At 41.0% G+C, this 61,143-nt stretch overlaps 2 protein-coding genes across 6 annotated transcripts; both read right to left on the reverse strand.

Moving 5' to 3' along the window:
* Positions 1-8,542: 8,542 nt before the first annotated feature.
* Positions 8,543-20,749, reverse strand: OTULIN (OTU deubiquitinase with linear linkage specificity). 2 transcript variants are annotated; one of them, XM_039714794.1, is made up of 8 exons: positions 20,627-20,742; positions 19,053-19,382; positions 15,907-15,980; positions 14,990-15,084; positions 13,627-13,770; positions 12,654-12,779; positions 11,374-11,643; positions 8,543-10,107 (listed from the first exon to the last, which is right to left on the reverse strand). In XM_039714794.1, the coding sequence occupies exons 1-8, from the start codon at positions 20,710-20,712 to the stop codon at positions 9,913-9,915; spliced, it is 1,320 nt and encodes a 439-aa protein (XP_039570728.1). In that variant the 5' UTR covers positions 20,713-20,742; the 3' UTR covers positions 8,543-9,912. The 2 variants fall into 2 exon arrangements, with proteins under 2 accessions (XP_039570728.1, XP_039570730.1); XM_039714796.1 differs by having other exon boundaries at positions 9,895-10,107; positions 11,364-11,643; positions 20,627-20,749.
* Positions 20,750-32,801: 12,052 nt separating this feature from the next.
* OTULINL (OTU deubiquitinase with linear linkage specificity like) lies at positions 32,802-59,861 on the reverse strand. Of its 4 annotated transcripts, none has more exons than XM_039714837.1 (8): positions 58,427-59,861; positions 41,872-42,031; positions 41,734-41,765; positions 41,538-41,629; positions 39,252-39,401; positions 38,256-38,384; positions 36,067-36,339; positions 32,802-34,968 (listed from the first exon to the last, which is right to left on the reverse strand). In XM_039714837.1, the coding sequence occupies exons 1-8, from the start codon at positions 58,518-58,520 to the stop codon at positions 34,789-34,791; spliced, it is 1,110 nt and encodes a 369-aa protein (XP_039570771.1). In that variant the 5' UTR covers positions 58,521-59,861; the 3' UTR covers positions 32,802-34,788. The 4 variants fall into 4 exon arrangements, with proteins under 4 accessions (XP_039570771.1, XP_039570772.1, XP_039570775.1 ...); XM_039714838.1 differs by lacking the exon at positions 58,427-59,861 and adding an exon at positions 54,232-54,321; XM_039714841.1 differs by lacking the exon at positions 58,427-59,861 and adding an exon at positions 53,822-53,981.
* Between the last annotated feature and the right edge of the window lie 1,282 nt (positions 59,862-61,143).

The following is a 61,143-nucleotide window of genomic DNA, read 5'->3' on the forward strand; positions in this document are numbered from 1 at the left end:
GTGAGTGTACAGGACTGAATGTGTACACGTGGACAGAAAGGGACAAGTGGCTGCAAATGAATGAGCTGAAGTGTCTTTTGCAAGCACCCTGCACTGTGTTACCCTGCCAGGACCATACTGGAGGGCAAAGAGAGCAAGAAGCCCTTCTTTTATCATCTTTAGTGAAAGCTTCTCTGTCATTTAAAGGTTACTGGCATCTTAGTAGATCCTAGTTACTAGAAAACACAGACTTTGTTGTGCTAGGAGCACAGCAGAGAGCAAACTCCACTGTGCCCTTTGCAGTGGAGAAGCCAGTGTCACACAGCCTGCCTGCTCTCTGCAGCTTGGCACACTTGAGCAGGGCCAGTCACAAGGTCAGTCTAGAAGGAAAGTACAAACCTTGAGCAAACCTAAAGTACAGAGCAGCAGCCAAGAACTATTCTGTCTTCACAGCAGGAAGTCATCATGGAGAGCCAAACCGTGTAGTGGTAACTCCCAGGAAGTCTCAGTTCTGATGCAGTTTCTGAACAAGGATAGCTTTGGCCATATCATGCAAGGTCAGACTGCACCATTTGTAAAATGATACTACAAGCACAGAGGGTTCTCCAATCTCAGAGGGGTGCTATAAGGATAACATTCACTAATGCTGGTGAAAGATGCTTGGATACTACAGGGAACAGTGTCACAGAAATGCCTAAAAATAATGAATTCATATTTGCATGTTCTAATTGTGCCTTTGGGTTCTCTAAAATTGACTTGTTTTTAGTTTTATAGAAATACTTTTAGAATTGAGAGTGAGAAGTAGTGTCTGGAAGCAGCATCCTAAAAAAAAAAGGCAACCTAAAATCTGAAGGGTCTTGCTCAGAAAAGAGGGGAAAGGAAGCTTGGGAGCCTCATCTCTTCCCAGCCTGGCCCTCTGACCATGGATTATTCTGCAGGACAATATCTTGTTTTGTTCTCAGCAGGCTAACAGTGCTGAAAGAGGGAAAAGCAATAGCTAGCCACACTTTCAAAGTTGCCCTAGGATTAAGGTCAATTCTTACTCAACACACTTCTCTAGGGAAAAGGCCCCATTTTTCAGTTTGTTCCTATAATTTGAAGGTAAATCTGAGAACTAGGCAAACACATATTTCACCTGAGAGGTATCAGTGGGTTTTCATTTCTTTCAGAATATCTTTCAGCATCAACATCAGATTCTTTCTTAGGATAAAGCTGTCTTTATGCAAAGCAGTGTGCCTAATAGCCATCCTCGACTACTTAAACAAGTCAATTTTGCAAGGACTGTAGCTGTCAAGCCAGAGCACTGTTTGGAACTACAGTACAGGGATCCTAGATTTTAAATGAAATGTTACCTCATGCATCATTTTCTATCATACTTGTGAAATTCCAGTTAGTTTATCTCAAAATAAATGTTGCTTTCTGTAATTTGTACACATGCTAAAGCTGCTGGTATGTTTTTTTAATAACTGTTCTGCTTTGCTTTAAACATGTGGGTTTTCTTTAAACAAAAATGAAGGTTAAAACTTTGTACATTTTTAAGATGATTGCTAAGGTCAGAAGTATAAAAGTATATGTTGCATTAAAATTGAGTGCTGTTTATGTATTTAACATAGATGTACGTTTTTGCATTGTTAAAAAGAACAATCCATGCTTTCTTTGAGGGGGATCTGTGCTCCAATATTGTCTGATAGCTTTCATATTCTAATTACTTTAATTAAAGTTCTAACAGTTTGCATATGATTCATGATTCTGATTTCTTCCATTTTATTAAATCTGATAATTTGACATGGTCTAAAATGCTCTTCTCATTTGGAACAAGCAAAATATACCTCCTGGTGAGAAATTAATCCAACACTCAAATTGTTTTTGAATTACGAGCATGATGCTGCCAACTGCAAGGTCTTAACTTGAAGTTCATGAAATCCAAAGGTAAAATGATGCAAGAAAAGCTCTTTATTTCTACAAAGCCTCCAAGTGTCGTTGATATGGAAATAACATAGTCAGAACACTTTTTCCATACCAAATCAAATACTTTTATCATTCCTATTAAACAGACACTTAGTATTTAAAGGGACAGCATTATTCTCATCAGGCTAAGGCAAACTCAATGGTCAGGAGAATATTCATCCACCTGGCTGGTCACCAAAGCTGTTCTTATGAAGCTGCAAAAGCATTTTTAATCAAAAATGGATTTTTATTTTGATCGCATTCCTTAAGTATTCCCAAATGACCAAATGTGAGCCACTCAGAGCCAGTGAGAAGACTGGCTTTTAGTGTTTTGACACTTGAGCAACCACTGGTTTTAAAATAGTCTTGGAGAGGTACCATGGTAAGACTCTGCTCATGACCCCTTGGGATCCTGGTGCCTCAGCTCTCCTTACACTGGCCCACAGCAGAGATCCAGCCTTAGGGTTTCCCGCACCTTGTCAGCCCTTCAGTTCCTGCCTGTTTCTTCTTGTCTCCTCCTTTTTGGGCTCCTTTTGGGCTCCATGACCACCCTTCCATCTGTGAAGGGCTGGGAACTACAGCTCTGTTTCTCCTGGACCTTGGTGAAAGACTATCCAGGGGACATTCAGAGAACCCTGAACTGGCTCTAGCCATGTCCCGCTCCCCCATCCCACTCTCCAGCCATGCCTGCAGAGAGGATTGGCTTATTCTTGAGACCATGAGGACTGTGCAGAGTCTGAGACCATGAGGCCTGAGCAGAGAAGAGAACACAATCAGGGTATCTACACCAGCAAATGATGTCTCTAACTGGCTGGGGCTTGCTGGCTGCTGGCACCTGCTGGCACGGCCGTCCCATGCACAGAGTGGTCCCTGATCTTCCCAAGCCCTCCCTGCCCAGAGCACTGCCCCTGCAGGAGGCCATGCTAAAGAAAAATAGGAAAAGAAAAGGGAGTTTGGATAGGGCTCAGAAAAATATACTGTCCTTGTTCCACTCATGAGGCCAGGCCAAGGGAGCAAACAGGCCAGAGCCTGTTTGGAAACAGGTTTGAGAATTGCTGCCACACTGCTTTGTTTTGAGCCAACTGAGCAAGGCCAAACAGCACGGTCACATGGTGGCCAGTTTGATATTTCTCAAATTAAGCTTTCTCTTTCAGGGATTTGTAGGCTTTATTTCACTCTTCCTAAGAAAGTAAGGGCCTGATCTAAAGTAGGGGAAAAAGTAAAGCATGAGGTCAAATAGCATTATTACTTCACCTTCTTAGCTTGTAGTCTTGAAAGTCTCCTCTCCCTCACACCCAGCAGCAGCCCCTCCTCTGACCTCCATCAGTAATGATGACAATTAGCTCTTCCGTTAATGATGTATATTGAAATATAATCCATTTTATTCCCCCAAAGGACATGCACAGACCTCAAATGAGAAAGTGCCCAACTCCAGACAGAAACCCTCCCACTTGTGGATGGTTCTGCACGTCATTAACTTCTGTGTCCAAAAATCAGTGACAAAGTGGCAGAATGCAGCTCTGCTGGAGGTCTACAGCATCTGAGCTGCTGGGGGAAGACCTACTCTGTGCCAAGGAAAAGGCTTCTTACCACAGACAGGTCAAAAAGTACCGACACTAACAGAGGCATGGCACTAAGGGAGCAGAAGCCTCGCCATTGCCTGTAAACGACACTACTGAATGAGGATGTGTTGGATGGCACAGCAAACACTCTCCCAGTCCCTGTGACATGCATGGAGACCCACGGGGAGGAAAACCAAAGCCTGAGTGTTGCTTGACAAGCCAGGAGAATCCAAGCAGCAGTTATCAACTCCACACTGGCTGTTCTGCAGCTGTGAAAAATGAGCCTCCATCCTCTAGGCAACATAAAAACTGTGTCTCATGAGTGGATATTTTCCTGGCAGCTGGAGCCAGTGCTCCCAAACTTACAGCCAGAATAGATTGCTCTGTGCTGAGCCCACCTGCCATACACAGGTGGTAAATTCCCACATCCTCCAGTGCAGCATTTCTTTAAAAAGCAGTGGTTTTGGTGGCAAGCCCCACCGATGACAACAGTCTCTACAGTGCAGTAGGATGCCTTCCCAACTGCAGATCTTACACCTTCTCTCCTAGCTCCTCAAAGGAAACTTCACGCCATTATTTCTTTTGAATTTTCCATGCTGTTGTTTTACATATTTCTGGGAAGGCAGACACACCAGAATGAGCATCCATGGGATGGGGTCTTGTGGGATTGTGTTAACACCCAGACCTTTCATACAAGGTCTTACAAATGAGGTGATTGTTGAAGCTATCACAGATTTGCTTTAACCATCCCTAAGCACTGCTCCAATTAATTTTTCCTTTTTCCTTATTTTTTTTAAATAATGTTTCCAGCTACCTGCTACCTTCTAGAAGGCACTATTTTGTGTAATTACAAGAGGTTTTACGTTTGCAACATATGTTTGATGAGACAAAATCCAGAACATCTGAGTGAAGGGAGCTCTGAAGAGGGCTCATCAGTAAATGAACACCGTGGAACCACTTGGCTCTCTAAAAGCAGTGTTAATATCAGATGCTAAAAGCCAGTGTGCAAGAGTCATGTGCCAGCCCCTGGGGTAATATCTGCAGGAGGTGCAGCAGGCCAGTGATGCTCTGGGTGAGGGTTTGCTGGGGAGAATCTTAGGGGCCCTGAATGGAAGATGAGAGTCTGAGGCTCACAGGGGACAGCTTGTTCTGCCACTGTGCAAAAGCTATTTAAAAAAGGGAAATAAACTATTAACTCAAAGATATTTGGTGGGTTTCTTGCTGGTTTAGTTGTAAACCATCCCTTTCCTCTATGTTTTCAACCCTATTAGCCAAGCAGCTTGACAATGACACTGAGAAGAAATTTTATTGGCTCTTCTGTCTCCTTTTTGAATATAAACTCAAAAGACATGCTCAGGTGAGAGAACAGAAACTACTCTAAACTGCTGCTTGCTGGCTTCCTGAAAGAAACACAATCCTCCAAAATGCAGGTGCACTCATGACGCAGTTCACTGGCACAGAAGCTGAAGTTTGCCAGCAAGAGATGAACCTGCCTAGGAGGGGCAAGAAGCAGGGTCTCACCCAGGCTCTTACTTTCAGCTCTGCAGAACCACTCCTTGAGCAAAACACCAGGTCTTCTGTATAAAACAAAGGCCAAAATGTTTTGCAATACTGAAAAAAATATTCAAAGTAGAGAGCCTGGAAAGAGTTTGAGTGACATGGACACATTTTGTAGGTTTATGCCCCATCCTGTACATTCTCCTCGCTCAATGTTATTTATTATTTCTCTTACCCTTTATACAAAAGCAAAAAAATTCTTATGATGCAAAAGACACTCAGAAACAGTGATGACAACAGTAATAGTTCAGTAAGTGGTCAATCTCTAAATATATAGCCTATTCACTTTTACACTGAGTATGTCTTTCACCTAGAAATATTTTTTATCATCTCATTAACAGCAGTACAGGCAATAATATTCTGTTTTTCAAAGTACTTTAAATCTTTGTAAGTATCTCAGCTACAACTGGTTTTCCCTTTTATAATAAGGACAGTAAAAATAAATTATGCTTTGTGCACTTTCAACTGCAGTTGGAAACTCTCAGGTTTCTACATCTTAAAAGTTATTTGATTTACTCTTGGAAAATGTGAGAATCCAATCTCACCATTTCTCACCATACATTATTTTTGACACTATGAAGCCTCATGTTTGTGAAGCAGGAATAGGTTATCCCAGAACTACTGCTCAGGATAGCTCAGAACCACTGCTCAGGATTTACTGTCACACAGTGATTCCGTCTGTGAAGACTCACATGCCTCAATACATTGCATGAAGGTTTGGATGAATATATAGACAAAACCTGATACTCAGCAGCCAAAGAGAGGGCTTGCTACAAATTCCAGCTACTAGCAGATTCTTATTCTAGGTGTAAAACAGATGAACTACTCAATATTCAAAAAGCTAAAAATGCAAAGGCATGAAAAATCTCAAGTTTCTTATCACTTCATTTCAGTATTCCACGTCTTCAAAATGTCTTTCACCTACCTATGCACTAAGAACTTCAATTAAGATATCCTGTCATGCGAGTCTTTATGGCTGATGCTGCTAAACCCTGGTTACTGAGACCACTGGATCACAAGGCAAAGATCAGTAGATCAGTAGGTCACAAGGCAAAGCGTTTTGGCCGCACCGTATTTCCTCAGCACGGTCGGTGTTTGTGCATCACCAGTGTGCTCTGCATTTGCGGGAGCAGCGCGGTGCAGCGACAAGCCAGCAGAAGCCCGGCTGTGCCTTGGCAAGGAAGGCAAGGAAGGGCTGCGGGTGCCACCAGCTGGGCGGTGTGGGAGCCTGGGCTGTCCCCTGGCCTGCAGGGACACCTGGTGACAGAGCGGGAGGGGAGGTTCGCCCTGCGCGGTGCGGGACCCGGTGCGGGCTCCTGGGCTCCCCTGCAAAGCCACTGCGAGCCGGGGACAGCTGCGGAGCAGAGGTGAGCATCTCCAGTGACAGGTCTGGGAAACGCCGTAAGCCTGTGTCAGAAGGAGTGTACTTGTTTCATAATTATCGTAGCTGGGTTTCTTCTTCTTCTTCTTTTTTTTTTTTTCCCCTAAATCTAAGATGTATGAGGCACAAGGGCACCATACATCTTAGATTACGTAACAAGGGCAATGTGTGAATTCTGTCCCATCCCAGCAAGCCACAAGCGGTTGCAGAAGTATCTGATTCTAAAAAGATAAGACAGATGGGGAGGGAGGAAAGTACCCACTGTGTTCAGCCTATATAAAACACAATTTCAATACAATGAAGGTTTTGGGGTTTTTCAATTAAAAAAAAAAAATTGTTTTTTTCGGACTGAAAGCCTGATACTGAAGAGCACATGCAGAGGCCACCTACTACAGCCCCTGCAGCACTGACTGCTGCAACATCCCAAAGGAAATGTATCCCGTCAAAGACCTTGTGGGCAGGTGTCTAAAAACACCACCCCAAACCCCACAATTCCAAAAAGAAGCAAATTGGGCAAACTGTCCCCTAGAGGAGAGAGCTGGTGATCACATTCAGTGTGCCCCTCCTTCCTCAGCATGCCAAAGTATCCTCCCAACAGCCTGATAAACCAATCTTCAGTCAGTACTGACCAGTTCTTCAATGGCCCAGTATGTTTCAGGGTAGTTTTTTTGCCATCCCAATGACTTACACTCTGTTGTGAACAGAAGTAAGAGAATTTCATCAGCATCCAGGCAGAAATGAGTGCTCTGGGGAAAGGGGACTAGAGAGATGCCTTCTTTGGGAGGCTTCTATCATGCTGAACTTCCTGCTTCACTTTCAGCTCTGTGGAATTAATAACATTTCTTTTCCATTTCTGAGAGCCTGAAGTTCTTCTCAAGAAATTCATAAATTGACATATTCTCTGAATGTGTCTGGCTTGAAGCACACTGGTCAATGTCATAGCACAAATATTCATTGCAGCCAGCTTGAGAACATGGCTCCTGTCATCTTCCAGCATTAAGCAAAAAGGAACACGAAGAAAGTTCATGAAGAACATCTGACCACCTTCAGACATTCTTGGTCCTGTCCTGCCAGCTAGCATAGTGGGAAAACAAATGGCAATTATGTCCAGAAGAAAACGAGATACAGGAGCCTGCACAATCAACTATTTATATACCAGGGACACAAGATGATAAGTTGAGCCCCACACTCCATACACAGTGCAAGAGCTCCCTCTCTCCACTTTCTTCAAAATCTACATGGTTCTCTGACCACATCCAGCATCCAGGTGAGACAGAAGTTCCCACACTGCTCTCCAGCCTCCTTCACTAGCTCTGGATGGCAGGGTTGTTGCTGTCACACTGAAATACACTTGGCCAAGAGGTGGCCAAGCTTCGACTCGGCTGTCTGAATAAAGGCACAGTCCTGAACCAGTTCACCAGGTCTTGGTGAGCTCCCACAGGACACCATCAGGCTTCTGCTCGGCTGTCTGAATAAAGGCACAGTACTGAACCAAGCACACCAGGTCTTGGTGAGCTCCCACAGGACACCATCAGGCTTCTCTGAGCCTCACCCAGCCTGAGCTTGGATAGACTGCCTGCCACAGCACCAGGCACACTTTATAACTTACTAGGAAACAAAATAAAAGCAAAATAAAAGCTTGGTGTAGACAGAAGCTTTCACAAAAAACACACGTGACTGAAGCACCTTGTGCCCAGTCCCACCCTTCCAATTCAAGATACAAGCCAATTATGTAAATTGTTTCCAGCCCTACTGGCTACAAACTCGGCCCCTAAAAAACCTCTGCTTTAGCGGTTTCTGTCATACATGCAGAACTACTGCTCTGCATGTGTGACAATATCTTTTCAAAGAGGTGTTAAGTCTCAAGAATGTATCACAATTCAGTAATTTCAGTTAATTTATTTCTCCTCCTCTTCAGCTTTTCTTGGATAACAGCAATTCAGGGAATTACGTGGTTTTGCTGCCTGTGTGCATGCAGCCAATAATTACTTCTTTTACATAGGTTACCATACTTCACAGCTTTCATGAACAAACTAACGTCAACGTGGATTATAAAAATTGAAACACTAAAAATATAAAGTATATGCCATAAAACAAGAAACAAAATGCTGCCAGATGAATTTAAGTTTTTTATTCCCTTGTAGCTCCCATAAATTTTCAGTAACAAACGAATTGATTTAGAAGGCAATGAAAACATGACAAATATAACAGAGTACATGACAGGCCTCATTAATGTGTTTGAACCACATTTTAGAACATAATGAATACACATTTTCATTGTGTATATTACCTTCCACAATAATAGTTAACAAAATAAATTCAACTAGAACAGAAGAATTTTGCATGCCACTTTCTCCAGAATATTCAAATGAAAAGTTTTTATAACCTTACCCCATTTACATATGAAGGCCTTCTAAGTGACCCATGTATGCCCAGCATTTGAGTTAAATCAGCTTTCACTCTCGTGTTCCAAAAGTCATCTGCAGGACATACTTCTACTTGAACCTAAAAGCTGAATGCTTCATTATTTAATTATTTTTAAAGATTTGCCAGCACTTCCAGCATCTGATATATTCAGTATTCTCTCAGTTTTAAAGCATAATGAATAACTAAGCAGAAACGGAACGTCTCGTCTCTCCATTCTTGAGAAGAGTAAGCTGCACGAAAAGTTTATTTCCATCTACTGCACTCCCTGGACAAATTAAAATCCTCATGTTCTCCAGAGCAGCTGCCAGAGAGGATTAACACTACAGGAGCAGTAACGTGAACAGACATGTGGCTACCTTCTATCAGCTGTCATAATTTAAGTGGGAATTCTGTGTAGCCTTTGACTTTGTGTCCAACTATCAAAAAGGTTTCAGACTCCCTTATCACATTTGCCTCTCCATGGGTTGAAAGGGGAAGAGCAGCTCATTTTCAGTGTAACAGATGACTGGCTTCTAAATAAGAGACACTTACGTAAGAAAAAACAACCCAAACCATGAGAAAACTTAAGTAACATCTCTGTTATAGCATAAACCATGGCAGGCATTAATTTCCAACTGCAAAAGAATTGTATTACTTCCTGAGACCCAATTTTGTATAAATGGCTTCTAAGCACTATTACAAAGATCTGCCAAGACACTGCCACCTTACTTTCCCAGAAACTTCAATTGTCATTATTTTGGGGAGCAAAAAGCTCATGTCTTACCACAGAGCCTCACTAAAAGAAATAAATCTATAGTCTTGGCAATTCTATTCAGAGTAAAGTCCTTCAAAAAAAGGACTGCAGAAGCTTCCTTTTTTTTAATGGAAAACAGAGCCATGCTTGCCAAACCTCTACTATTTAAGAAAGTACCTATTTGATACTTTATTTTAGATGTCAACTTCCAAAACACAGATTTCAAGCTGTTGATTTAATCACACGGATTTTGTCATTGTGCTGTTTCAAAACAGCATGGGAAACCTCCATAAGCAGCACAGGTTTGTCTGCCTAAAATCACTTGTTCATAGCATCGTCTCTTGGCACATTCTGACTGGAATATTGTAATGTCTGTCATCTTCAGTTATGAGAGTCACCACAGGCCAGTCCTCCTCCGGGTCATTGGGGTACAGCGTGATGAACTCATCAGTGCTGTACTTATAGAGCCGGTACACTTGGATGGTATACTGCAGAGCATATGCAAGAAGAAACATTTCCACCTACATTGGAAACAACAAATATTTGTGTAAAATTCAACATGTCTTCTACAAGATTTTTCTCATAAAAATATTAAACTAATATCTATCAGACGTAATTTTTCAAAGACAAAAATTGTGAAGTGAGAAGTCCTACGCATGAGCATCTCTCATTCAGTACCTGCATCCTACCCCTCTATGATACTATGCATTTAACAAGAAAGTCCTCAAATCCACAATGACATAGTAGTAAAACAACCCTAAAGAAAAAGTGCTTCACACAGAGTGTCCCATTGCTGCAAGCAGCTAGGAAAGACATTCACTTGCATCAGTGTTCATCCTGTTAAGTCACTTAAAACCAGACAAGAGCAGGTTTCAGACAATGATCCTTTCGCTCTTATAGAGTGCTTTGAACTTTTCAGCCAAATAAAAAGTAAATGGAAAGCCCTTACAAAGCCCGTTGACAGGAGAAGAAATTCAGAAAAAAAAAGCTGTGAAAAGCTTCTACTTCATCTACTGCAGCGACAAGCATATCCTGTTCTAATAACAATTTACAAAGAATCTCACTGAAATAAACAAATATTGGCAGCACAAAAAACTGGTAACAATTTCTTGACATAAACTGAGCAGCAAAAAAGTCACCAATGAAACACCTGTTTTCACAGGAACAGCAAACTGCCTTATCTATACTGCAGTTGTCAGATTTTTAAGATAAGAAACAAAACCAAAACTTAATACTTCCATGTTTCTAGTATCTATAATTAAGTTGCGAACTACACTGCAGTGTCCCGCTTGTAATGAATTCAATGGGATTTTTTCAATGTATGTTTCCAAAATCTTTCAGTCTATTCAGCTAATTAACTACTCCTCATTTTTGTTTGGGGCTTTTTCACAATTTGTGTACAATTTATGCCATGTACAAAACAGTAATTTCCATTAGCTTATCAGAATTCACCCATGTATGTGCTACACATGGTCTTCATAATTTGAGTATTAGCTTTTATCGTGGTATTTTTAAAAAAGCTAACAACTAAGAGATCCATACAAGTGTTCTATTAATAGCAAACCCTATTTCCAAAGAATGGTACCTGCCAGCCACCAGACAAAACGAGGCGTTTCAGAGGAGGGCCTTTACAGACTCTCACTGCAAGCAAGCAGTTCTAACATATTCTTCCCAACAAAAGACCAGATGCTTCAGTCAGCCCAACAAAACTGAGAAATTTCTTAAATCACTTGAAACTGAAAACTCCAAAAGAGGAAAATAATACTTTAAGAACAACCTCTTCTTACTTGTTCAAGGCCTCCACTGTGACCAATATGATTCAAGTGATTATGCATTAACTGACAAGGGTTGCTGGATGTATCCCGTGCAAACAGGAGCCAGGAGAAGACAGGCACTCTCCTTCCACTTTTATCAGCATTGTATAGTTCAATGGCAGTGTTAAGCATCAAAAATTTCAGCGCTTCATAAAGACTGTACTCCTCCTCTTCATTTTTAAACAATTTATCACAAGCTTCTTGTTTCTCAAGAGGACACTTTATTTCACTTATATTCTTCCACTAAAAAAAAAAAACAACAAACAAACCATTACACACAACACAAATCAACAGCCATCACCTCGCCAGAGCTGCAAAAAGCCACTTGTGAGTTGTCAGGTGCTCAGCACAGACACTCAGAATTTACCTTAAGAAGGGCTTTGTGCCTTTTTAAAAACAATCAAGAATATTTCCACAAGTGTACCCCAATCAAGGTCAGGCTGACTTAGTCTGATTTTGCTTACATTGATCCATAAGCAAAGCAAAAGGAAAGGATGTTAGAAATTGCTGCAAGGTAGCAGAAGAAATATTGTTGTTGGACAATATGCAATAAGGTAACCTTTTTGTTTCTGTGCCATAAAGCCTACGTACTTCATATTCTTTACATTTCTGTAACTCATTCCAACCCTCAAACTGCTGAATTCAGTATTCCAAATACTCTTAAAAGCCTTCATAAAGAGAATTTGCATTCACAGTAAGACAGGAACAGCTGAGAAGTTTTTTAATAGGTTCCAGAGTTCCAAGAGGGAGAAAGCATGGAGCTAGGTAATCTAGTATGAACACTTAAGGGCACAATCATGCTCCTATGACCTGAAATAAATGTATAAAAATGGATCAAAAACTACTCCTTTGAAATTACTTCAGTGCTGTTATGTTTTTCTTTCCTTAATCTCGTCCAGATAGCAGAATGATTTGTCTTCAGTATACATATTCCTTCAAATAAATACAAGAAATAATAGAGGCAGAAAGCTACTCTGTTATATTAATTTGTTCATTGAAATCTGTCTAATTAATAGTTTTCTGCAGAGATGCTTGCAAATTAATTCCAACATCAGGCTACTGCAAGTTGTAAAAGACCAGACACCTCTCACATATCTGAACAGACATTCTTTACTTTACTTTTTTGCAATATACATACAGAAAAGGGACTTTCACTACTGAAAGCATCCTTATGTTAAATTCTCCACATTCAAAAATCTTTTTCGCTTTTCTTATTTACAAGTGACCAAAGAATATACAAATACTTTTCCAACCTTTTGCCTTAGAAGTATTAAATACTCTTTTATTTCATCCCTTATTTCTCTCATTCTCTTGCCAGGTTTCTGTCTGAGCTGCCACTCCTTGATCCAGTCATACTTGCTCAGCAGGTTTTCAGGAAGCTGGAAGTTGAGAGAAGAAAAGGCAGCTTAAGTTAAAAGTCTGGAAAGGAAAAGCCACCAACCTGCATATTTTAGCAGGGTCTGCATGAGACATTCACCATTTACATTTCCAGCAGCATCCTGACAACTGGAACCTTACTCTTCTCAAGTGGCTCACTTTTGTATAGGCAGCTTCTCACATGTTTCTTCCATGTTCACCAATACCATCAAATGGACCTTGTTGACACAAGACAATTTCTGGAATATTCTTCTTCTGCTTGTAGGGGAATACCTTGCTTTTCTCATACATCAGTGCTCCACAAGAACAGCTCTTCATGTCAGGCTGGAGTTGCTCTTATGCTTATTTTAAGCAACATGTAAGACACAGGTAATTACACACATTCTGCAAAGCCTACAGCATCCAATTTGCTATTCCACTTTCTAGAGAAAACATATATGGCACACAAGAATAGATATTATAATTGAAACCCTAGGATTTTCTCAAATGTAAGAATAAATTCTTATAAATTTCTTATAATTTTCAGTCTGTATTTTTTTTGTAATTGCCAGCTGTCTTGTGTAAAATCTCTTACTGCCACATTATAGGCAGTAAGAAGAAACCAAGAGAGCAAGATTAAGACAGGCAAGTGACATTCCTGTAAGCACTACAATAACATTTATATCCATTATAAACTGGAAAAAAGAATTACTGTGCACAAACAATAATCTTGAACATTACAACTTCTCAGTTCAGGGGATATTTACAAGTGAGCATATACATTATATAACAGAGAAATGAGATCATAAAATTATTAAATAGGTTAGACCCAATATTAGTCTATTGTCAGAAGATCAGTTTGACACATACCATAGTAAAATCCTCACTCTGCAGCCACCTTGGTAACTGGGTAGCTTGGCTTAATGCCTGGAAAAGAGTTGCTCTGAAGGCACAATAGTTATCACCTCGTATTCTTCTTATAGATGCAAACTTCTGAGCAACTGCTTCATATCCCTAGAAAAACACAAAATCCAAAGAACATGAAATCACTAATAAAACATTTTAAGGTCACACACACACTGTTAACGTAAGAGGTACTGGAATATTATAATCCAAACACTAATGCTATTAAAAAAAAAAAGCTTGACCTACTTGCCTATTTTGGAATATTATAATCCAAACGCTAATGCTATTAAAAAAAAAAAAGCTTGACCCACTTCCCCATGTGGAAGTTCAAATGCTTTTAGGTCACAAATTATACTTTGAAAAAAATACTTTAGTTCTGCTGAAAAACAAACAAGAAACTGAAGAAATCTAATAGACAACTGTTTGAGGTATTTGTTTGATAATAGACCATAAACATCATTGAAATATGGGTAGCTAACTCATCTAGCTTTCCAAAAAAATATCCAACATACACACACAAGACTACACATCATGCTTAAAAGAAATTTGAGCACTAGTTGATGCTACTTACCCAAAACATGGCACATGCAGTTTGTTTCTGCCTCAGGGCAAGTTTGTGTTTACACTGAAATATCTTGACACTTGCCTCAGCACATTTGTTCCCTCCCTGCTGTTCCCATACTCACAGTTGTGGCAGAAGCCACAATGTTGAAATGCAACTTCTGCAACTCAGCTATCCTGGCAAGGGCCCATGTCCTGTGTGTCCATACTTCTCACAGTAATCTCTCCAGGGAGGCAGGGGGAGTTTTTGACTTTTGTAAGGTATCTTTATGTTCACTCATACATATCACTAGATTTCTCAAGCAACAAAACAACTTTATTTTCTACCATTCTAGGTCAAAATTAATATAAAAAAATAAGTTCAAAAACTGGTAAAAATCTCAGAAAAAATTTTTAAAACCCATACAATTCACCACTTTCAGTTAACTGCCTTCCACCCAAAAATTTGGTAATCTGCTCTGCACTTCAACAATCCACAAAATTAGCAATTTATGTCCCTAAACAAAATATAAAACTTCAATTGAAAACAATAACAAAGGACAGTATTAATCAAATGCCTAAATTTAGCAAAGCAAGTAGCTTTGCTAAAAACACATTTGAAATGAGCACGAAGAAAAGCATCTGCCAGTTGTAAACCGCTCATAAGACCTCACAATGTAAAACACTGCTACTGCATTTCCTATCCTAAAAGACTGACTGCATAGGAAATCATGTAGCAGACAAAAAACAAGAACCTAGTGAAATTCAACAAAAACAGAACTGCTACCTTTCTCATCCTTTTTGCTGCTGGTGTATTTCCTCTCCATTCTTTTCTGCAATACCCCATGATGTCCATTTCAGGTGAAACACTTAATTTATATTCTGTCAAAACAGAACATGCAACATATTATGTGCAACAGAACATTATAAAACAGAAGAAGGTAGAAAGCACATCAAATTTCTAAATACACTATCACTTTAAATTAACTTCAGTGACAAATGAAACTGGCAGCACAACCTGTAGCTACTAAGTAATTATTGTTGTGGGAGGGGATAAAATCAGTTTGTTCTGAAAATTATGCATGAAGAAAAGTTATGATGTAGTTCAACAAGATAGGGAACACTCTGCTCCACTCTGCACTCTTCTCTCTTATGCAAGAATTAATTGGCAAAGAGAGAAATTAGTAAAGTACACTTTATTTTCTTAGCAAGCAGAAAAATATTGACAGAAGTTTCTCTTCTTCATACAGCAGCCATACTATAAGGCAGAAAGAGGACAGATTTTTCTCAGTAAGTCAGTAACAATAACAGAAAGAAGAGAACAGCCTTCATCCCAAAACCAGGTAGTACTGAGGGTGTCAAGGCATGTTAGCAACAGATGCTGCTATGATAACTATGACTGAGTAATTTTCAAGCATGACACTCTTAACATAGACTATGTGACTGCTTTCCACAGAATTCACATTCACTCATAAAGTAATTACAGAAACAAAGGGAATGATATATTAAGAGCAACTAATTTTACAGAGACTTGATCTTTTTTTGAATAAAACGGTACACTGTATTCAGTCTCAAGTAACTGCTATTGAACACAGACATCTGTGCACAGAAGTCCCTGGAAGAGAGAGTGTCAGGACATCATACATCAGTGCTACAGTGAGTTGCAATACTGTATTTGAAACTTCACACAAAGTTGGATTGTACCTGATGAGTTTGTTTCACTCAGGAGTATTTTCTCTCTCTCTATTTCTTCTTCATCACGATACATGTCCTCCTCGCTGCAATAAAAATCAACACATACCTCAAGTAACAGCACAAATCCTACTCTCTTTTTCAACTTCTTCCTTTTTTTACAACTCAGGAAAGTATTTAACTCTTTCTACTTTTTTTTAAACTCAATTTGCTTTCCGTCGTACTCATTTTCACAGAACCAACATCAGCTCTCAAAAAAAGTTTAGAAAACCCTCTCAACTGCTCCCCTCCAGTATCTGTCACTAGGTTGGTAATAAATTATTGCCTGAATTTCTCTTCTGTGGTTCAATGAATAGTACAGTCCCTTCTACAGTGTTTCCACATTTTACAGTTTAAATCTGCAAACAAAAACAAGCCAACATGTCTATTTGCTGCACATATGAATAATGAATGCACCTTATGCATGCAACCAAGAACACATTGCCCAACAGGGCTTTGTATCTACACATCCTGGGAATGACCAACCTGCCTCGTGCTGAGCAGAACACATGACAGAATACAATGAAATGTGGCCAACTATCTCCATTTAGTTTGAATATTACTGAATCAAAGGAGAATTTCCACCATAATCCAAACTGCAGCTTGCAGGCTAGCTGAAATCCAGAGAAGCATTTCTTCCTCAAATAATGTGGGCTTTTTGGCCATGGTACATTGTCAAGTGTCTGCATCTGAGCATACATACGACATTCTGAAGTCAAGTTATAACCATGAGAGAGGAAATTATGCCCTACAAAAATACTGCATAGACCAGCATCTGGAGCTTGGATGGGAATATTACTGCTGAAAATGAAGGTCCATAGAATGTTCAAAAAAACTGACTGCAAATTTCACATTCCTGAGTGGCATTTGTCATATAATTAGATCTAGCAAGTAAACTTCTAAAAAATAATCACAGCTTCTCAATTAAAATTCTTTAAAAAAACATATGTTACTAGCCATATTAGTATCATTTAGGCATAGCACTAAAAGAGGTTTACATTGGAAGCCTGGTTTTTAAAGAAAGTACATAAACAGAAAAAGGCTGCAAGGTTATTGCTTACTGCACACTACTATTACTAGCTTCTAATCTACTCCTCAAGAACACCCCAAATCCAAACCACAGTCTGCCTCCTAAAGACTAGGAAGAAATTAAGGCACATCTGACATCACTAAGAGAGGACAAGCAATTAGGAAGACTGTGAGAAAGTTTAATGTAGCCAGATGGTAACGGGATTACTTTCATTAAATTTGAAAGGACAGACCACTGAATGATGGCTCTGATTTTTTTTTCTTTATGTCCAAACCAGCTTACTCAAACCATCTGTGTACATCTCCCTTGAGAACAAAAAATCTTTAGTGTAAAGAGCAATGTAGGTTAATACCCGGAAATTAATCTACTGGGCTGTCATATAAAACTAGTTTAGTTTTTACTCCAGGGCTCAAGTAGCTGCATGAAATCTCATTTTTAACAACACTAAATAATTATTAATTAAAAGAGAAACAGTAGATTTAGTAGGTATCAAACATAGTACTATCTGGTGAGAAGACATGGACTTGAATATGGACTTGAAACAAATATTTCTATGATGTTTCTTCTCACCAGATAGTACTGTGTTTGATGCATACTATAATAGTATGCATCAAACACAGTACTATCTGGTGAGAAGAAACATCATAGAAATATTTGTTTCAAGTCCATATTCATGTTACACTATGATGTTGTACAAAGCCTAATTTCTCAGCAGAGTTTTAAAGTCCATTAAGGTTTGTGAAGACTGTAAAGAATACTTAATAACCTTGAAAATATTACAAAAAAAACCCACACAGCTTGGTATGTGACAGCAGCAATCTCTAGCTTATCTTCTGTATAATCCAAGTATCTAAAACATAAAGCACCAACCTCCCCCTCTGAGCATGAAGAAACCTGCTGCTACAAGGGATCCACAAGGAGAGAAATTGTGACAGGACAGGGAAATTGTTCTTTTGCCATACAACCTTGAATAAATTCAGTGTAAGATGCAGAAAGAAGTGCTCAACAGACTAAGGCAGTGAGATTACCCAAAAAAGGGGAAGTTTGGTGTAAAGGAAGCAGTGTCATGTCCCTTCTGCAGATATTATGAAACCACCTTCTTTCTGGGAATTGACAAAACAGAAGGGCTCAAGTAGCTGCATGAAATCTCATTTTTAACAACACTGAATAATTATTAATTAAAAGAGAAACAGTAGATTTAGTAGGTATCAAACATAGTACTATCTGGTGAGAAGACATGGACTTGAATATGGACTTGAAACAAATATTTCTATGATATTTGTTTCAAGTCCAGAAATATAATATAAATACTTGTTTCAAGTCCATATTCATGTTACACTATGATGTTGTACAAAGCCTAATTTCTCAGCAGAGTTTTAAAGTCCATTAAGGTTTGTGAAGACTGTAAAGAATACTTAATAACCTTGAAAATATTACAAAAAAAACCCACAGAGCTTGGTATGTGACAGCAGCAATCTCTAGCTTATCTTCTGTATAATCCAAGTATCTAAAACATAAAGCACCAACCTCCCCCTCTGAGCATGAAGAAACTTGCTGCTACAAGGGATCCACAAGGAGAGAAATTGTGACAGGACAGGGAAATTGTTCTTTTGCCATACAACCTTGAATAAATTCAGTGTAAGATGCAGAAAGAAGTGCTCAACAGACTAAGGCAGTGAGATTACCCAAAAAAGGGGAAGTTTGGTGTAAAGGAAGCAGTGTCATGTCCCTTCTGCAGATATTATGAAACCACCTTCTTTCTGGGAATTGACAAAACAGAAGCAGACACAGACTGAGAACATGACAGATTAACATCCAGAGTAAACAAGGTACTGCATTTCAAGAGAGTTGTTTTGAAATCCAGATAGGCAAGAGGTGCAATCCATCTGCACAGGCACCCTCATTCCAGAGATGAGTGTGTCAAAACACTGTTGTAGCATAGCAATTGTTAGGCAAATCTGTGGAAACAATAATGTGGAAACTAAAGCCTTTCCCCATTAATGTTTAGATAAACATTTGAAAAATACAGTGAAAATAATTTTCTTTTCTATGGAAAATTGTTAATATATTTTAAAAAATTAATCCTTACCTCTCCTCAGATGACTCCACTGCTGAACAATTACTGGACACAGGTACATACAGTTCACAGTTTCTGGATGCATCCTGATCCATCACAAGAGATTTAATCATATCTGTCTTCTCAGGTCTCCCACTGCTTCTGTATACACAGTCTTGTCTTATTTCTGATGTAGGTTGCTCTTTCTGGTATGCAGGTGCATTTGCTGAGCCAAGTTCCTCAGAAGCAACACCAGCTTTGTTTTTATGCTTCATCAGCTGTGTGGGAACACTCTCTTTTTTCTCTTCTGCACCTGCAGAAAGGCTGGTTGGTTCTGTCATCCACCCTTGAAGATTATCCTGGCTTTGAAGAACGAAAAAATATATGAAGAGTTTCTCTCCCAGAACAAAAGCATGTATTTCAAGGAAAATTACAATATTTCAAGAGTTACATTATACTTTGAGAATTCAGAGGGTACATAAATTATTCAAAACCAGGAAGAAAACCCAGAACAGTTTGGTAAAATAAGACAGCATCCAAGCTATTTACTAACTCACTCCCCTGACCATCATTTCTTACCAAGGCTAAGCTGTGCCAGGTTCCTCAAACACAACCTGCACAATATTTAGTGCCCTGAATAAACACCTGCTATCCTTGGGGTGCAGGTACCTAAAACTCCAAGGATCAGCAGAAATTTTAGAGAAACATTTGTGTCTTCCAATATGATCAAGGTATCAAGACAGGATGTCCACAATCCATTCTAGCAAGCTCCCCAAAAGTTTAGGATGTATATAGTAAATTTTCAGGGATGTTTATCTTAAGTTGACACACAATCCTGCCCAAAAGTTACGAGTTGCTTGGCAGTTGTCACATTAATGTTCTAGACAACTGTGGCTACCCACACTGGTCACCTCAGAGCTCACAAACTTAATATCCACTCTATAATCTTAAAACTGCACAGCACATTTCTACCTCTAGTTTGAAGCCTCCCACCTGAAAAACATCTTTGTTTACTAGTGTTACAGCCCCTTAGCACCTGAGCCCCGACATGTACAAAGATATTCCACAGCACAGAGCTCACGGAACTGCAGAGCGGGCTGGGCTGAAGGGACTTTAAAGCTCACAAAGTTCCCAGCCCCGCTGCGGGCAGGGACACCTCGCACGAGGCCAGGCTGCTCAGAGCCCCATCCCGTCTGGCCCCGAGCACCTCCCGGGATGGGGCATTCTCAGCTTCTCCGGCAACCTTCTTCCAGCGCCTCACCACTCTCACAGTAGAGAATTGCTTCCTAACATCTAATCCAAACCTGTTCTTTTTCAGCTGGAATCCTTCCCCCTTGTCCTGTCACTACCTGCCCTTGTAAAAAGTTCCTCTTCGTTTTCCTTGTAGGCTCCCTTCAGGTACTGGAAGGCCACAATTAGATCACTCCAAAGCCTTCTTTCCTTTCCAGCCGGAACAGCCCCAGCTGCCCCAGCATTTCCTCATAGGAGAGGAGCTCCATCCCCCCACATCAACTCTGCGGCTCTCCTGGGGACTCATTCCTACACTTCCCTGTCCTTCCCGTGCTGGCACCCCAGAGCTGGATGCAGCACTGCAGCTGGGGTCTCACCAGAGCGCACCAGAGGGGCAGGATCCCCTCCCTGGACACCGCTGACCGCGCTGCTTTGGAAGCAGAGTCGCACTCCAGGTCCCCATTTCTCCCGTCCCCGCTCCTCGGGGAAGGACGGCCCAGGCTTGGCGCAGCCCACGGCCCCCCGTGCCCCGGCAGGCCTCACCTTTCCACGGCGCTCCGGCCCCGCCGAGCGCCGCNCGCTGCCGCCCCGCCGGAACCGGCACACGCCTCGCCCCGGCCCGCCGGAAAGGGCGGCCCCGCCGGGCCCGCGGCACGGAGTGCGCCGGGAGCGAAACCAGAGACGGGAACCGGCACCCCCGCAAGGTGGAAGGCAGCAGTGAGTTCTCGGTAACAGAGGAGACGGTGGAAATAAGAGTTGTTTTCCCGCTGCCAGACGTTCCGTGTAAAAGGAAGTGGTCTAAGAATGCAAAGCGTGTGTGTGTATTTGTGCGTGTGTGCTTGTGTGCGCGTTTATGTTTGTGCTTATGTGTGTTTGTGTGTGTGTGTGCGTTTGGAGCTCGTATGGAGCTTGTCAAAGGCTGGAAGTCTCTCTTCTGAAGGCAAAGCAATAATCACCGCATTCTGATACACCCTTATGAAACTCCAGGCAATGGAGAAGCGTGCACCGAGAGCCGATGAGAAGCCTTTAAAAATTACATGCTGCTGAAACATACCCATTATTCAAAAAAATACCCACCCAAAACAAACAAGCAAAACCTAAAACAACAAAACCCAAACAAACAAAATACAACAGCAACAAAAAAAACCCAACAACGTTATTTTAAAAAATACCCACCACGACAACAACAACAACAAAAAAAAACCCACCCAAAACAAACAAGCAAAACCTAAAACAACAAAACCCAAACAAACAAAATACAACAGCAACAAAAAAAACCCAACAACCGCCCCCCAAAACTCAGAATAGTAGAATCTGTACTATGATAGAAAAGTCCACTGCAGTTTAGGAATTTGGGGGAGTCTTTGCTTTGAAATTGGGCCTGAAAATGAAGTATTTGTCTTCTTTCTGAAATTTCCCTCATAAGAATGTGTTTTCTCTGAGTATGACAAGTGATGCTGAGACTGGAGGCAAATAACTACTACAAATATACTTTTCAGCAAAGTTAAAATAGTTTTAACATGTATTCAGAGTATCAGACATTATTGGGAGAACATTTTAAAGGTGGAGGTCAGGTAGTAGAACCTCTAAAAGGTTAAAATAGCAATGATGAGTAATTTGCAACATCATGAAACTTGATATAAAACTGATAGACATTTTTGTAAAAAACCTTTTCTGTTTCTTTTATCCTTGAGACTTGTGGAAGTATTATAACTGTTTGAAGAAAAGCAGAAAAAGCCCCCATTACCTTAGGACTCTTTTAATCACTGCTGCTCTCGTGGATCAACTTCATGTTGGATTGCTCTTGACATCTCCTTTGAAAAACCTCTGTGTTTGAACAGCTCTTTGACTGACAGGTTTGTCTTAATATGCATTCTTGTTTGCCACAGGCCATTCCAGAATTACTCACTATCCAACAGCTAGTCCACTTGAAATATACCCACCTGTTTCCTGTGTGCCCATCATTTAAATAATTAGATTTAGTAGCATTTAGGAGTCATTACAGTTTCCTTTTTTTAAGATTAGGTACTTTGTTTGTTTGTTATTTACCCATCTTTGCTGTTCTCTCAGCAGCTTTAGGGCAGAGATGTTTTGGCTGATCATTCCCACTGTGAGTTCCCTATATCTTTTACTACGTATAAGGTACAACCACTAAGCTAACTAACAAAGTTCCTGAAAATACACAACAAAGACATTCAGTACAATACAGGAGATCATATTTTTGTAAGTCTGAAATATCTCTGTTCTTAGTACTTTCTGGGGAAGGACCCTAGCAGCTCAGATTTTGATACAAAAAGAACCCATCAAACAGCATTATAATTTTTTTTCTTTTTACCTTATTTAATGCATTTTAGTGCTTGCCAGCAGTTATCTTCTTTGCTAAGCTGCACTACTTTAAAAAGTAGTGCTTTTTTAAAAAGTTTTAAATGTTGCACTACTTCATTGCACTACTTTAAAAATGCTCAACATTTTTCAGGATTATGATTAGAAAGCTTTGGGTGACCAGTTCTTGTGGCTCTAGGGGAATACTTTCAGAAGAAAATAGATGGGGAAGACCCACCAGTAAGAGTCAAATGGGCAATACAATATCCATTATATACTTGTGTAATTACACATTACCCATGAGTGTTTTCTTTCCTTTAGCATCCTTTAATTTGGTAGAACTTTTGGACAAGTATTCCTAAGAACATACATCTCCTCCCTGGTATATAAAGACAGGTATATCGAGATGCTGCTTTCCACTTTTGTAGTTTCTAATTTTATTTGTCCCTAGAGTGAGTTCTAAATTGGCATGCTGCTGTCCATCAAGCAGAGGGGTATTTCCAGCACCCTATGTTCCTTTTCTAAATGACTGAGAAAAATATGTAGGTTGTGGCTTTGGTGCAGTGAGTGGGGTTTTTTTCAGTCCCTCAAACAGACAATGGAGACTGTGTGAGTCATATCAGTATAAACTATATATCACTGCTAAAATTACAGCTGTTTGCAAGGTAAAAACCTGTCATTGTTTTTTCACATGCACCAGTCTAAACAATTAAAGTTACAAGCTTTCACAAAAAGAAAAAACAAAGGCACATTTGAAAACCTGCTTCACTTCTTTTTAACAAGCTTAGTTTGCACATTTGAAAGAAACATTCTTAAAATGGGCAAATTGCCTATGAATCTGATAAAAATATTTATTAAAAGAGGTTACAGTATGATGTAGCTATTTTTTTATTATTAAACTAAGAGTACCTCGTGTTCTTTAATTGGAAAATAATTACAGAAGGGTTTTTTTAGAGTGCTCTCAGTAAACCAACATTCTCAGAAATTATGTCAGAGTGAGCCAGCAGTATGTCCTGACTGTTGCCTAGACCACGGGCACCCTTAGTGGTTCAATCAATTAACTAAACCTAAACCTAAATACATTTTGTGTATTATATACCTTTTTTCCCTTTCCAGTTTCTGCATTATAAATAAAAATTAAAAATATTTTTTTTAAAAATAGAGGGTATATACTATGCTGAAGGCAAATAGTGATACTACATGCAAAATTCTAGCAGGATTTATGAGACAGAAACTTTAGAAACATACAAATATGGGTTGGCTCATCTTCTCCACCCATAGCATGAACCATGTATTTCCTTTATTGATTGATTGAATATTAATTTTCCTTTAAGTTTAAAGAGAAATTTTAGAATTAGAGTTACTGTTCCATTTTTTACATTAAGTCTGCAAAAAATTGCTTGCATTTTTATGGTTATGAATCTACCCTAATCTAATCTAGTAACAAAGAAGACAAAAAATGAACTGTAAGAAGCAAACCCACCATATGGCCTGACTGGAGAAGAGATCAAGGTGAAGTCAAGTGGTGAGTTATCACATTTTGCCCAGGGACTCTGACATGTCTGCATCCATCACATTTGCCAGGTCATGTGATAAAAACTCATCTGCACACTTACCAAGGAGCACAGAGAGGCCACTCCACGCTCATCAGTCATACAGGTGGAAAGCCTGGCTGAAAATCTAGTGAGAGGTGTCTTTTGCAGTCAGATGTACTCCGTGAGGTAGTGTGCCATTAAGGTCAAGACATTGAGAGAAGCAGCATTATGTTGGGTTACTGAACAAATGAAACATGCCAAAGAACATCTCAGAGTACACCAACACCATGACAAAATTGTATTTTCATATAAAAAATCAAGAAGCTAAGGATTTTTTATTACAGTGCTCGAATTCATTTGTCCATGTTTCTGTTTTCTAAAAGACAATAGAACTGGTATTTTGCTCCAATAAGTCAACAGTCAGCCTCAAGGTCTTTTTCTGTTCATTAATCAAGTAGACTCAATCCACTCATTTGGAACAAATCTGTCTCAGCTGATGTTCATAAGTCTACCTTTTTTTTATTACAATGCTCGAATTCATTTGTCCATGTCTCTGTTTTCTAAAAGACAATATAACTTTTTGCTCTAATTTTGCTCTAATAAGTCAACAGTCAGCCTCAAGGTCTTTTTCAGTTTATTAATCAAGTGGACTCAATCCACTCATTTGGAACAAATTTGTCTCAGCTGATGTTCATAAGTCTACCTAATGAACAAGCCTTTGGAGTTGCTTGGATGTGGCTGCCCTTGCACTTACCTGCTTGGAACAAGAAATGTGTTTATGCCTGCTGTGCCGCTGCTCTCCAGCTGACCGGCTCCTCAGACTCCCACTTGTTGATGGAAGCTCCTGTCAGCTGCCTTTGGTCCTTGCTCCCTGATGAGGAGCAGATCTCCATTTCCAGTTTGACCTTGCACCAGCCTCTCTGGGCAACAGCTTACTTCCTTAAAAAACAAATTAAAAAATAAAGTTCATATGGCTCACATTACTGAGTATGAGAAGGCACATAACAGAGCTGGAAATGCTATGGCCTTACCCAGTTCTGATCCACTTAGTGGCTGGATCTGAAACATAATGGCCTGCTTGATTTTGGAGCTTTTGTGATGGGAAAAGTTCTTAAGTCTTCTCTTTCTCTGAAGAGGGAGTCTGTCTAAGAAGTGAGTCTTCTGGAAACTCAACACAGTGGAAGACAAGACATAATATTTATGTTTTCCTTTTCTAGAGCTCTTCATCCTGTACTGAGGAAGGGGATAAATTAATCTTATTGTTGTCTTTAGGGGAAATTTTCCTCCAGTTGTGTCATCAGACTGCCAAAGGATCAAGCATAAAAGCAAAGATAGCTCAGGAAATACCTTCAGATCCTACACATTTAGTATATTGTTGTACTCCAGGGGATCCATGTTGTGTTTGAACAAAGATTTTATTTACAGACACTATTTGTGGTGGGCAGTGAAACTCACTTGTTCCTGATTTGACACTTTCTGCAGGCGTTATCATTCACCACATAAAACCAAAATGTTCCACAATTCTGTCTCAAACATTAATGCCTCTTCTGTCTTTTGTTTTTTGGTGGTTTTTTTTTTGTTTTTGTTTTTGGTTTTTGGTTTTTGTTTTTTTTTTTTTACAGTTACAGGTTTCTGAACTTACCATTCTCATCTAAAAGGTAGTGAGCATATATATTTACCTAGCAAATAGTTGCTGTACCCTGTCCCAGCTCTCACCTTATGTTTAGAAGTTATTGCAAACTTTTATGGGTAGAAGAGAGGCAGCTACCATGCCCAAATAATAAGGAAACATTCCCTGTGAGACAGGCTTAATTTAAAAGCTGTTGGGTTATTGGGATGAGCCACATCAAACAAAAGAAATTATGTCAAAATAATAAAAAAATAATGAAAATAATAGAAGTATTATGGTTCCACAGGTACTTTTCCAGGAGATCTTCACTTTGGGTGTTTGTACATCATGTGAATAAATGTGTGGACAATTTCTAAAGACAAAATACTCATTGCTACATGCAGCTGATATTTCTAGAACCTTCTGAAACAAAAGTCCAAAGCCTGTTCAGATAGGATGATTTTAGGAAAGGAAGAAGTTTCAGGATGTTTCTGCCATTTGTTTACTGCCATCATCTGAAAACATCTGGAGCTGCCAGACTCAGATGCTCTTATCTGATCCTCTGTTCTTAGGTATTAACAATCTGCTTCTTGCTGAGCACAGCTCACAACAAGGAGTTCGGTCTGGTCACAGGGCTATCCTCACCTCACATCTACAGTGTTCAGTACTGACAAATTGCTCTAGAACAAGGCTTCCATGGTCTTGCAGAAATACTTGGAAACTTTTTGATCTCTATGCTTCCTGGGAAGCTTTTCCAATTAAAAGATTTTTATTACTTTCTTAAATCTTCCAGATAAGGAGTCTACTTGTAACATGAGAATGAGTCACTGGACTGAGCCTGAACAGTGTGGTGGTCCAGGAGCCTGAAGTATTTGAAATGTAGGGAGAGCAAGGACAAAAAAATGCTGGTAATTCCATAACAGTGGAGCAAATCCATGTCATGGTACATTTTTTATGCCTAGGATGAGTGGTACAGTAATAGTGGATTTCTGTTTCTGTTTGCCTTTGAGAAAACTAGTCATCTGTGGTGATTCTCTATTCTAGCAATAAGTAACCTGTTGCTGTTTTTTGCATTACTCTTCTGATGTTTATTGGTTTTGGGTTCTTTTGGTTTTCAGGGTACTTTGTTGTGTGTGTGTTTGGTTTTGATGCTTTGGTTTGGGTTTTTTTTCCCCTCTGGATTCTTCATTTGTCTCTCTGAATTTTAAGGTATTTCTTTTTTGACTACCAGTGTCAGATAATTTTTCTATCTAAGGCTTATCTTTATTGGAATCAATCAATCATAAAAACCCAGATCCAAACCTAATCTGTGATCTCCTTGCTCAGATCATAGAATAAGCTAAACAACATTTATCATCCTGATTTGTGCTATGCCATCAAGGACATGCAAATGTTGTTGTCATTAGCTGACCATAATTTACCCAGTCCAGGTTTCTGCAGATATTTACGTGGAAGGTCCTGTGGTAACACAAATCATCTGGAGATACAAAACACACCAAATACATAAGGTGGCTGCATACGTGCTGCTGTCAGGCTTAAGAACAGCCATAGTCCCTGATGGTTTGTAGACAGACACGTGTGTAGAGAAGTGGCCATAGGCTTTGGGATATCCCAGATCTGAAATACTGACAGTTTTTGGTGCTCCCCTACCCATTGTACTGGCTGACAACACTGCCTGTCAAATCTGTCTTCTGCATCTCAGACCAACCTTGCACTTAGGGATAAATTTTGCCTTGGAGTGTGGAAAATGCTCATTTACATTTCAGCTAAACACCAGGACTTTTGGGAATAAACAGATAGATCTTGTTGCAGTTGTTGGGTGTAGAGACAGAGGAATGCCAGACAGAAATTGAGTTATTTTATAATTTGGTCTTTACAAAGTGGTCTTGTCTTGCATGGCTGATGCAAATGCTAAGCCTTGTGCTAATATTTTTAGTACAAGGAAGAACTGATAATCACACTGTGGGAGAAATTAGAAGACTGAAGATGAACCTTAAAATGAATGAGTGGTATCAGTTCAGTTTACCCAGTGAAAAGTGAAGGGTGATTTGATCATGTTCTGTTAGGGAAATCAATACATGCTATCTGGCCTTTTAGTCAAACAGAAAAAGGTGTATCAGGATTCACTGACAGGTAGAAGTAGCCAGACAGCTGAAAAAAGGCATATGCTTTTAAAAATATAGATATAAATACTAATTTTTTTCCCCTCCGTTTCCCCAAAAACTGTTAAAGAAAAAAAAAATTTAAAGGGTCAACTCTGTAGTCTTGACTGAAATTAGAAGTGCAGGAGGAGAAGGGAATCCACTCCAAAGCTGCAGGTTTTAATGCTTGGCAAGAAACTGGGAATTTCTAATTGCTGGCAGCATTTCAGAGGAAACATTTGCTTTGTTACTAAATTACATGCATCTAGGGCACTAAAATTATCTACAACTATAATTCTTTTTTTTAACGGCTTCAAAAATATAGCTGTCATGAAACCACTCTGCTAATATCCATGCATTTTTCTATAAATAGGTCACATTTGTGACTCACAAGGTACAGTCAACATACTGATATTAATTTATGTAATAAACTCTTCATCAAAACCAGTATTTTATGGACTTAATTGTACTGGAATTTTTCCAGGTTTATGTCTTGCTCTGAAAAGGACAATAAGAAAAATAGGCTGGTGGCTTTCCACACAAATGGTGTTATCTTTTCTTTTTATTTAAATCATATATCTTAATTCCTTCCCCTCTTCTTGCATTTCCAAAGTGCTGGGCTCCTAGCAGCTGTAACTCAAACAGCCCTAATTTGATCCTAAATGTATCATTCTTATTCTGTGCAGTATACTCTGGAGCTCTAGATGAGTTATGCTTGCTGGATCGCATGTTACAACTATCTTTCCTGACTAACACTGCTGAGAATTGCATTTATTAAGCCACCCTTACAGTCTGAAAAAATGTCTTTCATCCCTTTTAAAGCTGTGCCTCTAATAACATTTCTACAGTTTGAACTATTACACCTCTTTTTTTCTTCCTGTTTTTCAAAAATTCAAAGAGCAGTTCTATGTAGAAAGGCAGGACCTCTGGAGCTGCCCAGAACAAAACTAAAATCTTGTGTAGTTTGCATGAGTTCTTGAAAAAACTAAACCAAATGTGATCTGATCACATCTTTTGTCCAACACTCATGGATGCCTTGTGCTACCAAACTGGGTAGAGCACACAGTGGCTACTGGACAGTTTTGCTCATGTTCCCATGAATTTGGCAGAAGCGTGAAGGAACATCTCAGTTTCAGATATCTCGACCTGCAGCTTTCCTGAGTTGTGCTCACACCATGTGTTGTGATGTGAAGAAATTCACCTTGTTGGGTTTGCTCAGCCTGTAAGTTTGCTCTCACTTTTCTCCTTACTTAGAAAATGTGTTGAGGTTTGGATGTCTGTCTTTGAGGCCTCTCAAGCTCCCATGCTCAAAGCAAACCTGCAAAGGCTAATGAGGGGGTGAAATATTTCCCTGAATAGACCTCTGGGGACCCTGAAACAGAGATCTGGTCAAATTTGATCGTGATGGGTTTTTCACAGCCTGTGAAACAAAAGCATGTGGCTTCACTCGTGTCTTGTTCAGAACATCAGCAGAAGGTGGCTGAAGTGTTTCTTGGCTGTACAATCTCCGCTACAGCAGCAACAGAAGCACTGAAAATGCCAAATGTGGGGACCCAACTAACGAACAAGGGGAAGCCATCAATACAGGAAAGGCAAGAAACACCTCTCCTCTTCTGGAGAACCCTCACAGTGGTGAAGTCCTCTGTTTTGAAGGAGCAGCTGAGATCAGCTTCAATGACAGTAGTCATGACCTATTCATGTGTCATGTTACAGGCTGCAGGGAAGAAGAGCTCCAAGTACACTTTCTGTGTCTATTACCCTGGGAAATTTTCACATCTCCAGTCACAGACTGGCAGTTCAGACTAAAAAGTATCTATGGACTTGCTAAGTCTTCCTCCATGAATTTGCCATTTACTTCTCCTAGCCATGTCTTTTCCATAACTTCTGTTGCCCTTAGGTCATTGCTTGAGCTCCCATGTAACTCCTGTGTGAAGTCCAGAATCACTCCAGGATTGATTTTAATCCCTTACCTTCGGAGGCGCTTCCTTCAGACCCTTTTGCTCTGTTCTAATCCATGTCCTGTAGAAATACAGATATCTGTGATAGCACATTAAAGCACCAAAGAGGAAGACAACAAAAACATAGATTTTACTTCTTCCAGTAGCATGGATTGAAGATATGTGGAGCTGAACAGGTGTTTATAAAACTGGTAATTAACATGTAACATACCAAGTGTTTTAGAACTTAATTATCCCAAGCCAGCATCAGAGCTGGTTCACCCTAGAAGGGGAAGACTGCAGCCAGTGAAGGATTCTCACTGCTGGCACTGAGCATCACCTGTGGTGATAACAAGGGAGAGGAGTCTGGAGTGAAGTTGATCCTGGAAAAGGGGAGGGGTGTTTTTTTTCCCTAAGCATTCTAATGTTTGGTGGGTTTTTTTTAAAGTTTCCCAATATCTAAATCTGTAATTAAATACTAATGCTAATTGCCAATAAGTTAAATTCGTCTCTCAAGTCTGTTTTGCCCATGACAGTGCATAAGAAGTGATTTCCCTATCTTTATCATAGCCTAAACTTTTCTTGGTCCTCTTCTTCCTGGTTTTGCCCCCATCCTGCTGCTGTGGGAGTGAGTACCTGTGTGGGTACTTGGTACTTGGCTGTTGGCTGGGTGGAATCCACCACTGCAGGCAAGAGTGACAATCAAAAAATTGCCAGGAGAACAGAGCTTATTGAACGGCGTTTTCTGAAGCCATCTAAATGATGGGTAAAAAATTCCTTCTTAACTAAATGCTGTGTTTGTTATCTGAAATTCTAAAGATGGCAATTTTCAATATTTTTAAGATCACAGAATCACAGAATAGCTTGGGTTGCACAAGTTTAGTTAACTTAGTTGCCCCCCATTTCAATAAAGCCTTAATTATGGCCAAACACTTTACTAAGAGAGGAAGATGTTTTGGTTAATTGGCCTCCCAAGGCATTTAACCTCAGAATTATGCAAAACTGGGTTATGTCAGAAGATGAAAGCATCTGGGACCCATTCGATTTCTTTCATGCTTTTCATTTTTCCCTCCCAGCAGCACTGTTCAGCACACACAGCTTCTAGCAATGTTCCAGCAGTCCTCCTCACTCACTGGCCATGGCTGACACAGAGCTGGCCCAAAGCTCTGTGGTTCAAGAGAGATGCAAATCAGCGAAGCCCCAGGGAGAGAAGTTTTCTGCATTTATTTCCTGTCCTTCCCAGGTACACTCTGAGGCATGTGGGTCTCCTTGGATATTTTCTGAAGTACCTTTCAAAAAGCCTCTGCAAGGCTTCCTGCTCCATCCCTGGCCAAAATCAGGGTTGGACTAACACTACATGGGATGCTGTGAATACAAATGTCACTTAGTGAGGCAGCAGTACCTCTCCAGCCCAGCCCATGCCACTCTTCTCTACAAAATAATTTCAAGGGACCATCACAGAGTTATATCCCGCCCTCTGACAAAACCAGGCCCAAAATGAAAGTTCCTATCCTGCCAGGGAAGCCTTCAAGCACCCTGAAACCCTCACAAATGAAGAGGGAGAAACCAGGTCTTCTGTGGTACCAAAATTCCAGCTTTAAGTTTTTTTCAAAATCAGGAGCTTTTCATAAAAATGAAGCCTCCAAAAACATTTTTACTGTAACGGCACTAACATAAAAGGGGCAGATGTGGGACTATTGTAATATTGATGAAATGCAAAGAAACTGTGCAATCCAAATCCTAGGGAGAAAAAAAAAGGTCTTTTCTATGTGTTGACTGAACAAATTATTCTGGTCAACTGAACTGTTTTGAAATCATACATATGCCTTAAATCTATGCTTTACACAAGTTTAAAACTGCATTTGAAAACTATTTCCTAGACATTGAACTCAACACCCTGAGCCTAAGCAGGTGAAGTTAGCAGCAAAAAAAACACACTGAGCAATTTTTAATTAGCTTCAACTTACTAGCCACAAACTAGACAAGAAGCAATTTCAGTGTTAGAGCTGAAGAATGAGGACTGATAGTGTATCTTTTGGAGTTCAAATAAAATATTGGATGTAGTTCACACATTTTTGAGATGCAGTTTTTTTTAAAAGATGGCATTCAAACCACAAGACTTTTTACCCATTTACAATAAAAGATACACTTTTCTTCAGCTGCTCTGTTAAACTCTTAACACACATTTTCAAGTTTGGGGGAAAATCCAAATCCAACACTGAGGCTTCTGTATGGTTTCTTCTTCTTGCTAAACTAAAAATAGTAAGTAAGAAACACATCCTGACTTTAGCTGCTTACAATACTACTTTTAAAAATATTCGTAATGACTGTGTGCTTCTGGATTTGAACAAAAAATTTGTCTCTGCCACTGACTGGAAAATATCCTGCTGCACCTATCACTTACACAGGTACCAGCTTGTTTCAGATGCACTTTATTGAGGATGACTTTCTTTTTTATGAATTTTTCTTATATACACACATCCCCACATGCATATATATATATATACACACACACTCATGAATTTATTATATGTAAACAGATATTTAACTTTGCTTTATACATATCTAAAATATATTATCAGAGAATCTGGTTAAAACTCAGTGCAGCCCCAAGTCTCAGTGTTTCTTATCAGCCACTCTGCAGTTATCTCTAAGAGTTGTGATTATCCTCACGTGAAGCTCCTCTATTCTCACCTCCCATTTCTGTTCCTGGCATGATTTGGCTGGCACCTCTGACACCTGATAAGCCAGCAGATCTGTTTCTGTATGTCCTTTCCAGATTCTTGGGACAACATTAATCTCACCTAACTTCAAATACCTAGGGCAGAGAGATTTATACTGATCACTGCCAGCTCCCACTACAGTCAGTGAAGAGAACCAGTCCCTTCTAGAGACCCACCCCTCTGGCTGTCCCTGTGCCACTGCCTTGCACTGACAAGGCAGAGAGCCCTGGCACAGGTGACCTGGTTCAGATGCAAACATCTAAACTGGTGAGGTAAATTCCACTGTCTGTTTTAGATTTTTCCCTGCTATTAATATGCTCAAGATCACAAAAATTTACATTTTCACAATTTATCACTTTCAGCTGGAACGCTTTTATATTCCTAAACACAAATAATACACAAATCATTAAAAAGCCCACTACAAAATACATACTTATTTATGGTATGTCTGTTTGTACCAAAACAAGAATAAAATATAGACAAGTTTATTGATAACTGTAAATGTTACTGTTGATGCAAAATACACTTAGGTATTATAACTTTTCCTCATGCAGAGCAGAACCAAATCTAAAATAAGAAAATTATTTCATTCCATGAAAAAACTTTCTTTTAATAAATAAATGTACTTGCTATGCAGCTTTTGATGAGATGATATTATTACAGCTATCAAGCCTTCTTAAAATCTACAAATCATTCACCAAAACTGAACTCGAACTTTCAGGAAACCAAACAGCTACAATACAGAACTCAGGTGTTTGTATTTATAAATATATATATATTTATATATATATACACACAAATAAAAGGAGCATAAGGGATAAAATAGCTTTTCTTTACACAAAGGAACTGAGCACGCTCCACTGACTCCAAGCATTACCATGAAGATACCTCATGCAACTGCTTTAGCTCCTGCAGGCCCTGCTCCCATTTTTGCTACTGGCTTGCATTTTATCCTGCAGGTTTAATAAAACATACCTTGTCCCCATACCTCTGGGATAAGGAAAGAAGCGGCTTTGTTCCTTAATAAATCACATCCTCTTCAATACAACAATTAGCCTGTGGCATTGTAAGCTTTCCACAAATATTTTGCAAGACTTAATACTTCAAGTTAAAGTCCCTTATTTTGAAGTAATCAAAACACATATTGATTCTTTTAGAAAATAGAACTGAGCAAAATGTTCCATGTAAGAAGATAAATCTCATTTACTTGTCCTGGACAGACTCCTTCAAACACATGGATCTAAATTAAAGATAGCAATCTTAGGCAATAAGATTAATACATAATCAGAGGATAAAACATATATGCAACACTGCTGAATTCACATAATGCATAAAAAATATTTTTTGAAAATGCAGTATTTTGGCCTGTATTCCATGCACAGCTTTCTCAGATGAACTGCAAAGGAAATCTTGGCAGGTAATGTTGAAATTAGCCCTTAAAGGATTTACAAGTTGACAAAAACCATATGCAGCCACTGGCTGTGACTCTGTTGGGTGTTATCTATTAACGCTGCCCTTTTTACCTTGGAGAAAGCGATGTGCTTTACCCACACAGGAGATCTTCCATTCATCTGGCACAGTATTCTTTTGTGCTGATTTTCTCCCCCTGTGCCACAGCTCTTCACCTTCAGGGAGCACCACTGGGTGCAGACAGCTCCATTTCCCATGTCTGAAGTTAAGTGCAACCTGCTGCTGCTTGCCCTGCCCATCCCTGGAGAGAGGTACTCCAGCAACAAGGGAAGCCAAGTGGATTTCAAGCAGCCATGCAGAGGCCCCAGTTTATATCCTCTCATCCCAAGTCAATGCAAGTTAAATAGCATGGAACATAAACTGTGGGACCCTGGGATTTCCTTCCTCTGTGAGTCATCCTTCCCAGCTAGAGACAGACAGGAGTAGGGAAAGGCAGTCATTGCTTTAGGCACTTGAGTTTAACCCATCCACGGATGTCAGAGTAAACCCTTAGGCTAGCAACAGAAAACTCAGCATAACCTTTGCCTTTGCTGTCAGGCAGTCCAATTTTTTTTGTCTGACAACTCTCAAACTTCACATTTTTTTGACCCAGAGAGTATAGCAATATATTTTATGGTTTTTATGGCTGACGGTGAACTGAGCTGCAACAGGAAAGCAAAATGTTTACACAACAAACCCATAAACCATTTTGTAATCATTAATGAGCATTCTTAAGATTTTACTGCTGCTGATTAGAAACCTAATTCACTGGAACTGGTCATTCACTACACTATACAAAGGAAAGAAAAAAGTCACTGGTCCTTCACGTTCTGAAAAGGGGGATGTGATAGTAGTGGTCATCCTCAGTCAGGAGAGAAATCTCATTCCATTCCCTTCGGTATTCATCCGGATAATTTACTTGAAATTCCTCAGTATTAAACCTATGCAGTCTGTAAACTCGTATCTTTACTTCAAGTAAGTATCCAAGAAGAAGCAGGTCAACCTAAAAATGAAAGAAATCTGTAAGACATTTATTTCTAGGCTTCGAAAACTAAACTGAAGATAATCCAAGCTAAGGCAAGTCATTTAGCTTCAAAACAGTAGATAAGGAATAAAAGGGGCCCTTTTGCTAGTGGAGTAAGAACATTAAAAGTTTGAGGGCATTCCCAACATCTCTTCCACTTCTCTTTTGCATGTAGAAACATTCATCCTCTGCCTGACACCATACATAACCTGCTCCCAAGCCAGCTCACACAGCTGACTGGGGAACAAGAAAGGAATAGCTGTTACCAAGAATGAAACACACTGAAAAAATGGGAAGCCTGCCACCTTGTGATCACTTGCTACCTATGGAAAACATTACAGTGAAAGGAAAATTTTTCTTGGTACTTGAGGTATATGAAACTGGAGAAGTGGCATCTTCACTGATACGCCTTGCATTGATACGGATTGCTTAATCAAAAAAAAAAAAGGTTTGGGAAAAGTTCATATCCTTGGGCATAGCCAGACAGAGCAGAACTTGTCCAGTTATAATCAAACTGCTCCTAAATCTGACTGCATCACTTAACAATTGACTTGATAACTGAAATTGATTATAAAAAATAATTTTAGCCATGGGAATGTGAAACCATTTGCAGAGTGGCAGTGTGGAGTTTATATGTCAGCACTGAATTTCTCACTAATTATAAAACAGGAAACAAAAACCTTAACATATAAAGGTGATTAGTAGAGTTCTTATTACCTACTGTTAATAGACATTAGATCTCATGAGAACCAAAAGGTGGAAAGAAAAGAGAGTGATGCTACAGGATTTGGCATAGTGGAACAGATAGGAAAAGCAAACAACTGGTCAAAACAGCATAATCTAAAATTATTTTACATATCAAAGTTATTATTGTTCTAAACTATGTCTTATTTATAACCTGTAGCATTTATTTTTGGTCCACTCTTACTGCAGTTTATTTTTTTCCTGGAAGATAAATGGCTATCCTCAGTCCATTTCCCCACATCTCAAAGAAAAAAAAATGGATGATGTATAATATAATCACCTAATCACTAGAAAAACAGAGTAAGTTTTGTGATTTTTCATCTATATCCTTACCTGGTCTAAGCAAATAGAGTCACCTATGGAGTTCAGATGATTCATCATGAAACTCAGAGGGTCAGATGAAGAGTCACGAGCAAAGAGAAGGCTAAAAAGGTTGTGTACGGGTTTGTTCCTGCTCTTTATCTGCTCATAGGCTTCAACAACTTCATAGAGCATGATGAATTTTATGGCCTCATATAGTTTGTATTCCTTGCTTTCATCAGAAAACAGTGTATTACACATGCTTCCTCTTTCTTCATGATCTCTTGTAGCACTCATTTCAGCCCACTGGAAAGCACACAGAAGAACAACATTATTAAAATTATTAACAATTCCATTTAACACAAAAGATTGCAAAACAGGAACAGAAGCCTGGTCTAAATGTAAAGCAGCTATTAATCGACAGAGCCCAGGCACAACAGCATCTGCAGGCAGCAGCCCCCAGTCTGATCAAGGCCAATGGTTTGAGGCACAACAAGGCCAAGTGCCGGGCCCTACCTGGGTGACAACAGCCTTAGCAGTGCTACAGGCTGGGAAGTGGCTCAGTGGAAAAGAGTGGAAAACTGGGGGGGCTGGTCAACAGCAGCTGAACATGAGCCAGAGTGTGCCCAGGTGGCCCAGAAGGCCAAGGACATTCTGGCCTGTACCAGCAATAGTGTGGCCAGCAGGAGCAGGGCAGTGATTGTCCCCTGTACTTGCCACTGGTGAGGGCACACCTCAAGTCCTGTGTTCATTTTTTGTCCCTCTCTATGAGAAGGACATTGAGTTGCTGTAAGAGTGTCCAGAGAAGGGCAGCAGAGCTGGTGAAGGGTCTGGAGCACAAGTCTGATGAGGAGCAGCTGAGGGAGCTGGGGGTGTTTAGCCTGGAGAAAACGAGGCTGAAGGGGAAATCTTATCACACTCTACAACTATCTAAAAGGATAGTGTCGCCAGGTGGGGGCTTGCTCTGTTCTCCCAACTATAATGTCATGCCTGAAGTTTTGCCAGGGGAGATTTTGATTGGATACTAGGAGAAAATTCTTCATCAAAAGTGTTGTCAAGCATTGGAACAGGCAGTTCAGGGAAGTGGTTGAGTCACTGTCCCTGGAGATATTTACAAGTGCAAATGTAGCACTTGTGGGCATGGTTTAGTGCTGGGTTAATGGCTGGACTTGATGATCTTAATGGTCTTTCCAAACTAAATGATTCTATGATTCTGTGATGATGGAGCTGGGAAAGGCAGCAAAGAACCATTAGTAAAAACAGCCAAAAATCCATCTCACTGGCCAAAGACCATATTTATTTAAAAAAAAAAAAAAAAAAAAAAATGCAAAGAGCAACCAGAACAAAATGATAACTGCACACAACAACTACCAGGTCCATCTCTAGAAGATGCAGCTGTCACTTTGACACAGCAAGGGTGCAGGCAAGGGACCAAATAACCTATTTTAATCTCATCTTTTTCTTTCTAATGCTTTGTTTCTAGAGCTTAAATTAGTCTGTTTGGGGTTTTGGCTTTTTTTTTTTTTTTAATTAACAACTACTATCACTGCAGATGCACAGAAACCCCAGAGGAGCTCAAGAAAGGTGCAAGGTCTTGACTGGCCAACACTTTATCTCTCTTTCAGAAGGCTTTGGGGCTACTAAATCACCCCACGTTTTAAATATGAATTATATTAAATAAGAATATTATAATATAATTATTATATTAAATAAGAATTATAATCCTGGGTTGGGGATGATGGCAATCTGGCAATGCTGAGCAGAGGGGCCGGTGAGGCTGGCAGGTCTTTGCAATCAAGTGCAAGCTTACAGAGAGAAATTATAGCTAATTAAAACATTTAATGGGGATAGAAGCAAAGAAAATACAATTGTTTTAGAAGAAAATGCACTGTTTGTTTGCTCCTTTCCATCTGGAGAGGCAATCTAGAAGCACTTTTAATCAAAATGATGAGATACTTCAGGAGCCACTTAATGGCAAGCAGTAGCTGTGGGGACGGTGGCCTCCCCAACTTGCAGGGAACTCCTGAGTATTTGGCCTAGTGGATCACCAAACCCTGGATTCCCTTGCAGAAGAGGTGATGGCCTTCCCAGCAACTCAGCAGTCTGAACCTGGAAGGGAGGCTGGCTGCCCCAAAAATATGCAACCAGGAGAAGTTCCTTAACTCTGTCTGAAGCCATTTCTCAAGGCTTTTATTCCTCCCAACCATTTCCTAGATACTCACATTTGTCTTTAAGGCCTCCATACATTTGCGCAGCTTCCCAAAGGCATTGGGACCCGTGTATCTTTCTGGCCCAAAGCTATATTGCTGAATCCAGTTACAACCTTGAGAATACAAAAGCTTTTCAGGGAGCTGGGAGAAAAACAAAAGGCAAGCTAATCATAACCATAACAAGAAGCAGAGTATAAGGTTATATAAACTTGTCTACAATTTATGATGTGGTTCTATCAGCTGTTTGCACAACAAAGTAAGTGGACCTCACAACTCAAATGCTATGAAGGAGGATCCACTTAATTGCCAAGTCCTTAAGAAACTTTTAAAACAAGGCCAGCCAAAAAAAGATGAAAATATGCTCTCAGCCAAATTTATAACCCACCCTCTGGAAAAGCTGGATACTTCCAAATTCAGTGAGGTATTTAGGAATACAGACACCTTTCAGTCTGCACACCCATCTCTACACGCAAAAGCTACAGACCCCACTTCCCTGCCACAATCTCCTGCCAAAGCTCTTGGAGCTCAGGGCAGGATTCCTGCTGCTCCAGCAACACAGCAGCTCCCAACTGAGCCACTGAACTTTGCATGGATGTGGATGGGGAGGATGCAAATAACCTGTTGTGTTAAGGGAGTGACATCTAGCAGGATGGCAATAACATTCACCCATCCACTTTTACTTTTTTTTTACATCATTTAGACTCATGTTTACATTGGTATATTTAGAGTAGGAACAGTTTTTCAATTAAATGTAGTTTAACATTCATCCATCCACTTTTACTTTTTTTTTTACATCATTTAGATTTTTTTAGATGTTTACATTGGTATATTTAGAGTAGGAACAGTTTTTCAATTAAATGTAGTTCAATGGGTTTGAAAAACTTCTCTTTGAATTCTGATAATGATTCTCCACTTCGACAGCCAGCATACCACTTTTCATACTGAACAAAGCTTTCTTCTGCTGTGCATGGATAGCTAAAATGTGTTTATTTAGGAAATGAATTTTACCTTCAATATATCTCTTTCCTTCATCCACGAAGCAAAAGGAATGCCTTGGCTGAATATCTGAAAAAGCACTGCTCTTACTACACTGTAGTTGTCCCTCCTGACTTGTCTCAGGTATTTGATATGACAGCTCCTAAACAATTCTTCATATGCCTAGAAAGAGACCAAGAAAAATTAGCAATAAAAAATATTAAACCTTGGGAAAAAACCCCATGTTGTTTGAAGTCCCATTCCAAACTACTCATAAGAGGGAGCTAGGGGAACAAGAGAGTATATTTTTAAGATTCATATACACAGAAATGTTAAACAGCGTGTTTTTGTAAATGCCTTGGACTGGCACTGTCCATTAAGAGTGATTCTGCATTCCTTCCAAACCCAGAAACTCGTTCAAGTCTCTGCACTGTTGGTACTGTAAACATTCACATGGTCAGCCAAATTAGTGCAGGCCAGCACAGATTTCTGTGCCATAACAGCATTAACCTCAACCATTTTACAATTTGTGCTGACATGTGAGATGCAGCAGCAAAAGGGCAGGAACGAGTATCTGGAGAAAACTCATTCTGGCAAAAAACATCTCCTTACATTGACCTGAATCCATCGTGCAACACTGACCTGAGGCAGAGCAGATCTGGCAGCTCTGAAGCGGATGGCCCTTGGTGCAGCTACACACTCTGCATTACCACTGGCTGCCATCTGAGCCCTTGTTGAGGCAATTCTGAGCAATAAACTGGCAGAGAATTAGGGAGAGGACTCTGCAATCCCACAGGCTGCTCCATCACTTCCAGTTTCCTTCCTGAAGGGGGCAGCAGGATGGTCTCAATTCCTCATCCTCTGTTTATCTTGGTTACTCCCTCATCCCATCCCATCACCACTTCTCAGCTGCACTCTGTCCCCTTACCCTTACTGTATCAGCTGAGATAGTAAGCCTATTAAACTCCTTCTGCTGAGGGAGTTTCCTGCTGCTTCAGCAAGCTTGAGGACCTCCGAGAAGCCTCTTTCTAGATTATGTGCTTTTTCAGCTCACCATCTAGGTGTAGCACATCCAAAAGAGGACAGGAGCCAGCACAAAAGAGGGAGAGCGACTGCTTAGCTAGGACAAGGAGAGAAAGGGAGAGACAAGACAAACATAGGATTGTTCCTTCTGGGGACAGCATACTGGATCTCACAAGACCTCATCCTAAAATGTGCTTTACTACGGCAATTTCTACCTGATATAACCAGATATCCACTGCCTGCTCCATATAAAGGAGTCTCCTTTTAAGGTCTGGTCATCCAGAAAGCTCATAGATTTTCTGAAGGGTTTTTCGCCCAGTATGTACTTGCAAATTTATTAGAAGTTTTGCTCTCTTTTGTTACTTGCTCCTCCAAATAGCTTTTGGCCTTGTGTCTTGTTCTGTGAACTCTTGGCACTGCTGTGTTCCTGCATTTAACGTGGCAAAACTGGATCTTTTCTCTGTTCATCACTTGAACGCAATTCCAGCTTTATGAAAACTATCTTCTTTTTTTTTTCTACAGCCCCTTTATGCTACTATTTATCCTTACCAGCTTCTTTTCACCCTTTAAGTCCTTCTTGGTATGCATTTGCACTGCCTGTCTTGCCAGCAGTGCCCTGTGCAGGGAAGGACACTGGCACAGAAGCACCTGGGCTGGGTGCAGAGCTCGAGCAGAGGGAGTGTGCCAAAGGCATAGGATGGCCACCATCCAGCACCCCAGCTCCCTGCCTGCTGGGCAGCACCCAAGCTGGCACAGGTTAGATGCCAGCTCCTGCCCTGCCTGCCACCAGCTGCAGGGATGATGCTGGAGAGGGGAAGGCTGCCAAGCATGGACCTTCAGAGCTTGGAAGAGAAATGGATGTGGTGCTTCCTTCCTCCCCGGAGTAAGAGTTTTTACCTTAAATCAAAGGCTGGCCAAGTGACAGTGCCTAAGACCACATTATTTGGGCTTTAGCACTGGGGATGATTTGCAGTGCCTAAGAGAATACATTTATATAAAGCCTTATTTGGGCTTTAGCACTGGGGATGATTTTTGCTGTTAAGGTTGCTGGTGCAACCTTAACAGGAAGAGGGGATTTAGAATATACACAAGACTAAAACATGATCAACATTTTGACCTGCATTGCTGTACTCTTTATTTAGACCCATGTTCATACTGTCCCTTTTGCTTTTCATTTGACTAGCCAGTGCAGCAGGCTTTGATAGCTGCTGCAGCTGTTTGTGCTGCGAGTGCTACTCCTTTCCCAGGTGCTGGTTCTCCCCTCTCCTCATGCAGAGATTACAATTTAACTCTTACCTCCCTCATCTGTTTGGCCTGCTTTGTTTCTCCTTTCCATTCTCTTGCACTATAACCAAGTAGATCAACTTCTGGCAGCACACTGAGATTCCCTAAATTGAGATTGATTCACAGATTAGTTACGTTCTGCTGTCCTGCATCTAAAGGGAAGTTGTGAGGGTCATTAATGAATGTGGAGTGACAACAAAAAGCTTACTTATGAGTTGCCTCTGAAGGTAATTGCTCCACCTGAAACACAAATGATAGAACAGGTGTCAGCGAGGAGGTGTTGAAGGTCAGTATTTACTGAATAAGCAACCATGTGGAAGATTGAAGTCTGCATAATAAAACCTACCGTTTCAGCAGCTGTGCTAAAAAGCCGTACAGCCTTCTACAATACCAAAAAAGAGCGGTGAGGAAGGACATGCTTAACATTAGCTGCACTTTCACTTTTTGCCACATGAGACACAGGGATTCCTTGCTGGCTGTTTTCCAGGACCACACCTCATGCCTTCCTAAAATAGGGATCAAAAGAGAGAGAGGAAAAATCTTATCACTGTTTTGAAGTGCTTGTTTCTGTTTGTTTTCTTGCAGAAAGAAAGATCATCCAAACATGATATCACTTCAAATAAAACACAAAACATGACATGCAAAAGATTAATATATTTTACTTAATACTGAGGTTTTTCAAGTTTCTAGGGTGCACATAGTTCACATTTTCACACTTTCCTGCACATAGTGAAGGCTACATATATATATACAATGGAGTCACAGGAAGACTGGTATTAAACACACTGCTTAATAACAAAAAAACACACTTTTTTTTTTTAACTTCTGAATGTGCTGATCTAGAGACCTGTACTGCTGACTGCTGTACTGTCATAAACACACTGCTTAATAACAAAAAACATCCAAATTTTTTTTTTCTTTTTTTTTACTTCTGAATGTGCTGATCTAGAGACCTGTACTGCTGTACTGTCATTATTTTGTTTCTAAGTCACGGTTTTAAAGACCAGAGGTTTGCAGAACTTACTTGTAGTCAACAAATGGGCCATATAAGGCAATATTAGCTGACTAAGCATCGTATGACTGCCTTGGTTTTAAAGACCAGAGGTTTGTAGAACTTGTAGTCAAGAAATGGGCCATATAAGGCAATATTAGCTGACTAAGCATCGTATGACTGCCTGGGGAATTAAAGGAATGTTCCTGCCTCAATTTGGGTAAGTTTAGGGTCAACTTAAAACTCCAGAGAAAGATCCTCCTTTCTCTGGAGGAGAAAGATCTGAAAATCAGGGATTTGGTAGAATGCTTAGGAGAGCATCACAGAGGGGGTACATACTTTACAGACATAAACAAGGACAAGATTCTGTCGCTCCCCTGGCATTGCAGACAAGGTTAGGGAAGGTTATGGTTGTCTATTGTTGGTAAGAATACTTACAAGTGAGAGAGGGCCTGGAGACTGAACAGCTGACCAGGAGATCATCACAGACATAAACAAGGACAAGATTCTGTCGCTCCCCTGGCATGACAGACAAGGTTATGGTTGTCTATTGTTGGTAAGAATACTTACAAGTGAGAGAGGGCCTGGAGACTGAACAGCTGACAAAGGCAGTATCTGCTCCCTAAGTGAGAAATTTGTCCTCTGGAAGAAATTTGAATATAGGAAATACCCAGAGCTCATGATAAACAGCTGCACTGTTATTAACTTATTTATTGATTTAGTATGAAACCTTAAAAGAACTCAACTTTTTATAGAGGCATCCACAGAGAAGGTTGAAAAGATCCTTCTCCAGAGAGTCTGCAGAGGGGATTACTCATTCCACATAGTTTTATGTCAGCTGAACTTCTGGCCCTCCTGTCTTTAACAGGACATTTAAGAGGGGCTTAAGTTTTCCAAGTAAGTTAAGCCCATGCACTGTGGACAACAATCCAGTCAAAGAGTTACATATCAATTCTAACCTTAGCAACACGACAAACAGTGATGCGCTCATTTTTATGAGCAGTGCTGCATATATACAGAGCACTGCTGTTACTTGGCCTTTCCCAATATTCTATTGTTTGAAGAAGTTTTATTACAAGATTTTGTATGCAAGTCATCTGGTGGTGAGACTGAGACCTTGACTCTCCTGTGAACTAAAGGCAGGTTAAGAGCTGTAAATGAAAAGACGTTCATAAATTTTAAGTAATCAGAGGTGGGGTTGGGATGCCAGTTCTGAAGCTCCAGAAAACACCAGTTTATTACTGATGCCAAGTAACACACAACGAAACATCAGCTGTAAGATCTGGGAATGGAAAACTTCACAGAAAAACCAGACACTCCTACTTACAGCTCACACGCACATATAAACACACTCCCACTTCCTCCTGAGGGACACTGGTAGGCACATTCTCAGTAAGCACACAAACTTCTACCTAGAGAAATGACAATCCCCGCAGAATCAAGCAACAGCAACTTTTTCTCTCTCTTCTTTAAGATAAAGGCATCAGCATTGGAAAAAACTCAGTGGACTTTGAATCTTCTATCCACTAGAATGGAACCTGATGGCTCACAGATGTTCAGCCCATGGATCAGCAGGTATTCTGGATTTACACTGCTGTTTGCAAACCAATGATGATTGACATCAACACCAGTTTAAATATACAATATCAAAGGAAAGTTGCAGCTGACTTTAATTTCATTATGTAAAAGGACTGTATGGTCCACTCCCACATTTGATTTTGAACAAACTGGCTCTAAAAAAGAAATCAAGAGCTGATCCATCTGTTAAAATGACAAACTTTGCATTATGGAGAACCAAGAAATACACGTGAATGCAAAATTTCTTCCCTTTTTACAGGCAGAAAGATGACAGCTCCACATCAGTTTTTAAACTGAATCAAGCAATCTTTTGAAAAAGTTTTTGATGGTAATAATCCTGAAAAAACCTCAGGGTACTGGAGCGCAACAATATCTCTTTCAATGCCTGTGGTGAACAGGTGCTTGAGCAACTGCTCTTCAAGGAGTGCTGGGAAACACAGGATTACTGGTTTCCATCAGAAACACAACTCAGTGTCAGAGAACACGAAATACCCCTATTGAATAAAAATGGGTGAGCATTATTTGGTTATTTCCCTAGTAGAAAGCCTAATGGATAATGGGAAAACCTGCAAACAAGTGATTTTGAGTATTTTTGCTACACTTGTATTGCAGCATACCTTGGACTTCATGAACTTTCCCTCCTATCATGCGAAAGCTGCTGTTTGAACAGCACTCTGTGATTCAGTTAATACTTTCAGTGCTTATGTCACACTTAGAAATTAGTTACATTTTTTATTCAAGTAAATGACATTTAGAAGTAGCAGTTGGATCACAAAGTGCTGCTGGTAAAAAAAACATCATGAGCATAAATTAAAGAAGCCAGCAGCTTAAAATAGATCTTGCCACCTCCCTCCCTGCACCTTTCAGAAGTCTTCAGAAACCAACGAGCAATTAAATTAATAACACATTAGTGGGGGGAGTAAAATAAACCCACAGATTTTTAAACCAAATCCATTCCCTGGGATATGGGCACAATTCATCCTGTTCCTCAGGAGGGAGTGACAGGAGCAGTTGGTGCTGTGACCAGCTGCAGGGCTCCCATCTTCCTGAGGACTGACTGCGAGCATCAGCATGACAGGGAAGCCTGACTCCTGCCATGCATAAATTTGGAAGAACAGAGGCTGAACAGTGCTGGAGTTGATCAGGAGCTGATAGCAGTGTTTATCTTACAGAGCAAGTAGCACACCATGTTTTCTCTTCATGCCACATCAGCTTCCTGCTAGTGCCAAGCCTTAAGCTTTTACCCCCTGCAAAGTCAGCAGGAGAGACACACAGAAGGAAAAAAAACAACAAAAAAGGCCAGAAAAAAAGATAAGTAAGAGATGTCTGCAACATCTGTTTCATTCTCAAGTAACTCAGGAAGAATCTCTAAAGGGTTTGCTTCACGTCTGACTCCCTTACAACTTTTTGGAGGCTGCCACCTTAAATATGCATAATTGATGAAATGCAAAATGTCAGAGATCAGCTTGGGAACTAGCAGGCATCACTGTTTGCATTACTGAATATCCCAGCATGTCTGATGGTGCAATCACCCTTTACTGTTTTTCTCCATATCATTAACAAGGCCATCACAAAGATAACAGAGCCCGTTCCCAAATTAAAACCTGACAGAATGATTTCCTTTTGGGACATTCCTCTTCACCATCTTTTTGGTACTGAAAGCAGGACATAGCACTTGTCACCATAAAGTGGCCAGGTTTCATACTCCCATCACACAAAATTATGTTCCTAGTTACCAAAAAGCAGGTATACCCTCATTCAAAGAAGGAGGCAGAATATGAGACTCCCCTGTGCCAGCCCTTACGCTGCCCCACCTGAACCATTCCTTCTCCCTCCTCTGCTGGATGCAGAGCTAGGAAGGGAGACCATGTCTCAGCTGAGGCATGCAAAGCTTGGCACGGAGGTCCAAGTCTGCCTGTGTTCAAGGTGTGCACGCAGTTCTCTTCATGTTGTTGCACCTCGCTATTTCTCAGATCATACACCATCAGCACCAAGGGATGTTACAGAAAAGGCTAAGTCCCTCTTTTAAGGGATAACAAACAAACTTACCCTCACAGAGCAGGCTCAGGCATGGTGCACATGTGTACACGGACCTCAACTGAATGAACCAAGAGGGCAACACAGAAAAAATACAAATTATACAAATTCCATACTTACAAACTATTACAGTTTAGAAGAGAGAAATATCCCTTTTTAAGTGATGCCAAGAGATCACAAATTCTTTGATTTCCCAGTTTATTATCAGCACCACACCAAAAAAAAATACTGAAAATAGATCAAACACATACCAAGATATATGAGAAGCACTGCTTAATTCAATAATTATTTCATTACAAACCCCTTCCTTTACAGAGTAAAGCAATGTCAACTTGCTAAGCAACATTCATGTGTTCTAACAAACAGGAAAGATGAGGATCTCTCCTTGGTATAATAAGAAAAAGAAAATAATTTACAGACAAAGATGGTAATCGTCATTGACTTATCTAAAGTTCAACCATGTCTGCTGATCAGATACTTTCTAATCAAACAAATCAAAAAACAAATGAAAATGCCAGCCCCAAACCACAAGTAGAGTCACACAATTATCTAGAAAACAGAATAGTTTTGGTAACATTGAGGCCCATCAGTTGAAGAAAGGTTTTATTTACACAGCTCTTCTACACAGGGCTTTCCCAAGTGCCCTCTTAGCTCCCTCAGTCTTTTTTTTTTCAGAAAAATACAGAGAATATAGAGCTGGCAGCCTTCTTCACACTCCCTGATCATCAGCAGGAACTGCTGGTGTTAATGTATCTATCCAGTTGTGACACAACTTTTTCCTACTGTGCAACAAAAACCATAATGTGTTCTTACCTAGTGGGTGATTATCTAAAATATACCCTACTAGAATTACCTTTACAAAACCAATTTCAGCTATATAATCAAGATATTAATGCATGCCTTAGCCTGCACATACCATTTTCTCTCTACAAATGCCTACGAGAACAAAAGGAAAGCTCAGTTCTTCATTTCCTGTACAATTCAGCTTCCTTTTTAAGGCACAGGGTGCTTCATCCAAGATGAATAATGCTTAGCCCCGCTTCCATTTAAGTAAGAAAAAGCATGACAGAAGCCTTCTGAGAATTTACAGTCCAGAATACTGGACAAGAAATACATGAAAAGCATTTCATGCCATTAATAAAACATGAATCTCTCTAAAACTTATTCCTATTTTTAAAAAATAAAAAAATAAAATAACATCCTTTTAAAGAAGGAGCCTATGAAAAATATCTGCTACTGTTTTTTTCTTAATGTGGAAAAAAATCTGTTCCCATTCAGAATTGCTATTTAATGCCTGTTTCAAACAGTTCAAACAGAACTTGCGTAAATGCACTAAATCTATTATTTGAAAGAAGCCCACTCTAAGAATTCTTATTCTGCCTGCTGCAGAGTTGCATGTTGAGTCACCCCTAATGCCAATCATGGTTATTTCACAATTCTCAAAATGCCTTTTTTTTTTTTTTTTTTTTGCCATGCTGAATTCAAACTGACAGAATAAAGGAAACTTTCCTCCTGAACATCTTAAGTACAAATACCTTGGGTTTTCTTTATGTTGATATGTCTAGACAACTGAAACCTGGTTAGGGGGATAAAAGAAGTCTTTCTTAGCAATTACAGTAATTTTCCTCCTCCTGATTTTTAAATCTTGTCTGCTGGACAGCACAAGACTTGCACCTACCCTCCAAGGATGCACAGTCATTAGGTGGCTGGGGATACCACAGGCAGCATTCCTCCTGGTCTCTCCAGGCAGAGGTCCAGTGGCAGCCGCCCCACTCCTGGGGTTCCCCAGTGCAGGAAGTGCCCCCGGCTCTGCCTGGATGCTTTGTAACCACACAACGCAGGACTGCCAAGGAATTTTAAGCTATCTGTTGATAAAGTTATTCCAACTGATATCCAGGGAAACAGCAGGATCAGGTAACCCATGACAAACAAAAAAATCAACTCTTCTGAGCTTGTTTACAGTCCAAGGAGAGAGCCAGCCCTGCCTCACAGAACTACATCCATGGTGCTCATCATTCCCATCTCTGTACAGGGTCTGACTGCTGCACCCCACACAGATTTTGTGTCTGTCTTCAGAGCACGGCCCTCTCCTGAGTGTACCTGATTCTGCATGCACACAGTGCAGAGCTGAGTATTTTCCATGTGGATTAGTAATTACATATAATTTATTATTAATAATCACAAATTATTCATATCTCCTGGTGGTGCACCAGATCACAAGACCTGTGCTTCCCCAGCAGGCATGTGCAGAGGTTATTCCAGCAGTGTCTTACTTGTGCCTTGCCCTCTTTTCAAGCTCAATTAAAAGCACAAAGCAATGCCAAAGAAAGCAAAATATCTGTCATCACTCTGAATGCAAAGGGCAGAAATTGGTCTTGCATCTCTTCCCCTCTGCCTCTCAGTGTCCAGTCTGACGAAAGCCAAAACTTCAGCTTTATTCTGCAGAGCTCAGGGTACTTGTATGGAAGTAGCTGGAGTGTTTAAACCCTGCTCTCTCTTCATCATTCCAAGTGCAGCACTTTCAAACTGGCATATTTTATGTAGCTCAAGCACAGAGGAGTCCTCTGCCTTTTTGTGAGAGTGCATTACCAGACACTTCTGGCCTAAAATATTACACAAAGAAAAGCATACTGAAAGGTAAAATTGACTGCATCAAGATAGTAACTGAAATTTAAGTTATTGCTCAGCGTAATACCAAGGTTATAGCTAACAGAAACATTTCACAAAAATGTGATTCAAGAACTCGGAATATTCTGTGCACGAGCTTTCTACTTGTAAAAGCACATTATTAGTAGCATTAGTATTATCATGCATAATAGCATAATAATATCACTGTCATTATTGTCATTGCTAATGCACAGCTGGTATTTTTACAGACATTTGGATGTGAGAGAAGTTTCAAGCAAAGCACTCCAGACATCAGTTGCAGGGATCAATAGACCACAGCTCCCTGACACCTCTGCATTTGCTCAAACTGCCTAAAAACCAGACAGTTACGTGGCAAGGACTAAATAAAATACAAATCATTCACTCCTGTAAAGTACAGTTAAGTGTGACCTTGCATACTGAGCTCTTGTTGAGGGGCTGTCACTCGGCAGAGGCACAACTTACTTTCACTTGCAAAGAAAATGAAATACTGGATAGTTTCTGACACGGAACCCAGCAGTATAATTTTTGAAGTTCTTAATTTATATGAAACCCAGGCTGTCACTCGGCAGAGGCATAACTTACTTTCACTTGCAAAGTAAGAAAATGAAATACTGGATAGTTTCTGACATGGAACCCAGCAGTATAATTTTTGAAGTTCTTAATTTATATGAAACCCCCTATTTTTAAGGCCTTGACCTCTGGCAAGAATGTCACAGCTGAAATCCACGTGCAGGAAATGACCCAAAATGAAGCCACAATTGAAGGACAATAAGCATATCTCCAAGCTGCTCACAGACAAGCCCCTGGCATGGTGCTGTGTTCAGAGCAAAACTGGGGAAACCAGGTAAGGCTTTTCTTTGTGGTACAGACAGACCTGAATCAAGTATTTAAGTTTGCAAAAGACTGATTTTGCACAAACTTGGGAATTAAAACCTCACTGACCATTCAAGGGAGGCGATTCTGCCCTCCACTGTGGTGAGACCCCAGCTGCAGTACTGCATCCAGCTCTGGGACCCCCGGCATTAGAAGGATGTGGACCGAATGGTGCAAGGTCCATGGAGGAGGCCGTGAAGATGATCAGGGGGATGAAGCACCTCTCTTAGGAGAGCAGGCTAAAAGAGCTGAGGTTGTTCAGCCTGGAAAGCTCCTAGAAGACCTTATAGCACCTTCCAGTATCTAAAGGGGCCTACAGAAAAGATGAGATGGACTTTTTACAAAGGATTTTATAGTGACATAACAAGGGATGATGGCTTTAGATTGAAAGAGAGCAGCTTGCTTAGCTTAGATGTTCGGTGGATTCTTCACTGTGAGGCTGATGAGGCACTGGAACATGCTGCCCAAAGAAGTTCTGGATGGCCCATCCCTGAAAGTGTTCAAGGCCAGGCTGGATGGAGTTCTCAGCAACCTGGTCTAGTGAGAAATGTCCCTGTGCAACGCAGGGGGTTGGAACCAGAGGGACTGTAAGGTCCATTCTAACCCAAACCATTCTGTGGTTTCCTGGTGGCAGCTGACCTTCGGGCAGTGCCAGGCACCTTGCCTTGGTGATGCTTTTCTGCACAGATAGAAAGGGGCAGACCTGATGATGGTCAAAGTCTCAGGGACACCACGCTGTATCAAGGCACTAGTTTGATGCTAAGGTACACATTTCTCACTTTCATAGCATCATTTCCCCAACATGACTACCCTGCCCTGGAAACATAAATGCTGAACACTTCAAATATGTGGAAAACCTCAGCAACATATGTATGGACAAGGCACCTGAGATGGGATTCTGCTGAAGCAGAACTGGTGAAAGGACCAGAGACTGCACATATACAGCCACATCTTGCCACACCTTTAACCCTCCACCATCAGAGATTGTGGCTCAAGTAAAACAACTCACGTCTTCTGCTCAGTCTGCAGCATTCTCCTCAGAAAAATGTTTGTTGAAAGGAAAGTGTGGGCAGTACAAGTTGCCTGGCTTGACACATCCCTCTGCACAGGTACACAGTGACATCTGTCCTCACTGGTGACGTGGGGCAGGAGCTGGAGACACACACTTCCTGTCTCTGCCAGGAGCTTCCAGCATGTCCCCATAGGCTACAGAGAAATCCTAAGCACTTGGGTCTGGATCTTGAGGATACCAAAAATGCACAGTGTGCAGAGCAGTGAAGAAATAGGAAGAAGCTACAAGCACAGCATAGGCTGAAAAGAAACCAAAAGAATACTGACTTCAAAATTTATCAGAAAATTAATATAGAAAGCGGTAGAAGTTTTGAAGTATTTTACAGTGTTTGCCTCCACTGGAGCCTTCTTAAGAAGAGGACAATAGTCTCTTTATTTCCATTATGTCCTCATTTATGCTGGGACACAACTGTTATGGGATTTTTTGTTATGCTTTTATGTTATCAGGCAACAGATAGCCCAATCATGAGTTACATCGTTCATGGGGGAAAAAATCAAACTTTTCATCAAACCAAATTTTGTAATATACAAACCACACTCTAACAACTCAGAATTGGTACAAGCTCCCCAGGAACAAACACCCCTCTAAAAACTGCCAGTGACTGCTTTTACATTGCTGCAGCTGAAGAAGTGGAACTCATGTTTTCTTTCATGAAACTCTGACTTTTTCACTAATAAGTAGCTGTTTCTCTGTCTTTCTAAAAGGTACAGCATTGCTGTCAACAGCAGTGCAACCATGCACTGAGCAACTGGCATCTGCTATGCTGGGAATCCCAGCAGTGGAGCACTCGGGCAGAGTTCCCTGCTGCTGCTACACGCTGGCACCAGGCCAGCTGCATCGGCCCAGGGGTGAGGAAAGGGCCTCCCCAAATTCCATCACAGCAGAAAACAGATCCTGGGGTGATTCAGGGCCAGATGTCCGACAGCAACTCAGATTAGTGTTTCGCTTTAAGAGTGCTATAACACTTTTAGAAGTCAGACTGCCATGAAATGCCATTAGAATACGACTTAGGCAGCCCAAAGGTAATAAAAAAAATAATTTCACAGCCTAAAACAAGAGGAGATTAAGAAGCTCCTTAAGGTAAACCTTGTGCGATTCTAATCACACCCAAATTTAGTTATGTGAGTGTAATGAAAGCAGTGTAATTATATTACCTTTTGACTCCTGAGCACTGGTTATTCCCTGTGTTTTTAAAACAAGTAAATTATAACCACAATCATCTCCCCTAGGACAGTTTGGCACTGTGACTCCCACAGTTCAGCTGTGTGGGGTCAGGAGGTTCAGCAGAAGTATTTCTGAAATTTCAAACTCATTTGCCTGTGTAGTCATGCAAGATCAAACACTTTCAAACCTTAAGCTCAAGAAAAACTGCATACATTTTTGAAAAACCCTTTCATGTTTGTTGTCTGATTGGCAGGTAAGATATGAAGATTCAACTGGAAACTGTATCTAAGAAACAAGGTGGACAAAAAGTTGTGATGCTGAATGGGAAATGAACACCACCTAGGCAGGCAGTGGTGGTTTTTTTCACTTTAACATGGTCCAATTAGTTAAAGTAAAAAAACTCTTATACCCAAAAACAGAGAATAAACAAACCTCAGAACTACAAAAATTAATTTTTTTTAAAATTCCAAATGCAGATACTTATCCATAAAAGCACTTAGATTTAAATGCTGACCAGCATTTTCATGCTGTTTCTCCCCTCCAAAGTCAATTCTAACATCCTTCACCTGGTAGTGTTTTACAGCAATAGAAAAATGGCATCTTTTCCTCCTAGCATTAGGAGACTCCCTCAGTTTCTAATCAAATTTATTTGTCCACTAGCAAAGAAATTAAAGAAGCACACTTCAGTGACTACAAAGAAGCTTTCTTAGCCTGTCATTACTTCCTGTTTCACATATTTTGCCTTTGTTTCACCACTTGCTGAAACTGGAGCGGGCCAGAGGACGGAAGTGGGAATAACGGTACTTGCACATATTAGCAATGGAGCAGGTAGCACCGTGCTAGCTTCAACTCACCCACCAAATATCACAGAAATCTGCTTCTTTCTCCACTGCAAAAATGAAAGTATAAGCTGCATGCAATTTGTACAGCTCCTCCAAAGAGAAAACAAGCTGGTTTAGTAAGAAAGGCAGGGCAAAATGAGAGTGGGATGTGTAACCATCAAAGCAGAAATGTACCACAGAATGTACAGCAGAAAAGCAAGTTGGTAGGGCACAGTATCCTCAGTCTAAATGACCTCTTCTCAGTGACATAACAGATCACAGGATCATTTAGGCTGAAAAAGGCCTTTAAAATCAAGCCAGTTAACCCAGCACTGCCAAGCCCACCACTAACCCACGTCCCCAAGTGCCACATCTACACGTCTAATAAATATCTCCAGGGATGGTGACTCAACCACTTCCCTGGGCAGCCTGTTCTGATGCCTGAACGCCATTTCAGCAAAGAAATTTTTCCTGATATCTAATCTACATCTCTCCTGGTATGACTTAGGAGAATAGACTGATCCCTACGTGGCTACAACATCCTTTAGGTAACTGTAGAGAGCAAAAATGTCACCCCTGACTGTGCTTTTCTCCAAGCTAAACAACTCCTGTTCCCTCAGCTGTTCCTCGTGGGACTTGTGCTCCAGAGCCTTCACAACCTCTGCCGCCCTTCTCTGGACACGCTCCAGCACCTCAGTGTCTTTACTGTAGAGAGGGACCTAGAACTGGACACAGGATTTCAGGTGTGCCCTCAGCAGTGCTGGGTGCAGATGGACAATCACTGCCCTGCTCCTGCTGGCCACACTAGTGCTGATACAGGCCAGGATACCTTGGACTTCACTCTGGATCACGTTCAGCCGTTCATGACACCGAGGACCACCTGCAGCTGGCCCTGTTCTGGTTCCTCCTGAATCACACCTGCATTTGTGAGCCCCGTTTTCCTAAGCCTTCACCTTTCTGACAGGAATACAAGCCAGTCTGCAACACGTAAATTCATATCCACACAGTAAGGGAAAAACAAACAAACAAAAAAAACAACAACCCAGTCTGCAACACGTAAATTCATATCCACGCAGTAAGTGAAAAACACACACAAAAAAAAAAAAATTACCGTCCCCAAACCAAAGAGCCCAAGCCCGCCGAATGCCCGAGCTGAACGCGGCGCTCGCCGCTGTTTTCCAGCCACGATCCCCACGCAGGTCGGCGCTAATTCCGCCCTCAGGACACAGCAGCTCCCAGGGCAGCTCAGCCCCGTGGCGCTCCCGGCATTTCCCCTCACGCCCGCCGCCGCCCCTCCCCAGGCGGTGCCCGCAGCCCCCGGCCCGGGCACAGCCGGGCGCTCCCGCCGGGATGGCCCTTGGAGCGGCTTTCCGGCTACCTCCACTTCTGCAAAACGGCCCCCAAGAGTCAAGTGGAAAAGAAAATGGGGGGGAAAAAAATAAAGAAACAGCAAATAAAGCCAAACCCTCGCCGCGACTTCGGGGACCCTGCGAGACCGCCCCCAACCCCGCCGCGCCTCACCCGCTCCGCCGCTCTCCTCACCCGCGCCTGCCGGGATCCAGCCCGGCTACAAAGGCACCGCCCGGGGCGGGGATCCCGCGGGGCCGCCCCACTCCCGATCCCACCCGGCCGTGCCCGGGAAGCGGGAGGGAGGGATGGTCCTGTCACTGTGTCTCGGCCTGTCTCCCAGCGGAGTTCTCCATTTCCACCCTTGCCGCTCCTCCGCCAGTGAGATACAGGTTGTGCTTGGGTGTCACACCATGCTCCTTTACATTTTATAGCAGCATGGAATCATGCCATGCTGATCATCTAGTTCCAGCCCTCTGCCATGGGCAGGGATGCTTCCCACTAGACCAGGTTGCTGAAAGCCCCATCCAGCCTGGCACTGAACTCTTCCAGGGATGATGGGGGTGCCTGAAACACTTCCACGGATTCCAGCTCCCTGAATGGAGACCAACACCATGAAATACAGCCATTACATGTAATCACGACTTAATAACTTTGAAGTTATTGGTTGTTTTTTGGTTTTTTTCCCTGTCATTAAATATTGATTTCCTCACCAATTCACTCTTTAACAAGACGGTGTGCATTCATCCAAAAAGAAATTCCCCTTTGCCAAGTACCTTCCTTTATAATAGACTTTTATGTGTCATTTCTCCTAGAGATATGTAGAGAATTTGCATAGACTGGTATACTTTCTTTTCTGGTTACACATTAAAGAATAGTATTTTTCCATCTTGTTAAGGACTTTGAAGGAAAAACAGAAAGGAATTGCGATGGTCCTAACAAAGACTTAAATCTTTTACAGAGTTACAAGCAGTTTGCTCCCATACAGAGCCAAGACAAACTTACACAGTCTTCTGTTACTGGATTTTGTTTGGGTGTGTTTGGATTTTTTCCCCTAAAAATACCACAAGATATTAAAGTGGTTGAAGATCAAGGCTTCTCGTGAAACACTGAAGAGATTTGTATCGCCTGGCATGAATATCAGATTGTTTCTCTTTCCATCTCAGTTAATCTGGGCAAGGAATAAAACAGGCAAAACCTGCTAAATATTGGTGTGCCAAGCATTTCCTTAGTTGCATTTGCAGAAAGTCATAGACACATTTATCCAAGTAAAAGAAAATCTAGGCTTATAATCCAGCTAAAAATAGCAAAAGTAAACAGTTGACTTAGAGGCCTAAAGCTGTCAGTTCTGTAAGTAGCACTGTATGCTGCTCCATCAAAAAATCAATTTGGAAAAAAATTTCCTAAGTGCCACCTCTGTGCCTCTCCACAGCATTGATTACCTGGTGCTTTCTGTCTGGACTCACAGATTGTGTTTAATGTAGCTGTGTCTCAGGAGCTGCAGCTGAGAGAGATGCTGCCAGGGTGTAGCTCACATGGCATCCACCTGCAAAGGCTTGAAGGTGGCTGGGAGTTATTTATTTTATTTCCACATCTTGTCTGCAGTTATCACATTCCAGTGTTGGTGGCAGAAGATGGTTTAGCATTGCAGCTAAATCCAGAAAGACGCAGTTTCCATCTTTCTACCTTTTCTTAACCTGTGCTAAGATCTTAGGATTTAATTGGTGATTTATTTGTGCAGGCAGGCTTGAAAGTGAATGTTTGTCTGGCTGCTGACTCATCAGAGGAGAGAGATTAAATATGTAGTACAATGGCTACAGGTATCAGTGAGTCCTTCCCACTTCACAGCTCTCTGCTCTCTCCTCCGTGTATTTGCAATCTGGAGTGTGGCCTTGAGCCTCTCTGTGTGGGAATAAGCCCTGGGATAATCAATCAATCAATCAATCAATCAATCAATCATCAATCAGAGATCTCTTACCTGAAACCTCTTGAGAGACTTTTTAAAATTAACACTGTCCACAGTGCCTTTTCTTTCTCCTTAAGCTCTTTCTGGACCTCTTCTCTGAGTTAAGAAGAGCTCTCTAGGACCTTTTTCAATTTGCAGGCTTTGGCAAGAAAACATTGTCTCTCCTTGTGAGTGAGATGGGACAGCCTCTACCTGCCTCCCTCCTTGGTGTTGGATGCATAACCACTGTAAGACTGAGCCAGGTAACACACAACCCTCCTGCACTGTTGGGCTGGTCTGTGTGTGCTGTTCCTGTTAGCTGAATGTGGGCTAGGATAATCCTGGAGAGAGCAAGCAAGACCCAGATCTGAGCTGGGATCAACAGCAGAAATGGAAATAGCAGCTAAATGGAAGGCAGTTTCTTTCACAGACTCTGCAGAATTAGAAACATGCTGCTTCAAAGGTTCAGGAAGCTTCAGAAAATGTCAACTTCTCCAAAATATTTCAGAGAATCATTGAATGTTAAGGGCTGGAAGGCACCTTGGAAATCATCTAGTCCCACTCCCCCTGGCAGGGATGGGGCATCCACAGCCTTCCTGGGCAACCTGTTCCAGTGTCTCACCACCATCACAGTAAAGACTTTTTTCCTAATGTCTAACCTAAATTTCCCCTCTTTAAATTTGAACTCCTTCTCCTACCACTGTAGCTCCTGACGAAGAGTCCCTCTCCAGCTTCCCTGCAAGTTCCCTTCAGACACTGGAAGGTTGCTATGAGGTCTGCACATAATCTCCTCTTTTCCAGGGTGAACAACCCAAACTTTCTCAGTCTGTCTTCCTGGAGGTGCTCCAGGGCTCTTATCAACTTCATGGTCCTTCTCTGGACCTGCTCCCACAGAAGAGGGAGACAGAGAAGGCCTTACAGAGTCCATGCATTCAGTGGGTTTCAGCAGAAATAATGCATTCTCTGCTTTGCCTCTGAGTAGGCAGCAGCTCTGCAGGGACAAGGGGAGTTCCAGGGAGCTCAGACTGGAAGCAGCCTAAATTGGATTCTCTTCCTCCAGACTTCTGATACTCAAACAAGGCTATGTATGGATATAAATGGAAGACAGTTTCTTTCACAGAATTCTGTATCTGTAGAATTGGAAACATTCTGATACAAAGGTTCAGGAAGCTTCAGAAAATGTCAACTTCTCCAAAATATTTCAGAGAATCATTGAATGTTAAGGGCTGGAAGGCACCTTGGAAATCATCTAGTCCCACTCCCCCTGGCAGGGATGGGGCATCCACAGCCTTCCTGGGCAACCTGTTCCAGTGTCTCACCACCATCACAGTAAAGACTTTTTTCCTAATGTCTAACCTAAATTTCCCCTCTTTAAATTTGAACTCCTTGTCCTACCACTGTAGCTCCTGACGAAGAGTCCCTCTCCAGCTTCCCTGCAAGTTCCCTTCAGACACTGGAAGGTTGCAATGAGGTCTGCACATCTCCTCTTTTCCAGGGTGAACAACCCCAACTTTCTCAGTCTGTCTTCCTGGAGGTGCTCCAGGACTCTTATCAACTTCATGGTCATTCTCTGGACCTGCTCCCACAGAAGAGGGAGACAGAGAAGGCCTTACAGAGTCCATGCATTCAGTGGGTTTCAGCAGAAATAATGCATTCTCTGCTTTGCCTCTGAGTAGGCAGCAGCTCTGCAGGGACAAGGGGAGTTCCAGGGAGCTCAGACTGGAAGCAGCCTAAATTGGATTCTCTTCCTCCAGACTTCCTGGTCATGGCATTTTGCATATGCTTCTGATACTCAAACAAGGCTATGTATGGATGGAAAAGTTCTACTGCTTAGGTATATTTATGGCATTTTCTTTCTTTAGGAGAGTATTATGAACTTTCCCACAACATGAACCTCTAGGTTTTTCTGCAGGTCATGGCATTTCCAAGCTGCAGCCGTGACTGTGACTACCTCCCTCTGCTTGTACCCATGTGAGAGTGCACAGCAATTACAACAAAAGCTTATACTGAAAGCCATTGCTAAGCAAGTGTGAAGGCATTTTAACCGGGTCTGCTTAAACACACAAATCAGTAGCCAAAGCAACTGCTGTGCTCATCTGCAGGTGAGCAGCAGGATTACAATCATGGCATAAAGAATGTAAGCAATTCCAAACGAGTGCTGAGACAAAAGCAATGTTATCCAACCCAGTAGAAGTAGGAAGCCTAGGTGCAGAACTGGTGACAGCTTCCTCCTTCAGTTTTTCAAGCCCATTTTTAACAGTCAAGAACCATTTCCTTGTTTATCCTAACTTATGAAGGTCAGGTAGTCCGACACATAGGTAAAAGTAGTACCTGTGCAGCTGCAATCAGCAGCACAGGCTTTTCTCTAGCTGATCATGAGCTTGTTGACATGCCAAAATTTATAGTGCAGCAGTATGAACTTACCAACACTTCTCTCTGAGCTAATTCTGTTTCGCTTTTCGTGTTCAGTGAAGTGGTCTCTGTTCTTGCTGATCCTTCTGTCATGTTGCCTCTGCATCTCCTCTCCAGAGTATTACACCCAGATGGATTTCTCTGTCCTGGCTTCTTTTCTTCTGGGGTTAGAAAAGGAGTCTCTACAGATTCAGCTTGTCTTCACAGATCAACAAGCTGTGAAAGGATCTGGCTTCCTGTTTCATTTCCGCTGAAGTCTTCAGAGTCACACAGGCTGTCTGTGCTTCTCCATATCCAAGCCACAAGAAAAAAAAAATTGACATAACTCAGCTATTTATAAAGGTCACATTGCTATCTCCCCCTGCATCTCCCAAGTTGTTGGAGGGATGGAGATTTCAGGGTGCTTTTCAGACTGTGACGTAGCTGACCCATACATGGTCTCTGTCTCAGTGGTAGTCCACAGAGAGTCACAGCTTCTTCTTTTCAGCTCCAATGTCACGTTTCATCGCTAAGCTCTTAACATTACTTAGCATGCAATCAATGTGCCTCCTGTAGAAACAGTGGGACCGTGAAGAGGAAACAGGTGGTCCACACAAACATCCCTTCCTATGGTTATGGACCATGCTGTGTAAAAGCAAAGTTTACACAGATATGGTTAAATCACTTCATAGGTATGGGGTTTTTAACTGGAGTATGCAAAGGGTCCTTCAAAACAGTCTTTCCTTTTCCCTCCTAACTCATTATTTTAACTTAAATGAGAAAAATGGTTTCTTACAGTCTAAGACTATTAATTCCTTCTTAATTATGCTCTTGGAAGATACATCACAATACCACAGCTTACAAGTTCACTAAGTCCAGTCTCCCAGTCTGAAAATACCCACAAGTTCTTGTTTCAGAGGGGGAAACAGCTACTTGCCATTGCCTCCCAGAGATTCCTACTCTGTTAGTTTCTTCACATTTCACATGCATTAAAAAAACCAGTACAATTACTGACTCACATTTTCCCTTTCACTAGGATGTCAGCTTCCCTTTCTACCCCTTTTATTGCAGTATTTTTGTCAATTTAGTTCTAAAATGCTATTTTTCCATAATCACCTAGCATCAGGAGTGTTTATTAAAAAAAAAAAAGAAAGGTGGTGTTGGGGATATAACTGTTACATATATTACATTATTATTTTTGTTTATTGGCACCTCAGGAGCTGAAGGTGCAATCTGCTCTCCCTGCTCCAATCCAAGCCTTGGGCCCCGTGACTTCAGGCCTGCTACCACTTCTTATTTCACTGTGGAGGAAGGAGGAGAGGAACAACAAAGAATTTTTTTCCTAAAGTGTTCACTTGCTATCTTTGAATGCTCTCGTGCTGTTCATGGTCCATGCCAGTGAGCATCCAAAGGCAGCAAGTGAACTCTTAAAAACAGTGTTTAAATGTGTGTTTACACACACACACACACACACACACATACACACACACACACACACACAAACAGAGAGACACACACGTTTATGTGTATATAGGCGTAATTTTTTTTGTCTGTGTTCCAATCCCATTGGCAGAACAAGATAGTTCTGAGAGCAGAAAAACTGTAGACTGGCTACAGGACCAATGCATCTCCAAGGGAAGATCTTGAAAGAAAATTAGTAGAACAGAAGAAAGAAACACTGCACAAGCTTTCCTTGCTCAGCACTGGGTATTTGGTTCATTGGGTTTTTTTTTTGTGGTTTTATTTTTGTTTGGGCTTTTTTGTTGTTGTTGTTTTGGGGTTTTTTTTTTTGGTTTTGGGTTTTTTCGTTTTGGGGTTTTTTTTTTTTAAATAAAGCAAAAAAAACGGAAGCTGTTTAGTTTAAATTTTACAGTGAAAATTAACTTTCTTTTCTGCATTGAATTCCCTTTAGTCACCTTAAATTCTTCTATTGTACTTCTTACTTAATTTTAGTTGGGTAGTTTGTTTTTCTCTGGCCATAAACAGTTCTGGATATTTAAAACTTCCTACTCTTCATCTCATCTTGCAGTTTCCACATTTTTTAACTCATATGCCATAATTCCCAACCAAGGCATAGCTGGTTCACCTGGATAACTCTTTAATATCTCCTTAGGCTTTATGCAAGTAGGAAGAGTGTAGATTACCTCCCTTTCCTGCTGTGCTGGGGTATAATATTTGCCCAAGATCTGAATTTCTTCCATAGTCCAGTGAGCATCTTTAAGGCATGATGAAAATGCTGGGACATCTGAACAGTCTGTGTGGCAAGGAGCTTGAGGGAGTTTTGGAAAGTGATAATGTCTTTGCTCCAACAGGATTAGGTAAAAGGCAAACAAAGGCTCCAGGAGAGAGAAGAGTTAAAAACCAGGTCCTTCTGCACCCCTTCCTTGCAGGAAAGCCCCAGCTCAGCTTTGGAATTGTACTAAGTTATAAGAAATACAAGATGAATTCCCCACATATACCATGAGTCTTTTTTCTTAAATTAGGAACAGCTAAGAGGTCTGTGCAAGGTTATGGGGAAAAGAGAAAGACAAACCTGAAGCGGAGATGAGGAGTTTGGCATTCTGGAGGCACCTGGGCTGACAGAATCCACAAGCTAAGAGTAGCTGTGTGTTACTAAATAGTTGGTGTTTGTTTGCAAGCCTGCCTATTTGCAGTCTTTATCAAATTCACAAGCTGACAAGGAAATTTCCTGTGTCCACCCCCACACTTCTGCGGTGGGTGTTATCAGACGGCCTCTCCTACCCGCGACA

The sequence above is a fragment of the Passer montanus genome, unplaced genomic scaffold, assembly GCF_014805655.1.
Source record: "Passer montanus isolate IOZ18808 unplaced genomic scaffold, ASM1480565v1 scaffold31, whole genome shotgun sequence".
NCBI classification, from domain to species: domain Eukaryota; kingdom Metazoa; phylum Chordata; class Aves; order Passeriformes; family Passeridae; genus Passer; species Passer montanus.

Coding starts and splice junctions, on each gene's coding strand:
- OTULINL (XM_039714837.1), bottom strand. CDS start 58,520: ATGCAGAGGCAACATGACAGAAGGATCAGCAAGAACAGAGACCACTTC. Junction 38,385..39,251: donor AGGAAAGAGATATATTGAAG/GTAAAATTCATT, acceptor TTTTTCTCCCAG/CTCCCTGAAAAGCTTTTGTA. Junction 34,969..36,066: donor ACTCTATTTGCTTAGACCAG/GTAAGGATATAG, acceptor TTTCATTTTTAG/GTTGACCTGCTTCTTCTTGG.
- OTULIN (XM_039714794.1), bottom strand. CDS start 20,712: ATGGGGACCTGGAGTGCGACTCTGCTTCCAAAGCAGCGCGGTCAGCGG. Junction 19,383..20,626: donor TGCCCCTCTGGTGCGCTCTG/GTGAGACCCCAG, acceptor CGTTCTTCAAAG/CCAGGATAATCTTCAAGGGT. Junction 13,771..14,989: donor CAGCAAAAAGGATGAGAAAG/GTAGCAGTTCTG, acceptor GTGTTTTTCTAG/GGATATGAAGCAGTTGCTCA.